General features: G+C 40.5%; 6 protein-coding genes and 1 long non-coding RNA gene across 12 annotated transcripts in view; 3 read left to right on the top strand and 4 right to left on the bottom strand.

Moving 5' to 3' along the window:
* The window catches only part of LOC108258554 (tripartite motif-containing protein 16), a 4,529-nt gene extending 4,141 nt beyond the window's left edge, over window positions 1-388 (bottom strand). The window contains exon 1 of the mRNA XM_017457261.3: window positions 1-388. This exon is cut by the window's left edge and continues 324 nt beyond it. Coding sequence (XP_017312750.1) covers window positions 1-273 — 273 coding nt within the window. The 5' untranslated portion in view covers window positions 274-388.
* Window positions 389-8,360: 7,972 nt separating this feature from the next.
* On the bottom strand, window positions 8,361-12,503 carry LOC108258552 (tripartite motif-containing protein 16). Of its 2 annotated transcripts, none has more exons than XM_017457257.3 (6): window positions 11,799-12,503; window positions 11,339-11,434; window positions 10,981-11,214; window positions 10,641-10,800; window positions 10,323-10,424; window positions 8,361-10,214 (listed from the first exon to the last, which is right to left on the bottom strand). In XM_017457257.3, the coding sequence occupies exons 1-6, from the start codon at window positions 12,393-12,395 to the stop codon at window positions 9,688-9,690; spliced, it is 1,716 nt and encodes a 571-aa protein (XP_017312746.1). In that variant the 5' UTR covers window positions 12,396-12,503; the 3' UTR covers window positions 8,361-9,687. The 2 variants fall into 2 exon arrangements, with proteins under 2 accessions (XP_017312746.1, XP_017312748.1); XM_017457259.3 differs by having other exon boundaries at window positions 10,323-10,382; window positions 11,799-12,502.
* An 18,242-nt stretch (window positions 12,504-30,745) lies between these two features.
* Window positions 30,746-33,621, bottom strand: LOC108258557 (tripartite motif-containing protein 16). Of its 2 annotated transcripts, none has more exons than XM_017457265.3 (6): window positions 32,958-33,621; window positions 32,517-32,612; window positions 32,173-32,406; window positions 31,820-31,979; window positions 31,552-31,611; window positions 30,746-31,434 (listed from the first exon to the last, which is right to left on the bottom strand). In XM_017457265.3, exons 1-6 carry the CDS (start codon window positions 33,552-33,554, stop codon window positions 30,908-30,910), a joined length of 1,674 nt encoding a protein of 557 aa, XP_017312754.1. In that variant the 5' UTR covers window positions 33,555-33,621; the 3' UTR covers window positions 30,746-30,907. The 2 variants fall into 2 exon arrangements, with proteins under 2 accessions (XP_017312754.1, XP_017312755.1); XM_017457266.3 differs by having other exon boundaries at window positions 31,820-31,970.
* Window positions 33,622-33,898: 277 nt separating this feature from the next.
* Window positions 33,899-45,384, top strand: LOC108258568 (uncharacterized). Of its 3 annotated transcripts, XR_001810700.3 has the most exons (5): window positions 33,899-34,013; window positions 34,865-35,017; window positions 36,809-36,878; window positions 36,997-41,917; window positions 42,268-45,384. It is a non-coding gene; the product is annotated as an uncharacterized LOC108258568 (long non-coding RNA). The 3 variants fall into 3 exon arrangements; XR_001810702.3 differs by lacking the exon at window positions 36,809-36,878 and having other exon boundaries at window positions 37,817-41,917; XR_001810699.3 differs by having other exon boundaries at window positions 36,809-41,917.
* Window positions 45,385-45,573: 189 nt separating this feature from the next.
* On the top strand, window positions 45,574-53,850 carry tuba8l2 (tubulin, alpha 8 like 2). The gene is made up of 4 exons (XM_017457270.2): window positions 45,574-45,704; window positions 51,692-51,914; window positions 52,211-52,359; window positions 52,691-53,850. Exons 1-4 carry the CDS (start codon window positions 45,702-45,704, stop codon window positions 53,663-53,665), a joined length of 1,350 nt encoding a protein of 449 aa, XP_017312759.1. The 5' UTR covers window positions 45,574-45,701; the 3' UTR covers window positions 53,666-53,850.
* A 675-nt stretch (window positions 53,851-54,525) lies between these two features.
* stk16 (serine/threonine kinase 16) lies at window positions 54,526-64,536 on the top strand. Of its 2 annotated transcripts, XM_053676073.1 has the most exons (9): window positions 54,526-55,444; window positions 57,179-57,230; window positions 57,508-57,627; window positions 58,375-58,594; window positions 59,001-59,134; window positions 60,010-60,130; window positions 60,227-60,322; window positions 60,848-60,969; window positions 62,539-64,536. In XM_053676073.1, exons 3-9 carry the CDS (start codon window positions 57,521-57,523, stop codon window positions 62,678-62,680), a joined length of 942 nt encoding a protein of 313 aa, XP_053532048.1. In that variant the 5' UTR covers window positions 54,526-55,444; window positions 57,179-57,230; window positions 57,508-57,520; the 3' UTR covers window positions 62,681-64,536. The 2 variants fall into 2 exon arrangements, with proteins under 2 accessions (XP_053532048.1, XP_017312761.1); XM_017457272.3 differs by lacking the exon at window positions 57,179-57,230 and having other exon boundaries at window positions 54,530-55,444.
* A 4,795-nt stretch (window positions 64,537-69,331) lies between these two features.
* Window positions 69,332-70,679, bottom strand: part of mnx2b (motor neuron and pancreas homeobox 2b) — a 5,620-nt gene continuing 4,272 nt past the window's right edge. Inside the window, exon 3 of the mRNA XM_017457274.3 lies at window positions 69,332-70,679. This exon is cut by the window's right edge and continues 1,565 nt beyond it. The gene's annotated coding sequence lies outside the window, so the exon portion shown is untranslated.

The raw sequence follows: 70,679 nt of genomic DNA, 5'->3' as shown, positions 1-70,679 counted from the left end.
AGAAGCAGCTTGGACTTCAGTCTTCTTCAGTTTCTCCACCACTTCAGCCAGCATGTTGTTTCGGCGTAGAACAGGCCTCGGAGTGAAAGTGTCTCTGCACTGAGGACAGCTGTAGACTCCCTTCTCATCCTCCTGATCCCAGCAGCCATTAATACACACCTTACAGTAACTGTGACCACAGGGGATAGCCACCGGATCCTTCAGGAGATCCAGACACACAGCACAGCTGAACTGATCCACTGAAAAGTGATCTAAAATACTGGATTCTGCCATTTTCCTGAACTCACACACTGCAAGAGAGAGATCAGTTTCGTTTTCTCTGAAATGAGGAGTCACTGTGTGTGTGTGTGTGTGTGTGTGTGTGTGTGTGTGTGTGTGTGAGAGTGAGAGAGAGAGAGAGAGAGAGAGAGAGAGAGAGAAGGAAGAGCACAAACACTGAGAGGTTAAGAATACTTCTCTGTTAACCATTTCATCTCCCTTCAGTGCATAAATATAACCCATGTAGCTACACTTATTACGATTCATTTAATGAAATACACACAGAATGGGTTTTAAATTTCTGGTCTTTTTCGCCTCCTGACACCTCAAACAAAACTTTAAGCCCCGTTAATAAAACACAATTGTTATAACTTAACAACCTATTCCTAGTGACGTTAAAATTATATTCAACCTGAAAGAATGTTGCAAGCTATTCCTGAGGTTAAAACATGGATCAGGTCATTACATGAGGGATGATGAATTTCAGCAAGCGGTACTCTATTTTTTTAAACACACAGTCTGATGTTCATTCATGTTTATTTTTTGATAAAATGTGTATTTAAGACAAGGAGATGATCTATTTACTTGCGTTTCTTGTGGCCGTTTTGAGTCAGCGCGTGCGCTACGACAGTCATGCACCATAAAAAAAAGCATCAAAACAACATTTAATGTTGGAATTTCGTGATTAAAAAAAAGACATCATTTGGAAGCTGGGTGGCTGTGGATCAGGTGGTAGAGCAGGTTGTCCACTAATCGTAGGGTTGGCGGTTCGATTCCTGGCCCACGTGACTCCACAAGCCGAAGTGTCCTTGGGCAAGACACTGAAACCCAAGTTGCTCCCGATGGCAAGCTAGTGCCTTGCATGACAGCTCTGCTACCATTGGTGAGTGTATGGGTGAATGAGACACGGTGTAAAGCGCTTTGGATAAAAGTGCTATATAAGTGCGCCATTTATTTGGAAGCCAAGACTTTCTTCTTTCTGACTGTATATTCATGCGAAGAGTGAGTGCGTGCACTGATATCTGAGAGGGAAATGCCTCCAAATTAAATAGAGAAGAGGTGGCCAGGCAGTAATTAAATGTGTGAATTTCTTACAAAAATAAATCTTATTTCATTCACATTTTTAAGCATAAGTGTTGTAAATGTAAATTTACATGTAAATGTATATGGTGAATAAAATTATACTGATTCTGATTCTATAAGCTGTTTTTGAAGAAAATATTACTTATTGAAATGAAGCTTTGCGAGGCCCGGGAGAGGAGCGAGGTTCTCCGCGAGGCCCAGGAGAGGAGCGACGTCCTCGGCCGAGCAGGAAGGCGGCGCGACGTCCTCGGCCGAGCAGGAAGGCGGCGCGACGACCTCGGCCGAGCAGGAAGGCGGAGCGACGACCTCGGCCGAGCAGGAAGGCGGAGCGACGTCCTCGGCCGAGCAGGAAGGCGGCGCGACGTCCTCGGCCGAGCAGGAAGGCGGCGCGACGTCCTCGGCCGAGCAGGAAGGCGGCGCGACGTCCTCGGCCGAGCAGGAAGGCGGCGCGACGTCCTCGGCCGAGCAGGAAGGCGGCGCGACGTCCTCGGCCGAGCAGGAAGGCGGCGCGACGTCCTCGGCCGAGCAGGAAGGCGGCGCGACGTCCTCGGCCGAGCAGGAAGGCGGCGCGACGTCCTCGGCCGAGCAGGAAGGCGGAGCGACGACCTCGGCCGAGCAGGAAGGCGGAGCGACGTCCTCGGCTGAACAGGCGGACTGAGCGACGTACTCAGCAGAGTGGGCAGGCTGAACGAGAGCCATAATAGGGGAGGGAGGGTGGGAGATGGTATTAGCCCCGACCACAAACTCCCCCTTGTACCTGGACTCCTCCTCCTGTTGGCGTGGCATGGCGTAGTCCTTCATGAACATAGGCGGTAAGTTGAAGCCCAGGTAATTCCTGGCGATCTGCTGCTTTCGTAGCGTAGCTTGATAATCTTGAATGAATGCCTTTTATTGTCACTATACATATGTACAATGAAATTAAGATCTTCCGACTGTTGGCGTAACGTGGCAAAGTACTCCACTAACATTGGTGGCATCCTGACGCCCCAGTTATCCATCCTGCCGATCTGCTGCTTCTGATTCTGGCCTTTCGTTCTGTCACAAATCGGAGGCTGAGCCAGAAGCAGGTGCAGATAATGACATTTATTAGAAGCAACGTACCGAGAAACAAAGACACTAAGAAAACTTGACTAAACACACTGTGGCAAGAAACAAACACCGAGACATAAACAACGTGAGTCAAACATGGAACACAGAGTCTAAGACAACGAAAGACAAGCTAATGTTGCAGACAAGGACTATATATACACATGAGTGCTTATTAACCAAAACACGAATCAGGTGCAGGTGGTCATGTGACATGTAGTGCAGTGCAGTGGCTGATGGGAAGTGAAGTCCAAAGTTTCCTGATACGTGACAGATACGATATTTATTTGGTGATATTAATATTGTAAAAGATATATGCAGCAATAGATATATTAAAAATATATGAAAGAAGAATTACACGCCGTGTTCAACAATGTTCTGGTCATCTAAATTTGAAAAACATTAAGTGGAAAAAAGTATGGTCAATAACAAAGAAATATGTTATGAATAATAAAATTAGAGAGGTTTAATTTTAAATATTACACATTAATTTACCCTGCCAAGGAGTTATCTGAACGTTTTAACCTGGATATGGAAAACTCTTGTTAATTTTGTGGTGTTGCTAAAGAATCTGTAACTGATCTTTTCTTTCATATATTCAAGAATATATTGGACAGATGTATCGAACTTCATTTCTAGGTTATTTGGATCATTAAAACAAATTGTAATGTTTGATGTAATTTTGCTTTCATACAAGATACCACTGATTCCAAAAGGTTTTTTTCTTATACAGCTTTTTATTTTACTTGGAAAATATCACATTCATGTCAATAAATGGGCTAAAACTAAGCCAATTTGTGCACAATGTATAATAGAAATTATACAATACGCCAGTAGTTTAGAACAAAACAAAACAAAAAAGCAAAACAGACTTATGAGGCATTAAGTTACTATAATTTGTTTACTTAAATGTTATAACTTACCCCTGGCTTAAATTGTATAGCCTACCTCACATATGTACACATATGTTTCTGTTTAGTTTTTGTTTTCTTTCATGTTTGTTGTGAGATGTATATGTTTGTATGAAATCTGTATGTAATTTATACTTCCCCTCAAAGTTGTCGATATAAATCGAAACATAGCATTGAAAGCCGTTCTCCTTCTTACTAGACGGAGTGATAGATGCCAACCTCACAATGCGACTGACATCTTTATCAGTAATCCGTGGAAGATTTTACAAGCAGCAAGTGTAAAAAGCAGCACTGACAGCGCTCATTGAATCGGTCAGCAAGAATCACTTCAAGTCGCGGTGGCCACTGAGACTAAATGCCGAATCCTTTATTTCACTGTGCGAGTAACGGCTTTATCTTATGCCTGAGACTCCAAACAGCTCCAACATGCAGATTCACCTCAAAGAATCATTTAAGAGAATCGACTCTTTCAAGAACGGTACATCGGCAGTGTCTACACTGGGATTGTGTGCAGTTAGAGCTTTAGCATGTTGTCTTTGGTTCTTTTGTGCTTTCTATTTTTTTTATTAAAATATTTAAATATTTAAATAATTGATAATGATTTTCTGCTCTTCAACTTGAGAGAACCATGTAAAGAACAAAGCACTGAACTAAGAGACACGTATATAAGAGAGGTGTACTTCCATAATGCATCTCGGCAAACAAAAACACAAACAAAACGTTAAAAAAAATTAATTTCAAATTTGCGTTTGCAGTAAATGATTAGAAACTAACATCCCGCATCTTTTTTAGCCGGTATAACTGTTTAAAGGATTTTTTGTTTCATCTACCATGATCAGGATGTGTTTTCACCATACGTCCCGTAAATGACTTCTGTTTTCATTTTTCACTAGATGTTTGGTTAAGGCAGCGCAGGGTATTCCCCCGATAGAGCACAGGCATGCAGGCAGCACAACCCACCAAGCACCCATGCCAGGCTGGGAACATTAGATAGGCAGAGAACTTGAGTCCCAGCTTGACATGTTTCTTCTCCTTTAGCCCCCTTTTTTCTTTTGTTGTTTGTTTTTTCACATTAACTTTGCATGGTATTTTGTCACAGAAAAATTACCTGCATCATAATGGCTTCTCTCCATGTGAGAGTGTGTGTGTATGTGTGTGCATATGTGTATATGGGTGTGTGTGCATGTGTGTATGTGTGTGTATTGTTTGTGTAGGTCGAACAGATTGTTGCTTTGCTTCGGGCGAGGGAAGCTGGTCAGCCCGTGGTGAGTACATGATGCACCATAATACTTACACATGTGTTACACAGATATAGTCTGCAGTAATTATACACACTTTTCAATTGATTTTCTAACAAATTTACTTGGTTCAATTTTGAAAAATGTAAACAAACGTTCATATTAATATACTTGGTTTTCTGCTAGCTTCATATCTGACCACTCTCTCGCTACTGCATGAAAGTAAAAACCTTCAACTACCAGTCCTGATGCACACCTCTAGTCTCCACTCAGACTTATACTAGTGCAATAAATAGTACAACATTGTAATAATATCTTAACCTGGGATAAACAAATTGGCAAAGGAAGAAGCACTTCTAATAAAAATCAATTGCAAATCGCACCTTAATCCTTTGGGATTTTTCGTTAGAAATTAAATAGAAATATAATAAATGTATTGATTGTGAGCACTACTAAAACCTCTGTGAATTAAATGAGAATAATAATAACTGTGTTTATTTAATAAGTGTAATAATTACTGTACATAAGTTTTAGCTTTAGACTTTTAGACTTTTTTTCTTTCTGAAAACTGATGTTAATGCAAAGTAACGCAACAGAATCGAAACTTATTTTTGTTATGGTAAGTAATTGGTAAGTTCGGGTGCAAGTGGCACGTGAGCATCAGAACTGGACCAAGGAGCCATGGAAGAAGGTGGCCTGGTCTGATGAATCACATTTTCTTTTATATCATGTGGATGATGTGTGTGACGCTTACCTGGGGAAGAGATGACATCAGGATGCACTATGGTAAGAAGGCAAGCTGGCAGAGGCAGTGTGATGCTCTGGGCAATGTTCTGCTGGGGAAAACTTGGGTCCTGACTTTCAAGTGGATGTTACCACCTACCTAAACATTTTTGCAGATCAATTCCACCACTTCATGGCAACAGTATTCCCTTATGGCAGTGGCCTCTTTCAGCAGGATAATGTGTCCTGCCACACTGCAAAAATTGTTCTGGAATGGTTTGAGGAACATGACAAAGAGTTCACAGTGTTGACTTGGCCTCTAAATTCCCCAAATCTCAATCCAATCGAGCATCTGTGGGATGTGCTGGAGAAACACATCTGATCCATGGAGGCCCACCTTGTGACTTACAGGACTTAAAGGATCTGCTGTCAATGTTTTGGTGCCAGACAGGGGCGTTAGCTGAACTGTTAATCATCCGGGGCTGAGCCCAGATTCTTCTCCATAAAAAAAAAATTCTAAATAGACTGTTTGCATGCATTTTTTTTCTTGCTTGTAAGGGCTTATTGAAAATTGTACAAAACATTTATCATCAAACTTGCCTTGGGTGTAATTACTGTTTGCAGGACTACCAGGTCGATAAAATATAAAACGTTTTGGTTATCTCACACGAGACTAGGCTAGTTTGGTATCGCTAACCAAGGGGAGGCACAACTAACCTCTCATTGTATTGGGTTTAGCTGCTACAATTCCATGCAGAGTACATTATCTTTCCTTATGCTCTGCTCATGTCATGTTCACATAAGTTATACATATTCAATAATATAACTTATATAGACATTTACACAGCTTGCTTTCCTGTTCAGCACTAGAGGATGTTTATTGTTTCAGTTTCAACCCCTTTACAGGTTTACAACTAAAATAAAAAATCGGCATGTATAAATGTTTACATTTTTCCTCACACTGACTGTGAGCCAATAAGACATGAGTATTTCCACGTATTTTCCTGTAAACCCTGTCTGATTAGTCTCATCTCTGTTCACTTGAAGATTAATTACAGGAGGTCTTCTTTTACTGACGTTCAGTTGTGTAGTGACAAACCACTCCAAGTGCAGAATTATTCGGGGCTGAAGAAAAAACATTCACAATATTAGGCAGGTTGTTTTAATCTTATGGCTGAAGAGTTTAACTACAGTCGTTGCTAACAAGACTTTTCCCAGCACCATATCACTATATGGCACTGTTTCACAGTACACCTGTGTCAACACTGAAGAAGAAAAAGAATTCCAACGGTGTTGCTGCTCACCTGGAGAGATGTCATCATGCTGCAGGTGATATCTCAGGCGCTGGAAGGTGATTAACTGATTAACACATTTTCAGTCTTTTAAACCTTTACACACTTGATATCAGCTTCAATTGTTGTGTATGTTTAAAGTTTCATATAAAATACAAACAGAAGCTCAAGTAACTCAATGTTTATTATATTTAAATATATAGTATCTAGTATAAAGTGTAATCAATGTGTGTAACTACAAAGTTTACTAAATGTTTGGATATGTTAATAAGCTATAATCTGGTGTGTATAGCCAACAGTTAGAATAATTTGTGGCAAAATCTAAATCCATAGTACACTTGTTGATGAAGTTATATTCTAAGTGTGTATTGAGTTAGATGAATTCTGTGTCTTACTGATCAGTAGGCCTAATTGTTTTCTGTGTCAGTCCATACCTCTCTGCACAGCAAGCATAATATAAAACTATAAAACACTTTCTAACAAGTGACATTCTAAGTCTGTAAATTAAGAACCTCGTGTTTGTCTAAAGCAGCTCCACTATATGGCAATAAAAAAAAGCAATTAGACACATATCAGAACTGGGTTTCCAAACAAAGCCCTCTAAGCTTGCAAATCAGTGTCAGAAGAAAAGATAAGACTTCCAGGAGGAAGAGTACCAGGCTGAGACTATAGGGTGAATTATGGGACAAAGTAAAAAACAACCCTGGTCGGTAAAAATTTTAAAGAAAATACAACTGATGACGCATGTACAACATATATAAGGTATCATATGGATATGAATAATTAGTTAAGGCAATGGAGATTGGTTTGTTTCAAGAAAGGAAAGGTGAATGCCCCACCTAGGGATAATTTTACTGCTCCAGAAAGGTATATAAAGACATGTTTGTGTATTTATAATTCGGACCTTCTGCAGCCTGTCTCACTTCATTGTTTCAATAAAGTTTATTTAGGTTTTGACATCTACAAACCCTCCGTCTGTTTTTTTTTTTGTTGTTTTTTTTTTGTTTTTTTTTACTTAGGCTGAAAAGCTTGTTTTCCACGACAATAATCACTGTTTCAGGTTGTTTAAATTACTGGAATAATTCAATGCAAATTTAATGAAGTGATTACTTTCAAAATCTAGTTACTGTAGTAGGTAGAAATAATAAATAGATGTAAATCATTCCAGTAGCCATTTTTTCCTTCTCAAATTTGTAGCTCATGTCTAAAGTTGTAAGCCATGTTCAGGATTGTGGTTTATGAGGCATGCTGTAACAAAAGTTTACAAAAGTGCGATAGAAATGAAAAATAATCTGTTTAGTTTCTGTGAAAAAATACAGTGCAAAGTTAACGTGAAAAAACAAACAACGAAAGAAAAAAGGGGGAAAAGACATGTCTATGTTCTCAGCCAATCTAATGTTCCCAACCTGGCATGGGTGCTTGGTGGGCTGTGCTGCCTGCCTGTGCTCTATCAGTGGAATGGACTGCACTGCCTTAAACCAAGCACCGAGGGGAAAATGAAAACAGAAGTCATGTATGGTAAAAACACATCCTGATCATTGTAGATGAAACAAAAAATCCTTTAAACGGTTATACAGGCTAAAGAAGATGCGGGAAATGAGTTTCTAATCATTTACTGCAAACGCTAATTTGCAATTACATTTTTTTAGCATTTTGTTTGTGTTTTTGTTTGCCAAGATGCATTATGGAAGTACACGTCTCTTATATACGTGTCTCTTAGTTCAATGCTTTGTTCTTTACATGGTTCTCTCAAGTTGAAGAGCAGAAAATCATTATCAAATAATATTTTAATAAAAAAATAGAAAGCACAAAAGAACCAAAGACAACATGCTAAAGCTATAACTGCACACAATCCCAGTGTAGACACTGCCGATGTACCGTTCTTGAAAGAGTCGATTCTCTTAAACGATTCTTTGAGGTGAATCTGCATATTGGAGCTGTTTGGAGTCTCAGACCTGTAGATAAAGCCGTTACTCGCGCAGTGGAATGAAGGATTTAGTCTCAGTGGCCACCGCTACTTGGAAGTGATTCTTGCTGACCCCTTCAATGAGCGCTGTCAGCGCGGCTTTTTACACTGAAGTGTCAGATGATCTCTGTGCTTTTGTATATTAAAATATTCAATAAATTGATGCAGAAGTACAAGAACTTTCTTCAGTTATTTAAATGATATTAATAAAACTTATGAGCCTCTTAGTGGGGGTCATTTAAACACAGAATTTCATGCACTATTTTTACACTGGAGAAGAAACACATTGTCTGCAGATGATGGTTTTTTCCTCAGAAAAGCTTTAGTATGGAAAGTTAAAAAGAGTTAATGATTTGATCACGACTAACTGAACAAAACACAATCTAGCTTTATGGAACAAAGAAATATAGGAAATGATATTAGACTGTACTAGACTGGACTATAGTGATAGTTTCGATAGTGAACGTTTAATTCTCCTTGATTTTTGTAAGGCTTTTGATTCAGTTGAATATAAATTAATTCTGAAAGCACTTTAAAACTTGCCTTTTCCTCATTCTTTTATAAAATGGTTCAAGCTTTATAGAAAAATGGCAATTAAATGAAATATGGTATTTCCCCACAATTTGGCTTTCTTGAGGAATAAGGCAAGGCAGCCCGATATCTGAATTGATGTCTCTTAAAGAAACCAATCTCCTCCATATACAGTAACATTTCCCAGAAGGATCCAGTAACATTTAGGAATTCATATAATATAAGATGGAAGGGGAAAATGTGTTTCCAGCTTTGAACTGATTATTGACGAAACAAGAAATAAATGCAATTCTTGGCTGCAGAGAGAGCTGGCTTTGTTTTCAGAAGGCCTCTCTAGACTTATGTATGCTTCACTCATTTTATTTATGTTAGTGGATACAATAAAATCAAATAAAAAGTATACTTAACAATACCACATTGATTGTTATTTTCTTTCTTCTTTCCTTTTCTTGAATGTTTCAGAGATTAAATTTTGTTATGGTCCATGGCTTGTACTTGGCTAAAAATTCACGTTAGCTATCTCTGTGGCTGTATTTCTATTTACAGTCACAGTTTCAAATACAGAAACAATGAGGAAATGAGCAGATACGTTTCATCTGCTATTTTTTTGGGTCACACAATCTCATAGTTCCTTCATAAACCCCAAACCCAGCGTATAGAGGCTGAGTGAATGTGGTGTGGACTCTGTGGAAGAGCTTCATCGTGTCAGAGATGCTGTAGAAGGACAGACTTCCTGCACAGTGATCCACATACACTCCTATTCTGGAGAATGATGGAACTCTGAGCTCAGTTTTAATGTACTTGTGATAGAAAGAGAGGGAGGATGAAGAACACCACAGACTCCAGGACTGATTGTTGTGTCCAAACCCACACTCACTACCCTGTCCTTTCCTGCTGATGTCTTTATATGAAACTGAGATGGACACACCTCCAACACTGCTCCACTCCACCTCCCAGTAACAGCGTCCACACACACTCTCCTTACACAACACCTGGAAATAGTTGTCAAATCTCTCAGGATGATCAGAGTATGGCTGTATCCCACTGTCTTTCACCATTCTGTTCTTCTCAAACAGAATGAGGTTCCGATGTGCCGTGTTGGGATCCAGACTCAGATAACAGAAATCTAAAACAAAAGACAAAAACAAAACTAAAAAATGTGATTGTTGGATGTCGTGTGTGTGTGTGTGTGTGTGTGTGTGTGTGGTGTGGTGTGTGTGTGTGTGTTTTGTACATTTCAGAAAATCTTCTCTGCTATTAGGCTCTGAGGGTGAAATCTTCTTAACTGCTGCAGCTTGGAGACAAAACAGAGATGATAAAAATGAATCATCAGCTTCTGTAAAAGATGGAAACAGTTTAAAGTGATACAGTGAATGTATTCATTTTAAATCAGTGTTTTCGTTAAAAGTATTAGTCATTTTTGTGTATCTTGTGAATATTTCCTGAACTGTCTTCAGAAAAGAAAGCAGGAGCAGTGCTAAGAAATAACACTTCACAGAGTGAGTAAAGACGTCCATCGTGGTGTTTCTCCAGCAGGAAAAGCTCCTCTTACCATGTGGAGGGATTTTGTTGAGTTCCTCCTCGCAGAATTCCTCGAGTCTCTTCTTCAGATCTGAGAGAGAATTCCTCACTCCATCAAATGAGAGATGTTGATGGACAGTGCTGCTGGGTGAATCCTCACGTCCAGAAGTGTCACAGAGAGACTGGAAACTCTACAGAGAGAGAAGGAGAAAGGTGAGGAATGAGAGAGGAACAAATGATCTCTAGACCAAAGACACACTGTGGGTGAAATAAGCTACTTACAAAAGCAAGATACTATTTAAAAAATAATTTAAAGTAATATGTTTGTTTGCAGAACTGTAAATAGGACTTGTCACTATAGCGAGTGTTACCTGGAGGAAGTGGATGTGATCGTGTGTGTGTGAAAGCTGCTCCAGCTCAGTGACTCTCCTCTGAAGATCAGTGATCTCCTGCTCCAGTTGCTCCAGGAGTCGTTCAGCTCGACTCAGTTCAGCCTTCTCCTGAGCTCTGATCAGCTCCGTCACCTCCGAGCGCTTTTTCTCCATGGAGCTGATCATCTCAGTAAAGATAATCTCGCTGTCCTCCACTGCTGTCTGAGCACGGGACTGTTAGGACATACACACACACACACATACACACACACTTCCCTCTGTTACTGGGACTCTGGATGACTGGTTGTTCGTGTTGTGTGTGTTTCTAGGAGCAGCTCTGTCTGTTCTCAATGCTCACCTTAATCGTGTTCACAGTCTGTTTCAGCTCCTGCACCTTCTTCTGCTTCTCCTGGATTCTCTGCTGGGATTTCATCTGCTCCTCCTTTAACTCACTCTGAGCACAAATCACTTATATTCAGCTGGTTATAAATGATGTGTGGGTGAATATTAATGACAGCTAAATGGTTAAAGTTCACAGTGTTGTGTGGAATTGTTTAAGTTGTAAAACTGGTGTTCAGCTGCTCCAAAGTTCACTGATTACTCTGTCATGATTATGACTAACGCTGGGTGAGGAGGACAAATTCATTTAACACTTGTGTAAACACAACACACTGAAATGTAATACACCATTTTAAAATCATTCTGATGAACTGAACCATTACAATCACAATTTAATCTGATAACTGACTAAAGCAGCTGATTCTAGATAAGAAAAATAATTCAGATGAATTCATTCTGAAAAGATTTCTAGTTCTCACCTGTTTCTCAGTTCTCTCTGCTGAAAGTGATACAGCGTCGTGGCCTTTGTGATTATCCAACATGCACAAAGAACAAATACACCTTTGGTCAGTGCGACAGTAGATCTCGATCAGTTTGTCATGTTGAGAGCAGATCTTCTCTTGGAGCTTTGAGGAGGCTTTGATTAAGGTGTGCTTTTTCAAACCAGGAAGTTCAGCATGAGGTTTCAGATGAGTTTCACAAAAGGAGGTTAGACACATCAGACAGGACTTGACGGCTTTGTGTTTCCTCCCGGTGCAGAAATCACACTCTACATCTCCAGATCCAGCGTAACAGGGAGCAGGAGAAGTAGCTTGGACTTCAGTCTTCTTCAGTTTCTCCACCACTTCAGCCAGCATGTTGTTTCTGCGTAGAACAGGCCTCGGAGTGAAAGTGTCTCTGCACTGAGGACAGCTGTAGACCCCTTTCTGATCCTCCTGATTCCAGCAGCCATTAATACACACCTTACAGTAACTGTGACCACAGGGGATAGCCACCGGATCCTTCAGGAGATCCAGACACACTGGACAGCTGAACTGATCCACTGAAAAGTGATCCAAAATACTGAATTCTGCCATTTTCCTGCACTCACGCTGAGACAGAGTCACTCCGAGATCAGTTTCGTTTTCTCTGGAAACAGTGGGTGTGGCTTCCTGTTTCTGTGTGTGTGTGTGTGAGAGAGAGAGAGAGAGAGAGAGAGAGAGAGAGAGAGAGAGAGAAGGAGGAGCACAAACACAGAGAGGTTAAGAATACTCCTCTGTTAACCATTTCCTCTCCCTTCAGTGCATAAATATAACCCATGTAGCTACACTTATTAGGATTCATTTCATGAAATACACACAGAATGGGTTTTAAATTTCTGGTCTTTTTTGCCTCCTGACACCGCAAACAAAACTTTCAGCCTTGATTTATATTTTTCTTACCTTCGTTAGTAAATTCATTTTTATTTTGTCATTTTACTTATTTTATCCCTATTTTTTCAATTATTCCATATATAATGCATTTATATTGTCCTTAATATATGTACATCGTTTGCTCTATTTTTTTATTCATTTATTAGTATTTTTATTTCGTCTAGTTTTGTCTTTTTTTCCCTGTTTTTACTATCCTTCCCTTTACCTTTTGGTTTGGCAATACAAGTGTACAATTGTACAATACAAGTGTACAATAGGGAACGAATGAATGAGGAATGAATAGAAAAATGTGGTGTTTGATGCTGTCTAGTGGGGTATTAAAGAGAGAACGTAATCGGGAACGCCAAAGCAAAATGACTAGTGTTTTTCACGAGTCTCTCTCTTCAAGTCCAAGTGAAGTCTTGAGTCAGTTGTTCATGAGTCCAACTCACAGACTCGAGTTTCCATCTCTGCATCCTACATCTATTAATCATTGGTTGCCTTCATGGACATGCAAATACAGCACTGGTGCCCTGATCTAATGCTGTACTAACCAAAAAAAAATCAAACAGATGCTTTTGAATATCCTTAATGACACCAGTTTAAGGATTCAGTATTTGCCATTTTATGCCACAATGCTGAAACAATAATATTGTTAGCTATCAGGACTCTTCCCCTATAGGATAGCTGAGGAATCATTTCCAGTTAAACAACCGGACACACACCTTCTCCACTAACCCCTCCCAGTTCTTTTCCTTATATAGCTCTGATCCTAAAAACACTCCTAAAAATTTAAATCCATCTCTACCTAGGTAAATGTGGTATTTTTATCTTTTCATCTCTCCTTCTTGAGCCACACCATATAACCTCATTTTTTGTCAAATTTATTTTAGCTGATGAAGCCTTTTGATAACATTGAAGACTAGTGTAAACTTTTCGTCCTCATTATTTCTGATCATGACAGTGACATCACCAGCATAAGCAGACCGTTTACCACAGCTTGCATAATCTAAACCAACAATATGTACTCCTTCCAACCCAACTTTTAGCTTACAAAGTAGAGGTACAATGACCAAACCACAGTATATAGCTGTCCAGAGAGAGGGCAGCCTTGCCTTATTCCCCTTTGAACATTAATGAGACCATTTAGACCCCCAGCAACCTTCACCATACATTCATCCCCCTTATATAATAGACTGACCCATGAAATAAAGCCATCCCGAAAACCATAAGCCTTTAACAATTCAAAAATATAAAAGAGGTCCACTCTATATCACTCCCAGATCAAGATTATTATTTATGGCATCATTTTTCTCTGACTCTCCTGGGTCTCGTGGAGAAAGTAAGACAGAGTTCTCCTAATGCTAAGCTTAAAGCTGAAGTGTTATTGAGGGACCAATTTGTTGAATATGTGGCTAATAGCGAACTGAAACAATTTGTTTGGTGTCAACCTAATTCCACGTTATTGGAGGTGCGTACTGAAGCTATTTGTTGGGGGCAGGAGGGGATGCCTGGAGGAGCGAGGGGTCAGAGTTTGTCAGTCCCCTTCACGCATGGGTGTATGTATGGGGTGCAAGGGGGTACACAGTTGGGGGGTCTTAGTTTGCCCCGGCAGTCTGAGATGGGGGAGTTGAGAGAATTGTTAAAGCAGGAGTAGTTGAAATCAGCTTATTTTGTGTGTTGCAGGGTTGCAGGGTTCCCACTCCCATCCGCTAATTCAGTCTTCCCATAGTGGACCTGATATTTGTAGGCAATGTCAAAAGCCGGGTCACCTCACAAGGGAGTGTGATGTAGAATGTGTTGTCTCCTGGTTGCCTTTGCACCCCCATGTTGATCAAGCTGTTACTGGGGTTAGGCAGCCACCATCTGACCACTTGGTGTAAAACTAGTTCCCGCCATGCTGGAGAGCCACAGCTCGGCTGGGGAAGAAACTGTCTCTGAAGCCCTTAATTAATTTCATTTGATTGATTTAATTTCAAATTTGATGTCATCTTGTCCGCATCTTGATGTTTTAATCGGTAGTGTTCTAGTTCCCTATTTAATAGATACTGCATCGATGATCTATTGATACTATTACAGAAAGTTGTTTTTTTCAGCATTTCAAACCGTTGTGATTGAAATTATTCATTTTTACTTTGTAATAAGTTTGTACTTGTTCATGCTCACGCCACACACTGCATCAAATTGGTCTGCGTGTCTGTCATCCCAGAAGGAAGCCTCTTCTAAAGATTATGTACAAGAAAGCCCGCAAACAGTTTGCTGATGACAAGCAGACTAAAGACATGGGTTACTGGAACCATGTCCTGAGGTCTGATGAGACCAAGATAAACTTATTTGGTTCAGATGGTGTCAAGCGTGTGTGGCGGCAACCAGGTGAGGAGTACAAAGACAAGTGTCTTGCCTACAGTCAAGCATGGTGGTGGAAGTGTCATGGTCTGGGTCTGCATGAGTGCTGCTGGCACTTGGGAGTTACAGTTCATTGAGGGAACCATGAATGCCAAGATGTACTGTGACATACTGAAGCAGAGCATGATCCCCTCCCTTCGGGGACTGGGCCGCAGGGCAGTATTCCAGCATGATAATGACCCCAAACACACCTCCAAGACGACCACTGCCTTGCTGAAGAAGGTGAGGGTGAAGGTGTTGGACTGGCCAAGCATGTCTCCAGACCTAAACCCTATTGAGCATCTGTGGGGCATCCTCAAACGTAAGGAGGAGGAGCAAAAGGTCTCTAACATCCACCAGCTCCGTGATGTCGTCATGGAGGAGTGGAAGAGGACTCCAGTGGCAACCTGTGAAGCACTAGTGAACTCCATGCCCAAGAGGGTTAAGGCAGTGCTGGAAAATAATGGTGGCCACACAAAATATTGACACTTTGGGCCCAATTTGGACATTTTCACTTAAAGGTGTACTCACTTTTAATGCCAGAGGTTTAGACATTAATGGCTGTGTGTTGAGTTATTTTGAGGGGACAGTAAATTTACACTGTTATACAAGCTGTACACTCACTACATTGTAGCAAAGTGTCATTTCTTCAGTGTTGTCACATGAAAAGATATAATCAAATATTTACAAAAATGTGAGGGGTGTACTCTTTTTTACTCTGTTGTGAGATACTGTAATGTGTGTTTTACAATTAAATTTGATTTTCTCACCTACACAAGTCTGGAAAGAGTGCATGACGCACACACTTTTACCCAAATTTGGTATTTAGCTGATCATGGTGACGGGACTAAGTGCCTGATTTCTATAGGTCCCACATAAGCCCACAAAGTTCTTCAGTAGACTATTGCTGCAGATTGGATTACAATTACTAGTTAAAAGCCCGTATGCCAAGATATTGGCCGCCTCTGTAAACCGTTCTGTATCGCCTTTTGTCATAAGAATCATTGCCAACAGTGCTACCCACACAGAGTCACATGACCCCACATCACACAGACACATAATGGTCATTCTATCATTATACACATGCGGTCTGCTATATGCAACCCACCACAGACTAGCGAGATGGGGTTGGATTGGCTGAACTCAGTACTCGGGGGATGGGGCTCATGGATATTAACTGTCTGTCTACCAATAGGTGCAATGATTCTTCTTGTCTTGCTCACTTTGCCTTGTATTGTTTCTCTTGTTCAGAGAAGTCTCTCACGCTCATTGAAATTACTAATAACCAAACGCTGATGTTGACAAAGACTGATTACGATACCGACGAAGACCAACCCGAGTTGTGTCTTAAACTTGACTGGGAACCAGATTCTGCCAGCGACACTGACGATGAAGACCCATTGATATCCATTTCACACCTATTATAAATATTCCTTTGACCATGACGATTCTCATTTCACTCTAAAATAAGCTTGCTTTACGACAGGGTACTTTATATCCACAAAAACAGCCTTAGTGCTGTATGTCTGTTTTATGTTGAATTCAGTTGAACTGTGAAAGGATTCTGAAGTTCTGATGTACTCACAGCATTGTAATTTCTCTGTTTCTCTGTTAGTTTTAGTTATCAAGGGTGCATGGTGGCTTAGTGGTTAGCACATTCGCCTCACACCTCCAGGGTCTGGGGTTCAAGTCCTGCCAGGGACTTGAGGGGCCGTGTGTGCGGAGTTTGCATGTGTGCAGAGTTTGCATATTCTCCCTGTGCTGCGGGGGTTTCCTCTGGGTACTCCGGTTTTCTCCCCAGTCCAAAGGCTGATTGGCATGTATGTGATTGTGCCCTGTGATGAACTGGCACCCTGTCCAGGGTGTACCCTGCCTTGTGCCTGATGCTCACTGGGATAGGTCCAGGTTCCCTGTGACCCTGAAAAGGAGTAAGTGGTAGAAGATGGATGGATTTTAGTTATCATATTTTGTAATGATAAAATGGGGGAAATGTGAGGGAAATTACTCATATTTATTTTGTAATAAGTTTGTTCTTGTTCATGTTCATCTGAGGATAAAGCCTAAGAAGGCCATGTCATGTCACTGAAATCAGTACAGAATGTTTATCTGCTTACAGAGACACAAACATGTTCTTCTGCTCAAGGCTCGTCTAAACATCTTCCAAGATCCCAAAACAAAGACTGTTTGAAATGCTTCAAACCGCTTCTTATCGGTACAGAATTATGTCATGCTCTGTGTTTCATATATAGTAGTGGTTTACTACAAGGGCTTCAGAGCGCTCTCATTATTCTATCCTGCTTTATTCTATCCTGTATTAACCATCTTTCTGTAATAAATCTTTTTACCTTCAGATGGTGAGTTGCAAGTGTTGTCTAATTTCCACGACACCGCAGAGACAATATTGTTTACAGTAATGTTCGTCGTTGCAACTTAGAACTGTGAATGGGCTTTAAATTCCATATACAGTGAGGGAAAAAAGTATTTGATCCCCTGCTGATTTTGTACGTTTGCCCACTGACAAAGAAATGATCAGTCTATAATTTTAATGGTAGATTTATTTGAACAGTGAGAGACAGAATAACAACAAGAAAATCCAGAAAAACGCATGTCAAAAATGTTATAAATTGATTTGCATTTTAATGAGGGAAATAAGTATTTGACCCCTCTGCAAAACATGACTTAGTACTTGGTGGAAAAATCCCTTGTTGGCAATCACAGAGGTCACATGTTTCTTGTAGTTGGCCACCAGGTTTGCACACATCTCAGGAGGGATTTTGTCCCACTCCTCTTTGCAGATCTTCTCTAAGTCATTAAGGTTTCGAGGCTGACGTTTGGAAACTCGAACCTTCAGCTCCCTCCACAGATTTTCTATGGGATTAAGGTCTGGAGAGTGGCTAGGCCGCTCCAGGACCTTAATGTGCGTTTTCTTGAGCCACTCCTTTGTTGCCTTGGCCGTGTGTCTTGGGTCATTGTCATGCTGGAATACCCATCCAAGACCCATTTTCAATGCCCTGGTTGAGGGATGGAGGTTCTCACCCAAGATTTGACGGTACATGGCCCCGTCCATCGTCCCTTTGATGCGGTGAAGTTGTCCTGTCCCCTTAGCAGAAAAACACCCCCAAAGCATAATGTTTCCACCTCCGTGTTTGACGGTTGGGATGCGTTCTTGGGGTCATAGGCAGCATTCCTCCTCCTTCAAACACGGCGAGTTGAGTTGATGTCAAAGAGCTCCATTTTGGTCTCATCTGACCACAACACTTTCACCCAGTTGTCCTCTGAATCATTCAGATGTTCACTGGCAAACTTCAGACGGGCATGTATATGTGCTTTCTTGAGCAGCGGACCTTGCGGGCGCTGCAGGATTTCAGTCCTTCACGGCGTAGTGTGTTACCAATTGTTTTCTTGGTGACTATGGTCCCAGCTGCCTGGAGATCATTGACAAGATCCTCCCGTGTAGTTCTGGGCTGATTCCTCACTGTTCTCATGATCACTGCAACTCCACGAGGTGAGATCTTGCATGGAGCCCCAGGCTGAGGGAGATTGACAGTTCTTTTGTGTTTCTTCCATTTGCGAATAATCCCACCAACTGTTGTCACCTTCTCACCAAGCTGCTTGGCAATGGTCTTGTAGCCCATTCCAGACTTGTCCCTGACATCCTTGGAGAGCTCTTTGGTCTTGGCCATGGTGGAGAGTTTGGAATCTGATTGATTGATTGCTTTTGTGGACAGTTGTCTTTTATACAGATAACAAGCTGAGATTAGGAGCACTCCCTTTAAGATTGTGCTCCTAATCTCAGCTCGTTACCTGTATAAAAGACACCTGGGAGCTAGAAATCTTTCTGATTGAGAGGGGGTCAAATACTTATTTCCCTCATTAAAATGCAAATCAATTTATAACATTTTTGACATGCGTTTTTCTGGATTTTCTTGTTGTTATTCTGTCTCTCACTGTTCAAATAAATCTACCATTAAAATTATAGACTGATCATTTCTTTGTCAGTGGGCAAACGTACAAAATCAGCAGGGGATCAAATACTTCTTTCCCTCACTGTATAGGCTACCTTGAGTTGGATATTCAGCTCTGTGGTAAGGTCATGCAGCGGTGCAGGATGCTAGTGGTCCGGGATCCTATTGGTTTGTTGTATGCTCAAGTATCGGGTGTTTTGGGGACAAAAGTATTTGGACAATGCTTCCAGGAGCATTCTTTGGACAGCATGGCTCTGCTTTGAATCCCCCGGTATCTAATGTTCCTACTTCAGTTTTCCAAGATTTGCAACATTGTGCGAAGTAGCGTTCAATCCTTCTGGAACCCCATGACTAAGGTAAGGGTGCACAGTCTTCGGGCATGTCGCATTCCAGGTGGTATCATGTCATGCCACCTGTGCAGAGCTGTTGGCTGGCGATGCAATGCTTCTTGGGCCTCCAGAGCTAGGGTTACTGGAGGGCTTGCTAGTTTCTTCTGCATTGGTGCATGTGTCTGGAGGCACTGTGTACATGCTGGTGGTCAATGTAGGCACCTCTGATGGTCTGTTTTTTTTCCACGCAGGGTGTTCTGGCTAGGGTGCACATAATTAACTTACCCGCAGGGGCTACTGAAGTCAGGCCAGCAACTATAGGGGCTTGTTCTCAGGCTATGCAGGTAGCTGGCTTCACTGTTCCCGGACAGATTATAGCAGTAGATTTGTGATCCTTGACAGAACCAGAACTGTATGGTCAAGGCATTACTTATGAAGTACCAGACCGTATTCTCTATGAATGATGGTGATTTGGGATGTACAAATTTTAGTTCGCACGACATTCCACTTCTAGACGATGTTCCAGTGTGACAGCAACATCATCGAATTCCTCCTTCTAAGTATGAGGCTGTGAGAGTCCACATTAATCAGCTGCTGGAGTCTCAGGTAATTATGGAGAGTCGTAGTCCCTATGGTTCCCCAATTGTTCTGGTTAAAAAGAAAGATGGTGGCCTATGGCTGTGTGTGGACTACAATCAGTTGAATGCCAGGACAAGACAGGATGCATTTCCCTTACCGCAGATTGAGGAGTCGCTGGACACTTTGTCTGGGGCTGGTTGGTTTCCTACTAGGATTTAGCCAATGGTATAACCATGTCCCTGTCACAGAAGGAGATAAACCTAAGACCACCTCTTGCCCACCATTCTTTTTGAATGGAATTGGATGCCGTTTGGGCTCTGCAACGCTCCCTCTACTTTTCAGTGACTGATGGAAAGGTTGTTTGGAGACTAGCAGTGTTGATCCTTATTTGTTGAATTTGGATGATATTGTGGTGTTCTCCACCTCTGTTGAGCAGCACTTGGAGAGGTTGGAGGTGGTGTTAGGTCGTCTGGAGCAGGAGGGATTGAAAGCCAAGCTGTAGAAGTGTGCTTTCTTTCAGCGGGAGGTGAGGTACTAGGGCCATCATTTCATCTGGGGGTGTGGCAACTGATCCCAGTAAGATCAAGATGGTGTGCAGTGGCATCGCCCTTCAAGTGTTATAGAGTAATGGTCTTTCCTTGGCTTTGCCAGCTACTACCAGCAGTTTGTAAAGGGGTTTGTCAGGTTGGCTTCCCCACTACATAGGTTGGTAGGGGAGTGTGCTCGGGCTAAGGGTAAGCAGACTTGGAGGAGTGTTGCTAGCACCTAGAATGAGCAGTGCCAGGAGCTTTGAGGGGTTAAAAGAAAAGCTTACCACTTCCCCAATTCTCGCTTATGCAGTCTCTAAACGCTTCATTTTGGAGGTGGATACTAGCTACCAAGGGTTGGGGGCGGTCCTTTCCCAAGAACAGGAAGGGAAGGTGAGGCCAATTGCGTATGCTAGCCATAGTCTGAGACCCACAAAATATGTCTAACTACAGCTCCATGAAGTTGGAGTTTGTGGCACTCAAGTAAGCCATGACAGAGAAGTTCCGTGAGTACTCGTTTGGTAATAAGTGTGTGGTATTTACTAATAATAATCCCCTTAGTCACCTGACTTCTGCTAAACTGGGTGCCACTGAGCAGTGTTGAGCTTCCCAGTTAGCTGCCTTTGATTTCGAGATCAAATAAAATAAATAAAAATGCCCTTTCATGACGGGATTTACCAGACCCTGGTGAGTTGGGTGGGTTGATTCCAGATACTGCAGTTCCTGGGTCATTACAGCAGATAGCAAGGATGGACCCAATGTGCAGTCATTAAACTGCCGGGTTATTCATTGAGTTGGGTTCGTTGAAGGCAGCTACCTGGTTATTCAGGAAGTTCTGGGGTTCTGGAGGCAAGGGATTAATTTAGGACCTGAGGAGCATTGCCAATTGTCTAAGCTGGTGCTGACATTGTTCCATCAGTTGGACTGATTAGTGGAGTGGGATGGGTTAGTGTATTGTAGAATTTGCTGTTGTTACTGGCTGATTTGAAGTCACAGTTATTGAGGCAGTTGCATCAGCAACATGGACATCAGGTCCAGCCGATGTGGCCCACTGGTGCCAAGAGTGCGAACGGTGTCAGGGCACATGCCCTGGGTTTTATCAGCCATTTGTTGGCCACATCACAGCCCCACTGCATTCGTCTTATTGGGTGGTTACGGGATGAATGAATGACTTGAACCCGAAGACTCGAAAGGTAAACTATTCATTTCTGTTTCCTGTACAGAACCTATGGGGATATTTCAGCGCCACTTCTTTTCTTCCACTACTGAGCAAGCAATCTTATGACCAATCAAGCATTCTAATCCTAAAGCTGCTTTTTGTTGTTTACTATTTTTACAAAGCATTAACAGCCTTCCATCACTCAACATCCTAGCACTGTCAGTCTTTCCTATTTCTTCCTTCAATGCTTTAGTTCATTTTAAAGGGTTTATTGCACTCGGCGTTTCAGAAGTAAATTTTAACAAAACTTTATACTCCTAATTGTTTCTCCTGGTCATACGTTTTTTCTCTCACAGTGCCCGAAGCCGGACTCTAATGTTTTTTCCATTTTCTATTTTTTACCCATGTTTAATTACTATTTCTAGTATCCTCATTATCCTGGTCAAACATTTCATCCTCATTGTCCACTTCCTTCCATCAATTGCTCCAGTCATAGTCCAGTGTTGCAAAACCACCAAATTTTTGAATAATCCCTTCTTGTCAGGTGTTTTTGTTTACGCCCCATGAGTTTATGTTCACCATAGTAGCACAAACCTCTCATGTGGGCGTGCTTAACAGTGATTTACCCAAACCTCAAATATTATTTATGAACTTATATGGTCACTAAGTAATTGAACTAAACACTATAACTATACAGAGAACCACATCCAGAATGCCCTCCAAAATTCGCACCACTGAAGTGTCTACTTCCTGGTCAGGGAGTTGTCAATCCAAATCTCACTAGACAATGAAAGTAAATCACTGTTAAGCCCGCCCACACAAGAGGTTTGTGCCAGAATGGTGAACGTAAACTTGTAGAGCATAAACAAAAACTTTGAAAGCATAAATGAAAATTCTGGCAGCGAATACCTCGAATAGTGAAGGCTAAAGCATGGGGAAGCGCTTTCTCTTACAAAGCCCCACAGTTATGGAACAGCCTTCCAATTAATGTTCGGGACTTAGACACAGTCTTAGTGTTTAAGTCCAAGCTGAAAACACATTTGTTTAGTCAAGCTTTTTGTGAATAGTTTTTTTTTTCTTAGGTAAAGGAGCAGACCTAGAGGGCTCACAGGCATAGTGTGTTGTGGTGATCTGGGATGTTTGGATGCTGTCACCCCCCCACTTTCATGTGTTCACTAGGACAGGCTTTCTGACACAGCCGCCCCCAGTTATCTTTCAGGATGATTGAACAATCTAAGAAAGTCAGTCTGAAGTGTCTGTCTCATCATCCTCAAAGTGGTCTATATAGGTTCAGCCTGCAGGGTGGTAGATCCACCAATCATGGGGTTTGAGTCTTGGTACGCCACCGCTGACAGTCTTGACAGGTGCGCTGCCGCTTACAAATAGCTTCTCTGCCTCGAAGTATCCAATAGGTCAAGGTCAGGGTCACTGGCACGACATAAATGTCTACCCACTCTAATGAGACCAGTGGCCCCATCATACTCAGGGGCGAGAAAGCCCAAACGACTGTCAGTTGGAATTGACTGCCCAGCCTTTAATGCCAGATGTCAAGCAGGAATGAGTCACTTTGAGCCTGTGCCAGGAGGAGCTTCTCTGTTTCAATATAATCAGAAGCTCTGACAGAAGAGTCACTGTCTGTGACAGCCGCCCCATGCAGTGATCTAACAGTGGCCTGGATAAGCTCTTGCCATGTGTAGAACTGGCTTGGATCAGGAAGGGAACTACTAAGTACAAAAAACAGTTTTAGGTGTTGATGGCCACAGGTCAACTGGCTGGTTCAGGAAGGCTGGTCCTAGGCTCCACTGATGGGGGCCTGCTAACTCAGTTAGTGTAAGACCTCTGGTGAGGTAGTCAGCAGGGTTGTGAGCCGACTCAACATACCTCCGTTTAGCCATATCGGTGAGGTTCTGTATTCCTGCTACATGTGTTCCTACGAACACCTTGTAGTGACAGCACTATGATGTCAGCCAGTACAATACAGTGGTGGAGTAAGACTAGAAAGTGACCTTGTGGATAGGAATGGTCAATTCTCTTTGGATCACCTTGGCCATCTGGGCACCAGTCAGTGCTGCACTCAGCTCCAAGCGAGGCATGGACAGGCACTTCCTAGGTGCTACTCTAGACCTGGCCAAGACAAAGGTTACAGTGACCTCTTCTTGGCTATCTGTGGCACGCAAGTAGGCTACCGAATCATAAGCTCTTTCTGATGAATCACTAAAGACACGAAGCTCTCAGATGACAGAAGTGTTGTCATTCGATGCTGACGTGTATGCTCAAGGGAACTGCACCTGAAGGAGAGTCAGGAGTTCTCCTACCCAGGCAAGCCACTGTTCTCTCAAATGTGGCTGTTCAATGGGATTGTCACAACTGAGGTTGTGTTTCCAAAGGTCTTGGATAAAAACCTTGACCCTGGTAGTGAATGGAACAAGTTCACTCTGGAACAAGTTGCAGGTCGGCTAGAGATGCGTTTCACTTGAGACTTAAACTCCAACCAGGCAGCCAGATCAGGAAGTGTAAAGGCCTTGTCAGTGCCTGTCTGGAGAATACCAATGCTTAGGCACTATTCAACTAAGCCATCACTGAGTTCGTAACCGTTCTGGCCCTGGAGAGTCCTCAGCATGCCCACCAATGATTGGATGGGTAATGCAAAGGAGTCAAAGGCGTTAGCATCACCTATCTTGAGTGGTGGAGTGCTCATGATGGCACCCAACTCCGACTGAACAAGCTGTCTTGGCTGACCATACTTATTGAAGAGCCTGCAATGCAGCGGAGTAAGGTAAATTAAACATTAGCGCTGTACCAGGATATGCGGTATGACCATCATGCGGAAAGGGCATGAATGCAGGTGGTTAAGCATGGCTAGAGCGGGTAACTGAAGGCTGTAAGACGTGCACGTGTGATCACAGGAGGAATTGCTGTCTGCAGTAGCGCATATGGCTGTGTTGATGTGGTGGACTGCTGTATGCACAGATGGCATGCTTGTACTCAGTGGGTGTGTAGCAGTGGACATGACTATGGCTCCTGAGTGAGGTTGGGGTACCATAGTCGATGTCGATAGCACGGTGCGAGCTGGTGCGGTTATAGCAGTAGTCTGAGATACATTGGAGACAGGTGATGAGACTACTTGTGGAGGATCGCTACAGGTGGTGCACTCTTTTATTCGGCTGTCAACTGCAGTGGTCTAAGTAATGGCTGAGACACCCAAGAGTCATCAGGGTTAATCTGTACAGCTGGGTAAGTCAGTATGGTTGAGGTCACAGCTGGTGATTGAGTAAAGGGGCGCTGGGGGGTGGATGCTAGATGAGGTGGACCAATGACTGGACTGAAATGTACGAGCTGAGATGGAGGTGAAAGGCGGTCAGGTGAGCCTGGAGGCACAGGTGTCATGGAACCAGGGTCTTTAAGAAGCATGGAGGATATGAGCTTTGCTACATCGAGCTCAGTCTCTGCTTGTTGCAGCTTAAGCTGTCTTTCTAGATGCTTGGATAAGGTCTCCTTTGCTGCGAGAACCTCCTGTTGAATACGCTGGGCTTCTTTAGCTTGCGTCTGTAGCCGCTGGTATTCCACAACAGCCACTGAGTCCTCCTCGACCTGCTGGCGGAGAGTATCTAACTGTCTCTGTTTGATTTTCTCCTCCAACATAACAGTCTGGATGCTAGAGAAGGAAGGTTAACGCCAGTGGAAGTGATAGAGCACCTACTTGTCATGGAGTGAGAGCTTGCACCACTACAAGACATTTTCCACTAGCTGCTTCTTGGTTGACTGGGACAGTGGGAAGAAGCTGTAGGAGGAGGGCCCTTAGTTGGTCGGTAGCCAACCACGTAATCCTCCAGGTGAGAAGGCAGATTATTCCTGCAGCGAGATCTGTCCATTGTCTTTGGTGTGTCACCTTACTGCTGGATCCATATTGGTTTGATCTTGCTCTCAATCCGGCTCGAAGGACCATAATAATGTAGCAAAGTCTCACTACAATCAAGATTGCAGCTGGTCGAGACAGCCAAATATGGATCAGATTCCGATTAGAGAATCAGAAGTGGAGAAGAGATTCTTGATAATGAAGGATTTATTTACAGTCTTAAATATACATCCGAGGTATGCAGCTGTGATATTGTATGTTCTACAAAGGGAAATAGAGAAAAATAATTTACAATAAATATTCATCTGACATGTATGTCACTCAAATCAATAAACATAGTACAAGAAATATATTCAACGTAAATCTCAGTATTAATAATCACAATGGAGTTAACGAATATACAGTAGTACACTGAATAATACACTGCTGTAAACAAATGTATAAACAAACTCTCCCGCCATATCAGAACAAAACACCAGCATGTCTAGTGATTACTTAGCAGATTAGTTCGGCAATTACAACTGAAATAAATGGTAAAACTGAACAATATAAACATTGAAAATTAACAAATCACCTGCCCGACACACACAAACAAGATATAAACATATATACTTTCTTACACGTATTGCATGAACGTATTACACAGAACATAACCAGCATCATGTAAGAATTAGCAGTCATCTTATTCCGATGTGTGTCGCTAATAACGGAACGTGCAGGAAATGATTAGTCATCAAATATTAGTTCCTAGGACAGGCTTTCTGACAAAAGGGAAAAACTGCAGTGGGAGAAGGAAGGGAGATTTTCCATGATCAAGGCTAATCGGGAAGGCTCGACATGACGTACTCCATCTGGGCGTATATTAAGAAGGAGCCTTCCAGAGAGGCGGAAGTGGTTAAACTTTTGACAAGAGAAGTAATTCCTGGATTTGGTATACCATCGCAGATTAGTTCTGACAATGGTTCAGCATTTGTTCAGAGAACAGTGAAAACAGTGTTATAACAACTAAGAAAAAAGCAAAGACTTTGCTCTACCTCTTGCACTAATGAGGTATTGCATGCAGACTAAAAGAAATACGTACCAAACACTGCATGAAATGCTTATGGGTCGACCCATGACAGTGCCATATTGGAGGGGTCCTTGGAGAAACTGCAAATGGAACTTAAGGCTTATATGCAGCAAATAACTGCTATACATAAAGCTATCTATTTACAGGAATAAAGTAAGGAACTATGAGAGGAAGCAGAAGCACCCTGACCAGTTGGTCCTGGAAATCAGATGATTATCAGATGAAGCATAATGTGCCCAAGGAGGATCCAAAGGACATTTGGCTCAACGTGGCCTCTGATCCATTAGATGGAGAGGATACGGTTTCTCAAGTGAGGATGAAGAAGAAGAGTGATGAGACATGCCCTGGGTGTAAGTGCTAGCCTAACATCTCCCCGAGGGTGACCCTCTATGATACACAAAGTATCTGGGTTGAAGTACAACATTACTTTCTTAGGATCTTTCTTCTATGTTTTTCTATAGACTCTATGTTTTTATTACTATTATATATAAGTTTGATTCTGTTTGAATATTGTTGTACTCTACACAATCTTGACAACCACAGGTCAGTGCTGAACTAAACGCACACCCACGCTTGTAACACAGTGTTTGATCTTTTATGTAGGGATTAGGGAGACAGAATATTTTACTCCTTTCTAGTCAAGTGTGGAGGGAGATGTCTGGTCCTATACTCCACAAGAAAGTGGTTTCAGGATTTGGTCATTGTTATCAATGACTCAGTCATCAGGATTGATTGCTAGCTAGTATAAATTGAAGGGACTGAATTGTGAGATTGCTCTCTTGGTGTAGGTGGAAAAAATAAGTACATCCCATGGAAACTGATGGCTTTTTTGACATATTTGGACTAGCAAACATTTGATCATCTTTGAAACAATACCTATTAATGAAGTTGATATACTTGAACAAAACCACAAAGAAAATTATCTTTTTCAATCATTTATTTCACAGAAATATCAATAGATGTTGATATTTTAGTAAGTACACCCTTGGCCTCAGAAGTTAGCATTGCCTCCTTTAGCATAAATAAGTTATTTTAGGCGTTTTGCATAATTGTCCACCAGGCTTGCTGGAATTTTTTTTACCACTCTTCCACTCTTCATATTCTTTCAGTTGCAAGATGTTTAAGGGTGTTCTTGCATGTACTACCCGTTTCAAATTACCCCACAACATTTCAATGGGATTCAAATCCAAGCTTTGACTAGGCCATTCCATAACCTTCAATTTCTTCTTTTTGAGACATTCCTTGCTGGATTTGCTAGTGTGCATAGAATCCTGTTGAAAGGTCCACTTTCAGTTCAACTTCAACTATTGGACAGATGGCCTCACATTATCTTCATCCACTCTTTGACATGATGCAGAATTCATAGTTGTATAAATGAATGCAAGCTGTCCAGTCGCTGAGGCAGCAAAGCAACCCCAAACCATAACATTTGCACCACATTTGCTTCACAGATGGCAGGAGGTGTTTCTCCTGAAAAACTGCATTTGGTCTGTGCCAAACATGTCTGCTGTTAATGTGGCCAAAAAACTATGTCTTTGATTCATCTCTCCAGAGCACATTATTCCAAAAGGCCTGATGTTTGCCTATATGCTCACTGGCAAACAGTAGTCTTGCAAAGGCTTTGTCCTGGCACACCTCACATGCAGGTCAAATTTGTGCAATCTCTTTCTGATTGTAGCTGCATGCAATGTGCAACAGTTGCAAGACTTATTAGCAGATCCTGTGAAGAAATTTTGGGGTTCTTGGAGACTTCTTTTTGCATCAGACAGTCTACACTTGGGCTGAATTTGCTGGGACGGTCAGTCCTGGACAAATTGGCAGTCATTTGAAATCTGCTCCATTTGAAGATTATTCTCCATACACAGAAATTATGTATTTCAAATCATTTGGAGATCTTTTTAAATCCCTTGTCAGGCTCCTATGCATCCACAACCTTTTTTTCTGAAGGCTTACAGGACTCTTTAGATCTTGGCATGATGACACCACACACCTCAATAGAAAAAGAGAACACCAGCCCTACACTCCCTAAGCAGGTTCTAATCACTGGCACCCAATCTTGAACACCTGATTCTAATTTTATGAATTTGAAGGTGTGATAAATGTAGGGGTGTACTTACTTTTTCCATGTGACTGATCTTTTTTTTTTAATTTAAATTGTGAAAAGTACTAGAGAATGTCAATTTTATGTATCATTTGATAGTGAATCAACTTTATTAATAGGCACCGTTTCAAAGAGGGGCGCACAGTGGCTTAATGGTTAGCACGTTCGCCTCACACCGCCAGGGTTGGGGGTCCGATTCCCACTGTGGCCCTGTGTGTGCGGAGTTTTCATGTTCTCCCCGTGCTGCGGGGGTTTCCTCCGGGTACTCCAGTTTCCTCCCCCAGTCCAAAGACATGCATGGTAGGCTGATTGGCATGTCCAAAGTGTCTGTAGTGTATGAATGGGTGTGTGCCCTGCGATGGATTGGCACCCTGACAAGGGTGTACCCTGCCTTGTGCCCCATGCTTCCTGGGATAGGTACCAGGTTTCCCCATGACCCTGAAAAGGATAAGCGGTATAGAAGATGGATGGATGGATGGACTGTTTCAAAGAGGATCAAATGTTTGCTTGTCCAAATATGTAAATAAATTTTTAAAAAACCAACTATTTCCATGGGGTGTACTAATTTTTTTTCACATGACTGTATAAACAATGTACAAGATATGAGAGAGTATTCATGTATGGTAATCAAGGAAACTAGGACAAATTGATGTAACTCTAGAGAAATGTGACCACACATTTCTCAATTCTAGTTTGTATCTTTTTAAATACAATTGAGCCTGTCCTCTGTATCTTTCTGATATTTTTGTATCTGTTATTGCCAAGACTTGTGAGTGTTCTATTGTTCAAACTGCAGAAGTTAGAAAAATACAGTCTGGAGACTAAGTGGCCTTCCCTGCTGAGCTCCCTCCAGAGGCTAACAGGGCATCCTCCCCTGCAAAGCTCCTGCCTGAGGCCTAAATCGTGGCATCCCATGCCATGTTCCTGCCCGAGGCCGACATTGTGGCCTCCCACACCATGTTCTTGCCCAAGGCCGACGGCACAGCCTCCCAAGTCCTGCTCCTGCCAAGGGGCAGACGGCACAGCCTCCCAAGTCCTGCTCCTACCTGGGGCCGACAGTTCAGCCTACCACGTACTGCTCCTGCCCAGGGCCATAGGCGTGGCCTCCCAAGTCCTGCTCCTGCCCGGGGCCAACGGCGTGGTCTCCCAAGTCCTGTTCCTGCCCGGGGCTGACGGTGCGGTCTCCCATGACCTGTTCATGCTAGAGGCAGACGGCGTGGTCTCCCAAGTTGTGTTCCTACCAGAGGCCAACGGCGCGGCCTCCCACGTACTGCTTAAGCCAGAGGCCGACGGCACAACCTCCCACATCCTGCTTAAGCCAGAGGTCAATGGCACGGCCTCCCACATTCTGCTTGACCCAGAGGCCAACAGCACAGCTTTCCAGGTTCTACTCCAGCTTGCCTCTCATGCGCAGCCCTCCATGGCTCATTCACGCCTGACTCTCAGGACGCAGTCTCCCAAGCCTTGTTCCTGCATGAGGCCGATGATGCAACCTCCCATGTCATGCCCAAGCCTGAAGACTAGTGTACCCTGCCTGTCCCAGCTCCACCCCGACCTCGGAAAAGCTGTAACACGACAACAAGTGCTTCCAGGTTGACATGACTTTGTTTACTTTGACACCTGTGTTTTTGTTATTATTTGTCATCTCCACCCATGTCTTGTCATTGGCTGTCTCCCTCATGTGTCACACCTGCTTACAGTTTCCCTTTGATTAGTTTGCATAATTAAACCACCGTGTGTCTTTGTCCTGTGCAAAGTATCAGTCAGTGTCTACGCTTCTGTTCATACCAAGCCTTTGTTCTGTGTTTCCTTATCCTAGTTTCATAACTTAATTTAGTTTCCCGGTTTTCATGTTCTGCCTTTGTCTAGTGTACTCTGTTTGCTGACACCTGTTTTTGACCTTGACCCTGCCTTTAATTTTTGTGGATTTGTCTGCCTGCCTCTTTTAATAAAGCTTTATATGCAATTTGTGTCTGTCTCTACTTACCCTCACGTGACACTGGAATTATTCAAACTTTTGTATATGATCACTTCTTTGTTACTTTTAACACGAGTTAAAGCAGAGTTAAAGAAAGTGTATAATAGTTTTATTGTGTACAACAGTGTAGCTGATGATCCCAGACTGAGTCTAAACCCAGTGTTTTAACATTTACTGTTTTAATGTTAAAGTTTCACCACAATTCACAATTGACAAACAATGAGGAAATGAGCCTGAATTTTTCCTCTACTATTTTTTTGGGTCACACAATCTCACAGTTCCTTCATAAACCCCAAACCCAGGGCACAGTGGCTGAGTGAATTTGGTGTGGACACTGTGGAGGAGCTTCATCGTGTCAGAGACGCTGTAGAAGGACAGACTTCCTGCACTGTGATCCACATACACTCCTATTCTGGAGGATGATGGAACTCCGAGCTTAGTCTCAATGTTGTTGTGATAGAAAGAGAGAGAGGATGAAGAACACCACAGACTCCAGGACTGATTATTGTGTCCAAACCCACACTCTTTACCCTCTCCTTTCCTCCTGATGTCTTTATATGAGACTGAGATGGATACACCTCCAACACCACTCCACTCCACCTCCCAGTAACAGCATCCACACACACTCTCCTTACACAACACCTGAATATAGGAGTCAAATCTCTCATGATGATCAGAGTATGGCTGTATCCCACTGTCTTTCACCACTCTGTTCTTCTCAGACAGATGGAGGGAACGATTTGCTGTGTTGGGATCCAGAGTCAGATAACAGAAATCTAAAATAAAAGACAAAAACAAAACCGAAAAATGTGATTGCTGTATGTATCAATGGGTCTGAATTAGTGGGTGTGCATTCCTGTTTCTGTGTGTATGGGTGTGTTTGTTAGACGTACATTTCAGAAACTCTTCTCTGCTATTTGGCTCTGAGAGTGAAATCTTCTCAACTGCTGCAGCTTGGAGACAAAACAGAGATGAAGACAAAAATTAATCATCAGCTTCTATAAAAGATGGAAACAGTTTAAAGTGATACAGTGAATGTGTTCATTTTAAATCAGTGTTTTAGTTAAAATTGTTGGTCATTTCTGTGTATCTTTTGAATATTTCTTGAGCGAGTAAAGATGTCCATCATGGTGTTTCTCCAGCAGGACCAGCCTCTCTTACCAGGTGGAGGGATTTTGTTGAATTCCTCCTCACAGAATTCCTCCAATTGCCTTTTCAGATATGCGAGAAAATTCCTCACACTATCAAATGAGAGATGTTGATGGACAGTGCTGCTGGGTGAATCCTCACCTCCAGAAGAGACACAGAGAGACTGGAAACACTACAGAGAGTGAACAAATAGAACGACTACAGAACGAGAGAGGAACAAATGATCTCAGAAGAAATTAGACCAAACAAACTGTGGGTGAAATAAGCTACTTACAAAAGCAAGATACTATTTAAAAATTAAAGTTTAGAGTAATATTTTTGTTTGCTGAACTGTAAATAGGACTCGTCACTACAGCGAGTGTTACCTGGAGGAAGTGGATGTGATCATGTGTGTGTGAAAGCTGCTCCAGCTCAGTGACTCTCCTCTGAAGATCAGTGATCTCTTGCTCCATTTGCTCCAGGAATCGTTCAGCTTGACTCAGTTCAGCCTCCTCCTGAGCTTTGATCAGGTCCGTCATCTCCAAGCACTTTTTCTCCATGAAGCTGATCATCTCTGTAAAGATCCTCTCACTGTCCTCCACTGCTGTCTGAGCACGTGACTGTTAGGAAACACACACACACATTTCCCTCTGTTACTGGGACTCTGGATGACTGCTTGTTCATGTTGTGTGTGTTTCTAGGAGCAGCTCTGTCTCTGCTCACTGCTCACCTTAATTGTGTTCATAGCCTGTTTCAGCAACTGCACCTTTTTCTGCTTCTCTTGGATTCTCTGCTGGGATTTCATCAGCTCCTCCTTTAACTTACTCTGAGCACAAATCACATTTAAAAATCACAATTATATTCAGCTGGTTATAAATGATGTGTGGGTGAATATTAATGGTAGCTAAATGGTTAAAGCTCACAGTCTAGCTGCTCCAAAGTTCACTGACTGCTCTGTCGTGATTATGACTAACGCTGGTTGAGGAGGACAAATTCATTTAACACTTGTGTAAACACAACACACTAAAATGTAATACACCATTTTAAAATCATTCTGATGAACTGAACCATTACAATCACAATTTAAATCTGATAACTGACTAAAGCAGCTGATTCTAGATAAGAAAAATAATTCAGATGAATTCATTCCGAAAAGATTTCTAGTTCTCACCTGTTTCTCAGTTCTCTCTGCTGAAAGTGATACAGCGTCGTGTCCTTTGTGATTATCCAACATGCACAAAGAACAAATACACCTTTGGTCAGTGCGACAGTAGATCTCGATCAGTTTGTCATGTTGAGAGCAGATCTTCTCTTGGAGCTTTGAGGAGGCTTCAATTAATGTGTGCTTTTTCAAACCAGGAAGTTCAGTATGAGGTTTCAGATGAGTTTCACAAAAGGAGGTCAGACACATCAGACAGGACTTGACGGCTTTGTGTTTCCTCCCGGTGCAGAAATCACACTCCACATCTCCAGATCCAGCGAAGCAGGGGGCAAGAGAAGCAGCTTGGACTTCAGTCTTCTTCAGTTTCTCCACCACTTCAGCCAGCATGTTGTTTCTGCATAGAACAGGCCTCGGAGTGAAAGTGTCTCTGCACTGAGGACAGCTGTAGACCCCCTTCTCATCCTCCTGATTCCAGCAGCCATTAATACACACCTTACAGAAACTGTGACCACAGAGGATAGCCACCGGATCCTTCAGGAGATCCAGACACACTGGACAGCTGAACTGATCCACTGAAAAGTGATCTAAAATACTGGATTCGGCCATTTTCCTGCACTCACACACTGAGAGCGAGAGAGAGCGAGAGAGAGAGAGGGATAGAGAGAGATCAGTTTCGCTTTCTCTGGAAACAGTGGGCGTGACTTAATGTTTCTGTGTGTGTGTGTGTGTGTGTGTGTGAGAGAGAGAGAGAGAGAGAGCGCTTTCAGTCACAGTTAACGTAAACATGATCGAAATATCCTACAGCATCATAAATATATGGAAGTCTTTTGTATTTGCAATTAATAAAAATAAAAGTATAAATTATAATCTCGAATGCACAGTGAATTTCCGGTCGTCTGTGAGTGACGTCACTTCCAAATACAAACACGACCCATAATATCCTCCCACCCCATCAGTGATTGACAGGTTTCTGTGCAAGGCATGGGAAAAGCAGATACAAAGCGATTTGCGATTCTATATGAATGTTTGCAGGCTCCATACGCCACACTGAGGAAGTGGAACGGGGTAATTGCTATTGTTATTTCAATATGACAGGGTCATAACGCGTATGACATGGGAAATTGAAATTGCAATTGAAATTGGACGTTGCTTTTTCATTTGACATTTGGTATACACTGTACGTCATGTAAACGAAAATGCAAACGGCAATTAGAGGGAAAACAGCCTGCATTTGTTTTTAAAGATCACTGAGCTCTTTTATTTCCGGACTGTAGTGTGTTATGGTGCAGTAGCGCTGTTTGACCAGCAGATGGCAGAATAATAAAGCGAACATTGCCAGATTGGAAAATGAATCTTTCGTCTTCAGTGATGTAGTAGACTACAGCGTCCTTAATGATTGTACTTAATAATTCAGGTCCACTCTATTTTCTCTTTATTTTGCTTTTAATTTATCTATCATTTATATTTGGGGTAGTCTTCTCAACTACCAGTTCCTTGCCTGTTTACCAAGAGTGACATCAAGTCAACATGGCTGTGCTCACTGTGGACAGTGTAAAGTACACCTTGTCTACTTTTTAAATTATTATTATTATTATTATTATTATTATTAAAGTCTTTTATAGTTATCTAAATTGGTTTAATCAAATTATTTGGTTAATTCTATGACAATGAGCATACTAATCACTGTTTCGAGAAGGTTATTATAAAAGTTGGCACTGTCACTCATATAACTAATGTTAGCTGTTAAGAGTTTGTCACGCGCATCTGACTTTACAAAGCCTTCTTTACTGTGTTGATTATTCTGGTTTCTTTATTATCTGCCTATTTCTTGATTCATGTGTTTGCCTTTGCCTAGTCCACTCTGTTTGTTGATCGCCTGACCTACACCAATTTTTTTAATCTTGTCTCTGCCTCAGCGTTAAAAATGCTGAACTGCAACTGCATCTGTAGTCCAACACTCCTGACAGATTACTTTGTCCATCTATGGATGCAGCAGGACAGCCGCCATTACGGCTCACGGACAGCTGACAGGAGAGCAGCGTCAGCGTCTCGCTGACCTTGACGCAAAGGTAAGCCTCCTCTTACAAGCTCTCGTCTCCACCGCCTCACTCCTCACTCCAGCTCTGGCACCCACGACCCCAATGAGCGCCAGATAACTTCTCAGGTGGCGCATCAATCTGTAAGGGATTCCTTCTGCAATGTTCCCTGTATTTTGCTAGCCACGGAGGGATGTCTGAACCGCATAAGATATCACGCTTCATGAATCTTCTCACGGGCAAGGCGCTGAAGTGGTCCACGGTGGTGTGGGAGCAAGAGGGCCAGCCTACATCCTCATATCAGCGATTCACAGAGCTGTTTCACCGTGTGTTTGATCATTCACATGAGGGGAAGGAGGTGGAAGAACTGCTTTTGAACATGCTACCGACGTTCCGGTCGTGTAGCAGAATATGCTCTTGAGTTCCATACCATTGCGGCTGGTAGTGGTTGGAACGACGCAGCCTTGAAAGCCGTGTTCTTCGAGGACTGAACCCAGAAGTCCTCACAGATATGGCATTCCGTGATGAACCGCTTACACTAGACTCCCTGATCGACCTCGCTATCCGCCTGGACCATCTACTTCACAGCTGGAGGCTCTCAGCCAGTCCCTCCAGGATTTTGTGATCGTAGAAATTAATGCAAAATCAAGGAAATGCAGCAATTTTTGAAAATTACTGCAGATTTTCCACAGATTTGGGCTAAGGCGTGCCATGTGACATCGTCGCAGTGCGCATTCAGCCAAAGTCCTCTTTGATTCATGTGCGTTGCACATGAATACAGCTAAAAAAGTCTTATTTACCAACAAAGCTCACTGCAAAACACTGCAAAACAATTTTGTGCAATTGCAATTTCAGCAATTCAAAAAGTTTTCTGCAAAAAAAACTGATCAAATTACATCACAAACCCAAAGGCCCTGGTCTCACATCCTTGTCGAATTTATTAATGACCTGCTGGAATCCCGTGGTCATACGACAATCCTGGATGTTGTTGACCGGTTCTCTAAGTCCCTGCGCCTCGTCCCATTACCCAGTCTTCCCACTGCCTTTGAAACAGCAGAACTTTTTATTTAACTTTTTATTTATTGTATTCCGGTACTTTGGGATCCCGGAGGACATCGGCCACTTCCGAGGGCCCCAGTTCACCTTCATGATGTTTCATGGACAAATTAGCAGTAACCATGAGTCTGACCTTCACTATCTTTGAATAAAACCTGTTTATTTTCATCCTGTGTTCTGCTTCTGGGTCATAAACTCCCTTGGTTATCACAATCTGCCTGTTTCTTGATTCATGTTTGCCTTTGCCTAGTCCACCTGTTTTTTTGTTGTTTTTTTTTACTCTGCCTTAAGTTTTGGATTTGTTTGCATTGCTCACATTAAAACGCTCAACTGCATCTGTCCCAGTCCAACACTCCTGACAAATCCCTTGAAGGAGGACAGAATTAAATGACTTTCAATTCATGTAGTCTCACCCCGTTTGTGTTGTATCTGTGTGGTGACTGGAGCATTATAGTGGCTGTTGCTATACTGAGAGGTTAAAAAACACATAAAACAAGAAGTTATTATTCCGATATTTAAATATTGCATGACATTTTTTTGTAAACATGAATTGTTCTATGCTTTTATGAAACCATTAGATGTTTTTTATGTAAGTCTTTAGGTATGTTAGGAATTCGTTTACGATGTGTCGGAAGTCCAGAAAAGGTTATAAATTGTTAGTTTGAAGCACTGTTGGGAAAGGAATTTCATGCATGAAGTTTTTTTGTGCAAACTTTGGATTTTATTTTCCTTAATTTTTTTTATTTTCCCGGTTTATTGTTTAACCAGGAATTCGCTACCAGTTTGGCGTGCATGGGATTTCGGAAGAGGATGTGAACGTTAGTTAAAGTGTCTCTAGGTAAGGGTGCGTGCTGCCACTGGTGCGAATCTGGATTGGTTTTAATTACTTTAGGTAGGTGCTTTTTGTAGTTTGAGTGATGTATGTGTCCGTGTTTTCTGTTTCACTTGTTGATTAGATTATTCTGTTCTTTTCCAAGAAGCTCAAGAATGCCACTGAATGCATAGCTTCGTAAGGAACGCTGTTGAGGGTAATCTGTTTTAAATGGTTTTTAATCTTATGTAGAGTATGAATTTGGTCTGACTTGCTGTTATTATTGTTATTTAAACATGTGGTGTTACAGGGAGCTTTTAAAGACTGAAAAGTATATTTTTCTTATTATTACTTTTGTCATCTATGTGAATTTTTAGGTTTGACATCAGGACCTCAGCACATGAGGTTTTGAAGAAGAAGAAGAGGCCTTTATTTGTCACATATACATTACAGCACAGTTAAATTCTTTTCTTCACATATCCCAGCTTGTTAGGAAGTTGGGGTCAGAGTGCAGGGTCAGCCATGTTACAGCACCCCTGGAGCAGAGAGGGTTAAGGGCCTTGCTCAAGGGCCCAACAGTGGCAACTTGGCAGTGCTGGCGCTTCAGCAACCCCAACCTTGTGTTCAGTAACCAAGAGCTTTAACTGTTGAGCCAACGCTGCCCGTTTCCCATCGCTCTGTATGTAAATTGTTTTTGTTATTGTATTTTTTATTTATTTTTTTAATGTGATTTGCTCTTAAAATTATGGTTTTCTTCTTTATTTTGAGCACTATTTCCTAGTTTGTTTGTTTGTTTTTTGGGGGGCTTTGTCAGTTGATGTCTCCTTATAAATAGGGGGAAGTTCGTTGTTGAATAGTGTGCTAATGTGTACTGCTTGGAACTTCCTGTCTAAGATTGTGAATCTGAGGGGATTGGAAGCTATTAGCTGTTTTTAAATTGTGTTTTTTAAATTTTTTTATTATAGGACTCTCCCTTGGGGATTTGGACGCTGGTGCATTCTTGGAGGTCTGAGAACGACCCGCTGTGCTGCTGTCTCTGCCGTGGTGGTGTAGGCTTGAGGGACTTTCTGCACGTGGTGTTAAGTTAAGTTGCCTTTGATTTACTGCAAGGGAGATATTATTTGGCGATGTTTGCTGTGCTCCTCCTTTTTCTCACTGCACGGTCTCTGGTCCATGCCGGTGGGATGGGGAGAGTGAGGCAGTGTGGATCCCATTCCTGGGACCATCGAAGGAGGACTGTAGCTGTCCCTGTAGGCGGAATCTTTTACAATCTTTTGTAGGGAGAATAACTATTTTTATTAGTTATTTTTAATTAAAAAAACAAAACAAAAAACATACGAAAATAAAAATACATGAAACAGAACATGGGAAGTGTCTAATGATAAATTTCACATTTGACGTTTATGTGACTTTGTGGTTCCCCTGAAGATTAAAAACATACAGTGAGGGTTTGTTCGTGACTCAAATTAAGTTATTAAAGCCGCTGATGAAGGTATTACATTGTCTGAGTTGAAACAGTCATACAGGAACATTACTGAATCTAACGAACATCCATTAAAATCCAATAAAGTGTTCATAAACTCTATTTCAGTGTCTTCATAAATTTTTCATTGATACTTAATGATATTACATAACAACTTTCCGATAACATGCCTCAAAAACCACAGCAATTTGTCAACGATTACAATTTTTATTTACCTCATACTTTTTATCTATTCATACAGTGGTGCTCAAAAGTTTGTGAACCCTTTAGAATTTCTGCATAAATATGACCTAAAACAGATTTTCAGATGATGAGAGCCCAATTAAACAAATGAGATATTCATTTTTATCTCATAATATTATACTTTGTCATTTATTTATTTATTGAGGAAAATGATCCAATATTACATATGTGAGTGGCAAAAGTATGTGAACCTTTGATTTCAGTATCTGGTGTGACTTCCTTGTGCAGCAATAATTGTAGATAAACAGTTGTGGTGACTGTTGATCAGTCCTGCACATCGGTTTGGAGGAAGTTTAGCCCATTCCTCAGTACAGAACAGCTTAAACTCTGGGATGTTGGTGTGTTTCCTCACATGAACTGCTTGCTTTAAGTCCTTCCACAACATTTCTATTGGATTAAGGTCAGGACTTTGATTTGGCCGTTCCAAAACAGTAACTTTATTCTTCTTTAACCATTCTTTGGTAGAACGACTTGTGTGATTAGGGTTGTTGTCTTGCTGCATGACCCACTTTCTCTTGCGATTAAGTTCACAGACAGATATCCTTACAGTCATTGTTCCATCAATGATGGCAGGTCGTCCTGGCCCAGGAAAACAGGACCAAACCCTGATACTACTACCACCACCATGTTACACAGATAAGATAAGGTGGGCCTGATGGTGGCACTATAGCACAGTGTGTTACATTTTAGCCCATACACTTAGGTCCATGTATATTTGGACATTGACACAAGTGTAGTTATATCGGCTGTTTACCAAAACATATTCAAGTTACAGTTAAATAATGAACATGGGCTTAAAATTCAGTCTCTCTTCTTTAGTTTAAATGTATTAACATCCACATTGGAGGAAGAGTTTAGGAATTACAGCTGTTTAATATGTAGCCCCTTCTTTATCAACGAACCAAAAGTAATTCGACATTTGACTCAAAAGCTGTTTTATGGACAGGTGTGGGCTTTTCCTTCGTTATTTCATCAATTAAGCAGGTAAAACCTGTGGAGATGATTCCAGGTGTGGCATTCGCATTTGGAAACTGTTGCTGTGAACCACAGCATGCGCTCAAAAGAGCTCTCAATGCAAGTGAAACAGGCTATCCTTAAGCTGCAAAAAAATAAATAAATAATCCATCAGAGAGATATCAGGAACATTAAGAGTAGCCAAATGAACAGTTTGGTACATTCTGAGGAAAAAAGAACGCACTGGTGAACTCTGGAACACAAAAAGGCCTGGACGTCCACAGAAGACAACAGTGCTGTCATTGCCTGCAAAGGATTCTCGACAAAGTATTAAAAATGAACATCAATTGTTTATTTTCCAACCCGTTGTGGTGTCGTACAGAGCCAAAATTATGAAAATAGTGTCACTGCCCAAATATTTGCGGACCTAAATGTATCTCATGAATCTTTATTCATACTATGAAATATTTTAACTGAAACAAAAAAAGCCTCAATAACACTAAGGCTGCCTACTTAGATTCTGAGGTAACTTCTGCAAGAAGCTAAACCTTCTTCTGTGAACTAGTCCTAGAATTTTTGGCTTATCCTCTTTAAGTTGGTGTCAAAATTCAAGCAGAATCTGATTGAGATTTTGAAACAATGTGACTGCCACATGCCACATTTTTTTCTAGTAAGCCAGAACATAGTTTACTCACACGCTTGTATATCAGTATCAATTGCATGGGTACAGAAAGGTAAGTTAGTTCAGTTTTTTTGCACTATCAGAGGCTTCAAGGCCAACTTTAATGTCAGTATTTCTGCCAATTTATTATTATCAAAAGAGCAAACTCTCCAGGACAGAAGCCCCAATAGAAAAAGTAGGAAAGGGGCAATAGGACATATTTTTGTCCAACATTACCAGTGGTATCACAATAGTAGAGTATATTTAATGAGTAATATGATTGATTTATATCGTTATATAGGTTAGAATTGATCTATATGAATGTGATGTTGGATGGGACAGACATGGTGTTATTTAAGACTAAACATTAACATCTTGGAATTTGTTCAGAGGCTGAATTATGAGAAATACCACAGCACTTGGGCTCTATGCAATAAAACTTACATATGATGGTAAATAAGTTGCTTAAATCTGGATGTGTAAATAGCTGGACACTGAACTAAATGCGGAATCCCAAAATGGCTCCCTATAATACATTACATCGACTTTGGAAGAGATTATTAAATGTACATTAAGTGTGCATTTAATCCCTTACGTAGGGAGTGATGTTTACCTCATGGGACTTATAGATTAGACACATTAAAAAATGTGTTTATTAACATAATGCCTAATACATTTTTTTTTGTTGAACTTAGCAATTGTATCAACAGAATAAAGTAACAATGTGTTTTATGGATGTTTACAGCTTTAAAAAGATGGGTTATACTGTTTCAGAAGATGAGTAAGATATGCCAGAGCTAATCTATTTCGAGATTTGTTTCTTTATCAAAATCTTGTAGTTGATGTCAAACTTTAATAGGCAGCCAGGGTAAGCTGAATAAAATTGGAGTAATGTAATCGGACGTTATTTTACTGGAAAGACACAAGCTGCAGTATTCTGGATTAGTTAATAATTAGCTTATTTAAACCTAGAGCCAGCTAGCAACACATTACAATGATCCAATCTAATGGTGCAGTTTTATCAGGATTTAGCAGCAGGAAGTTTCTAGTCATCCATGCATCCATTTTGTGTAACTGTGCTGCTGAATCTGGCTGGACTGATAAGTAGGTCTGTGTATTGTAAGTTTAGAAGTAGAAATTAACATTATATTTATGGATGAAATGTCTCAGATGCTCTATATAGAGTGAAAAGGGTCGAGAGGAGAACCCTCTTGGATGCCATATTGAATGTTTTAAGTTATGAAAGATCTCTATTGATTCTTAAAACTTTCAGTCTAAACCAGGCAAAAACATAATCATCTAAACCAACCATGTTTTTAAGCCTATTGAGTAAATATCATGGTTGAAAGTGTCAAATGCTGCCAGGAAAGTCCAACAAAACCGAAAGAGAACCACAATCTGAAGTCAGCAGCAGATCAGTGACCACTTCCTCTAGTGCTGATTCTACTTCCTGAACTCTGACTGGATACATCATTCTTATTCTTCTTCTTTAGAAAAGAACAGAGCTGCTGTGCAGCAGTCTTCTCCAAATGTGACATGTGTTTACTGTGAAAAAGAACGTTTTAAAACCTCCCCATGGCCGCTGGATTGTACATCAACGTTGCCACCATATCAATCTGGGCAACTTGCCATAAATCTCATAAGTGAACAGGTGAACAGATACTTGACTCGTGTGCAGCTTGGGGCTATACAAACCATCACACACTCCAAAACCAGATTTCACAGGTAAGAGTGAACAGTGTCTGGTTGCATTTGGTCATTACAACATTATGTTGACGGCTAACTAGTTGGCCACCAGAGTCCAAGTCAATAGCTAGCAATACCGCTAGTCAGCCTTGAAATCTAAGACTTAAGAAGAAATCATCAAAAATGTAATAGCAATTCTCTTCGCAAGTATCAGGCTATATTATAGTTTATATTCTAAACTAAATTGTCCATAATTTAAATTTTCATCTATATTGCAGTTTTTCTCCAAACTGACTTTTATGACAAACTCCTCGTTTCAGCTGAGCGACTGATATATTGTGAATCTTACTGTAGTTAGTTGGCTGGCTAACTTTTGTTACACTTCGAAGGTTTCCCCCAAAGAGAAACCGTTGAGGAGGCAGTGGGAAGGAGCTGTAAGAAGGGAAGGTGTTTCCGCAAGCGAGTCTGTACTGTCCTGAGAGCACTTCATGCCTTCAGATTCTATTATTTAATTATTTTGATTTTATTATTGACTACATTATGCTACTGTTTATACTACATATACAATTTGCTATTATCAATTGATTATTATTATTATTATTATTATTATTATTATTATTATTATTATTATTATTATTACCACAGAAATGTTTTACCACTGTAACTGTATCTGTCAATGTTTTACCGGATCCACACAGGATAGTCATTGTTATTGTCTGTTTTGGAGTACATCTGTATGCTTTTATTGCTAATAAAAAATATAGAAAGCAGACTGACTGCCAGTGTCTCATTCTCATTTGTAAGTCGCTTTGGATAAAAGCGTCTGCTAAAAGAATAAATGTAAATGTCTCACTATTTGATTCGTATTTGCCGATTTTGTTCCATTTTCTCAATGATGGTCAATTATTACTACTTAAAGATGCACTATTTCGATTTTTTTTTCTTTTCCTTCAGTATTTCAAAGTGAACGAGTGGTGTTCTGACCTGGAGCAGGAGAAAATGCTACAATGATGGGCTAGAAAACAGAAAAGGCCATTTACACAATGAAAAAACTTTCAATGTAGATGAAATGCATTATTATATTACATCAGGAATGTCCGCACAATTATTGTCCAAGAAAAATAAGCCAAATCTACGCTTGACAAGCATGACTTTTCACAATTCGTTAAGACAGTGAATCATTTTCCAAGTCTAACTATGGAGATTCTAAGTAACAGGAGAGAAAGCTTTTTTGTTCTCCATGTAGATCATAAACCATTGAAATTGGTTGAGGAATGTAAACGTTATTGTACTTTTTATACAGACAGAAACGCAGCTCGCTTGTTTACTTGTATGTGTTTATAGGGCAACTTTGCCCAGATCAATATGGACGCATCGACGTATCGTAGCAACGAGCCAATGCAGCGAATATGAAGACACGTCCTATGATGTCATCACAATGCGCCTTCAGCCAAAGCCCCCTTCGATTCATGTACGTCGAACATGAGTAAAGCTAAAAAGTCTAATTTGCCACCAAACATCACTGCAATTTTGCCAATTCAAGTAGTTTTCCACAGAAAAAAAGAAGCAATGTGAGACAGCAACCATACTCCGATCATCTTGAGAGAGTTGACTCCTATATTCAGGTGTTGTGTAAGGAGAGTGTGTGTAGACGCTGTTACGGGGAGGTGGAGTGGTGTCCATCTCAGTCTCGTACAAAGAGATCAGAAGGAAAGGACGGGGTAAAGAGTGTGGGATTGGACACAACAATCAGTCCTGGAGTCTGCGGTGCTCTTCTTCCTCTCTCTCTTTCTATCACAACAACATTAAAACCGAGCTCGGACTTCCATCATTCTCCAGAATAGGAATTACGGGGTTTAAGGATTATGGGACTCTGAGTTTGTGTGAGTCAAAATAAGTCTGGATGGAACCTCATTTCCTCATTGTTCCTCAACTCTGCTATTTGACTGAGCATTGCCCTGACCGAATCCTGTTTGTAGTTTTTGAAATAAATGTAAATCAGTCACGACGGCATTTTGTAACATTTTATTCATTCTGAACTTTAAATTGATGATATGATTAATGATCAAATTGTCAGATTGCGTTTCTGCATAAAGCATACTGTAATACTGTATATCTTTGTAGGGATTGTAATAGAAAACGACTGCCTCTAGAGGACAGTAAAATTGTGCATGGCCAGAATGCCAAATCATTTCCCTGTTTCATAAAGTGCTCTCCATATAATAGTCCTAAACTGTTTCATATTGCATTGCACATACAAAGCACTAGATACAGTTTTTAATACCCTCTATAGACCATGGAGGCACAAATTGCTGTCTATTAGCAATAGAGAGCCTTTCATTCATACACTAGCTGAATATACAGTGCACTATATACTGTAGGGTGGAAAAATTATTCATTTGTACCCTATGCATACCCAGTGCACTTTAATAGCCAAAACACTGGCTGTGTCTGAAATCGCGTACTGTGACTGTATGTACTAATCAGTATGCACGTGTAGTATGAATACAATCCCGGACATATTACATCCGCCATATTGGCATTGTCATGTGACCTTCAATGTCATCATAAACACAAATATCTTAAAGCAACTGCACTCACAGCAAAATGCTCCTCAGGAAAGTGAACTGAATTAGTGATGTAATGTGGGCGGGGTTAACAGGTGAGGTAAATTCGTTGCAGTTAGCTTGGCCAGCTAAGGCGTGATGGAGATCACGAAAAAGGTTTCAAACGCTTGTCGTGGAAATTAGACAACACTCACAGACTCGTCCTCTGAAGGTAAAAAAAAAAAAGTTTATTACAGAAAGATGGTTAATACAGGATAGAATAAAGCAGGAAAAAATGATGACAGCGCTTTGAAGTGCTTGTGCTGAACCACTACTATATATATGAAGTGCAGAGCATGACACACTTCTGTGTACCGATAAGAAGCAGTTTGAGACAATTCAAACTGGCTTTGTTTTAGGGTCTTAGAAGATGTGCAGACGAACCTTGAACAAAAGAACATGTTTGTGTGTCTGTAACAAGATAAACATTCTGTACTGATCTCAGTGACATGACATGGCCTTCTTAGGCGTTATCCTCAGATGAACATGAACAGAAACAAAATTATTACAAAGTAAAAATGAATAATTTCCCTCACACGCTGTGATGACTGTTTTCTTGTTTAAACCTTCAACAAATTAACAACTTATATTGTTAAAGTCCTGTTTAACCAAGGTTTAATACACTGTCTTCCACCATTTTTTTCTTCTTCTGAGATCATCCGCACCAGTCCCATTGCATTATGGGCATTTTTGACTCGCATAGTGACCATCTACTCAGAATTCAGACATAATACCCATCTCACGTACTGAGTCCATGCCTTCCAGGATTATTGTGAGTTAGTTCGGAACTGTGTAGAGTGGGGATAAATAAAGAAAAAAATGTAAAAGAAATAAAATCATTAAAAAAAAGTATAAATACAAAAATGTAATTATAAATAATAATAATAACATTATTATAATATTATTATTACAAATATAATAATAATATTATTATTATATAGTTGTTATTATTACCAAAATGTTCATCAATATATATTTTTGAATGTTTAATTTTTGGTTATATATTTATGTGAACTTTTCTTTATTTGAGCACATAGCCTATTTATTTTGGCCTTACTCATAGTCATTTGTTTTTGTTTCGTAACGGTTGCTCGCTCCTCCTCCTTTCGTGTGTGTGTGTGTGTGTATAAAAGGCAGCGTGCGTCAGCAGCACATGTTCGTGTCTCACTCTATTACCCCATTGCAGGTACACAGTGAGAGAAGACACAAGAGCAAAAATGGTGAGTACAAACTTTACATATATGCGTTCGTGAAAAATATTCCTAAATGATATACAATAATTTCTCAGTGATGGGAAGGAAATGTAAATTTAGCGCGCGCGCTATTTTAAGCTAACGATATATATATATTTTTTTCTTATTCTTTTTTTAATCGACTATAGACATATACGCTATATTTAGCGTCTACATAGAGAAATGATAGTTTTCTTGATTTATATAGCTTTATTTCAAACGATAATTACTTGTTCCGCAACCCTCACGCCGGATATACTACTGCGTACTTCGAGGAGCGGTTTGCGCATGCGCGGAAAAGGGCGGCTAAGCTCTGCGGAGTATGGTGTGTCGGCAGACCAAAATAACAAAAAAAAAAAAAAAAAGCGTTTTCAAAATTATTGGGCGTTTTCAAACCGGGATAGCCTTTACATGATTTGTTTAAAAAAATAACCGTAGCTGATTGGATATTTGAAGAACGCCTATATGGTCTGAACACGCCTATCGATTGGGAAACGCCCATTTATGAGACCTATACTTGTAATTTCATGAATCACCATGTTGTTTGAGCATCAGATGAGTTACGTAAGAGGTGGGGGAGGATAACTGGTTAGGATTTTTTTGTGTGTGTGGTGGTTTGGAGTTTGTTTTTTGGCTGTTTGAGTCATTTTCAGTACTGAACAGCGATTGGTTGTTTTTCAGAATGGTTTGCTCTGGGGTGTTTTTAATGGTGATCACTGACTGCTTAGTTGGCTGTTTTTTTGTGGTAGCAAATGATTCGCCATTTTTCAGTAGTGAACAGGGATTGGTTGTTTTTCAGTAGAGATCTGTTGGTGGTTGGCTGTTTTTAGTGGTGCTCAGTGATCGGTTTATCTCCAGTGGTTATGTGTTTTGGTTGTTTTTCACTGATGGGTAGTTGGTTGTTCAGCAGTGATCCATAGATTGGTAGTGGGTCACCGGTTGGACCTTTTTCAATGGTGGTCAATGATAACTCATTTTCAGTAGTTGGTTGTGTTGCAGGGGTGACCAATATTTGGGTGTTTTTAGATGTAATCGTTGATTTTGTTGGGGGTTTTTTTTGAGTTTTTTTTAACTGCATGGCTCTCATCCGTTCATTCCAACGTGACAAATTCTAAGAGTGAGCCCCAGATTGCTTCCTATTTGACACGCCATGTTGAAAGCATTATTTTGCAATGTAGTGTACTGGTGCGCTAAAATAAGGAAACCAAAATGTCTGCCTTTGGACTTGTTGTGCAATCCCTGCAATAAAACTGAAAAAAATGATATTCGACAACTTATTGTTAGTCAGAAATGATCTAGTCTTAAGTGCTACTGTCCGTTTACCCTCCTTCAGGTCCATGTGATTAGTGGGTGTGTCTGTTAGCTTTGCAGCTTCCTGTTTAACCGCTTCATGACCAGTCGTTCTTCCAGTCATTTTTACAGCTTTAGTTGTTACTGTGTGTGTGTGTGTGTGTGTGTGTGTGTGAGAAAAGAAAAGTTTCATTCAAGTGCTCTCAGACATCCAGCTTTAGAAGGGTGACCTATAAAAGCTGTAACACACACACACACACACACAAAACACACACTAGATTATTTCTAAGTAGCGTTTGTCGTCTGTAATCCTGAGAGGTGACACGTGGAGCCTTGTGTGGTTACACAATGTAAAAGACAAACATTTCTCACAGCTTTCTGAATGCCAGATGTCATTTTTCATCCCCCCCTTCAGCACATAGCGAAGGTAGTCATTTGGAAGTAATTTGTGAGTGTGTTTAATATCTCAAACAGCTGTTTCTTTACTTTGCCTGTTAAACCAATGACTCTGCAAATAACCATTGATGAGCATACACGCACTACATTCATTCATCTTTAATAACTGCATTGCGAAATAGCACCACCTTCATTTGATAGACAATTCCTTGGCAGGCAGGGCCATAACCCGGATTTTAAAAAATCTATTTGAGGTCCACATTGCAGAAATATGTCAGATTATACAATAATGACAAATGTTTACTACATCAATTCCTATTTTCTAATCTTTGTATTAGCCTTCCATTCTTTCTTAAACTGCTCTGACTTAGGTCAGACATTTAAATTTTACTGAGCTCAATTTTGGTCAGCAGCCACCCTAGTGTTTAAATACTAGACGTTTTGGCTGGTTTCCACAAATAATTCTGTAGCAAACAGAACAAAAGGAACTTGTGTGGAGGCTTCGGCCACCATGTCATGCGCATGGCAGCTGGACGAATTCCACAGACGAACATGCTACATGACCAAGCCAGTGACCAGTCGTGACAAGTGAGGCGTGCTCAAGCCAATTCATTCCAAGATGGCTGCCCTTGAGGCGCGGCAATCGCTTAACTGTAGTTGTGGAAATTGTCGTGAGATTTTAAGAGCCACCTGCGGTACTGGAGCACTTGTACACAACGGCTAATACGATCTTTGCTAATACCAGGTCTTTGTGCAACCATCGCAGACCTGGTCTGAGCGTTAAGTATTCTGAGGCCTTGTGGAGCTTGGATCCTAATCTGATCAGCTCTCTTGCAAGCTGGTATGACTACCTTCTGACACCACATTATCAGGACTGTTTTCATATTGGATTTGACAAGTGGAGATGTTAACGGTTACACCCATGTTACTGAGTACTATCAAAAGCAATAACTGTGGTAGTAGGATGTAAAAAATAAAAATAAACCCTAGCCTATGTATAGGGTGTTGGAGTCAGTATTTCCTCCCCTTATGTAGTGCACTTGTGTGGGATTTTTGGGGAAGAGAATGCATATTTCTAGTATCAGCAGGAAATTAATCATTGACTAAATCTGCTGTTTACTGTGTCAATAAAGTCTGACAACGTCTGCCCATATTGACCATTATAAAGAGTGTGAGCTAGTGTAACACAGTTAACTAGCAGATAGTCCTTGGACATTGGATCTGACATTTTATGACTTTAAAAAAAGTGTCATTATTTGTGGAAGCCGGCCAAACATCTCTGCAAATCATATGATGACGTCTTAATGGTCTTGCTCAGGAACTGATATGGTGGCGGTGCCTACTTTGGATCTGGAGACAGTTCTTGGTTCGGTTCTAGCACCAGCTTGTGCCATAGGTCTCGAAAAGAAAACGAGTTACGTTGGGTTGGGGGCAGTGTCATCACCAAGAACGTTATTTAAATGACAAAACAAATGAAATAAACGTTTGCCATCTTGAATCAATGGTATGGGGAATGAAACAACCATTTTACGAGCAATTAAACCGAATACAAGCTATGATTCGTCATTTATTTGTTACGTGTGGAGATACTGAAGGGTTTGACTATGGATGGGAAAATATCATCTTAAAGACAGAAGATTTGGGGCACAAATGTGGCTCTACAATTGTTTCCTAAAGGTTTCTACAACAATTGTTAAACATGTCCACCAAGAAACCTCATTCTTAAGTACTGCCATGTGTTATTAAAAAAAAATAAATAAATAAAAAACTTTTGCAGTATGTTTGGTTAAAGGTCCAAACTGGAAATGGGTTCATTTTTAAAAAATTTTTTTTATTTATTTATTTTTTATTTTATTTTATTGTAGTAGGCTAGCTGTGCGACTGTTGCCCCAGGAAAAAAATTTTAACCAATAATCAAACTCCTTATGATCCAGTAGGGGAAATATTTATATTATTAAACACTGAAAATCTAGAACGGTCTTGTGATCTGGAGTCCTTATTTTTGAGGAAACCACCTTTTCAAAATCAAAAGTACAATCCACAGCTCATAAACTCATGCAAACAAGCTGCTGTGGGCAAATCAAAGTCAAGACACAATGCAAATGATCTATGCACGGTACAAGGGAGAGAATTTAATGCTCTTCGTGACAGTATTATGAAGTCTCTGAGATCACAATATCGGGTGTGTTGAATGAATGGTTACGCGCTACAAAAGCGGTTCAGGATCGTTACTTGGTAAACGTTTGATGCTAACAAATGGCTTAGCAGTAATGAAGGTGGAGAAGGTGCTGTATGTGAGAAAGGGAGATAGTTATAGCACGCCATAAATAGCTTCCTGACCAAAGTAGGCCGTTCCAATGTGCCCGGCTAATAATCTTACCCAGTAACACACCGCTGCAGGGGGCAAGGGGGTAAAAATAGAGGATGACCCGGACGAGATGAGAAGCTGACTCAGAGTTGAATGCAGGCGCTGTTTTGGGAAAGTCGCTAAAATGGAACGACTCTCTGGAGCACCGTCCCAGATTCCCGAATCATTACTAGGCATTTAGAGTTCTTTTTTTTTTTCTTTACTTCTTTAAATCATAAAACATTACGTTATGTCTGACACGTTCGATTTTAAGGTTGTGTGTGATAATGTGGTAGCATAGCTTCAAAATTCCAAGCACACGTCGACTTAAAGTTTCTTAAAAAATGCTGACTTGAATCGTTGAGGCATTTATATGTTGGAAAGACCCATTAAAAGCCCAACATAGGCATTTTGTTTCTTTTTTCTTCACTTTTACAACACAATACTACAACGTCTGTAGGTAACATTATAGTTATGCTGGATTTAAATATTTTGTTTACTCTGTTTCCAGTCATAACAAGCATAGTTCTTACTTTTTTTTTCGTTGTTTTGTTCTGGGTTTGTCCTTCTGGGAAAACCCTCAACGGTTCTATGTGTAACACCATTACAAGGAACCTTTTAAGAAACCCATTTGTCCACAGATTATACATATTTTGTTCTTATGATACTAATGTCCCTATATATATATATATATATATATATATATATATATATATATATATATATATATATATATATATATATATATATATATATATAATTTTATCCGTTATATTATTTCGAAGCCTATCTGTTTTTCCAAAGTAAGGTGTTTTAGAAATGGGGAACTGGTCGTTTGCACTTCGCGCCAATTTGCCTTTTTTTTTGTCTTCTTTTCTTTTTTTTCTTCTCTCCCCCCTCCTGCAAGTGCATGCTGAAGATTCCATGTAAGGGCGTAGGCTAAAAGTGTGTCGATTCTCAGCCAAACCTGCTGAGACAGACGTTGACAGTTTGGGCCTTGCAGGCTTGTCAGAGGAACCGAACTGGAACGCCTCCTTCTCTTTGTGTAAACATGGTTAACAAAGCCTCACAGAGCAATAACCTTTCAGAGGTTACTGTTTTCCATGGCTCAAAGCTTATGTGGAATTCGGAGGCTTTAAAATGGTGGCTGGTGGTTTTGCAATCCGGCTGGGAAAATGTGCCTGTTCGCACCACCCACTCTTAAACTGTCACCTGCAAATGTCAGTCATGTCATGTCGTGAAACTCTCTGACAGATTAGAATTGCTTGTCTCGGCCACCTGGTGGTAAAGTTAAAATAAAAACAAAGCATGAATGTCAAATGCCAATCAGGAAAGATCTGTGTGTGTGTGTGTGTGTGTGTGTGTGTGTGTGTGTGCGCGCGTACGTGCGCATGTGTCAAGCATGCAGTGCAAATTTGCATTAAGAAACCATGCTGTTGTACTTTGATCTATGTGGATGGTGTCGATGTCAAATGTGTCCGCAAACAATGCAAAAACAAATACAGCATACCATGTCTTTCACTAACTGGTGTGCAATACAGTAGATTTTCAGAGGTAGAATTAACACTTAAAAGTCCTTTGGGTTTAAAAAAAATAAATAAAATTTCAGGGAAACTCTACTGTTGTACTCTACTAGATAGTTCTTCATTCTTTCTTATAAAATCCTGGCGATAAACAGGACAAAAGAATTTGAAGTCGGATCAACCTTTTCAAGTGCCTTGTACACCTGCAATAAGCAACCCTTTTGGCCCAGGATTAAGTAGGAAACGTATTTTGAGTCTCCTTTACCTAGACGGACAGATACAGTACTGAGGCAATGCCTCTTTCCCAGAAGGAGGACGTTTCAGACAGGCACCCTTCATCCATCATAAAAGCAAAAAAGAAGTTCATTTCTTACCAATATCATGCTAATCGCACTTGTTACCTTTTTCTTGCCCTTTAGCGTGAGTGCATCTCAGTCCACGTTGGCCAGGCTGGTGTTCAAATGGGAAACACCTGCTGGGAACTATACTGTCTGGAGCATGGCATCCAGCCTGATGGACAAATGCCAAACAAGAAGGCTATTGGTGGACATGATGACTCCTTCACCACCTTCTTCAGTGATACTAGAGCTGGCAAATATGTACCTCGTGCTATCTTTGTGGACCTGGAGCCCACTGTCATAGGTAAATTGGGTCTTATTTGGACTGGAAACACAGTAGACCATGTTTTTACCCTGGATTTGCCCCAGGGATTAATATAGCATATCTCTATATCTATCAGATGGGGCTGTTAATACTTAATGTTGATCTTTAATAGTGCATCCAAACAATAATTGTGGAATAAGATAATGCTCATATACTCATACATAACTCTGCATGTCTGACAGTCAATGTCTTATATATTCAGGTCATATTTATATTTATTTATTCATATTTGTGTGAGGAAACTCAATTTGCTTTATGGGAACATCTTGTTTCAGATGAGATCCGTACTGGTACCTACCGCCAACTGTTCCACCCAGAGCAGATGATCTCTGGCAAAGAGGATGCGGCTAATAACTATGCTCGTGGTCACTACACCATCGGAAAGGAAATCATCGACTCTGTCCTTGATCGCATCCGTAAACTGGTAAGACGGTCAAGAGTTTGATTGCACAAAACTGAACCGTTTTTGTTTATAGTCAGCAGTACTTGTGTTGTCATTTTGGATTAACATTTCCTCATCTCCAAATGTGAGAAGCTTTAAAGATAAGTCAAGGCAAGTGGACTGTCTTCGTTTATCCAAGTGGCTTTTCATTTTCCTGAAAGTTTAAATAAGTAGCAAGACATCCTCATTAGTCTATCTTGACAAATCCACTTAACCTTAAAAATTAAGTTAATAGATTAAATTCTTACTAATAATTTCTGAAAATAGACATCACAATTTTGTCTTTTTTTATTTATTTTTTTCTTCTGTACAGGCTGACCAGTGCACTGGTCTTCAGGGCTTCCTGGTCTTCCACAGCTTTGGAGGAGGCACTGGTTCTGGCTTCACTTCCCTCCTAATGGAGCGTCTCTCTGTAGATTTTGGCAAAAAATCCAAGCTGGAGTTCGCCATCTACCCGGCGCCACAGGTGTCCACGGCTGTGGTGGAGCCATACAATTCCATCCTGACCACCCACACCACACTTGAGCACTCCGACTGTGCCTTCATGGTAGACAACGAGGCCATCTACGACATCTGCCGCAGGAACCTGGATATCGAGCGTCCGTCATACACCAATCTCAACCGGCTCATAAGTCAGATTGTGTCCTCAATCACCGCTTCTCTGCGCTTCGATGGTGCCTTGAATGTCGACTTGACCGAGTTCCAGACCAACCTGGTCCCATATCCCAGAATCCACTTTCCTCTTGCTACCTATGCACCGGTGATTTCTGCTGAGAAAGCTTACCACGAGCAGCTGTCTGTGGCCGAGATCACCAATTCCTGCTTCGAGCCAAGCAACCAAATGGTCAAGTGTGACCCAAGACATGGCAAATACATGGCCTGTTGCCTTCTGTACCGTGGTGATGTGGTACCCAAGGATGTCAACGTGGCCATTGCGGCCATTAAGACGAAGAGAAGCATCCAGTTCGTGGACTGGTGTCCCACTGGATTCAAGGTGGGAATCAACTACCAGCCACCCACTGTGGTGCCTGGAGGCGACTTGGCCAAGGTCCAAAGAGCGGTGTGCATGCTGAGCAACACTACAGCCATTGCCGAGGCCTGGGCTCGTCTGGACCACAAGTTCGATTTGATGTATGCCAAGCGGGCCTTTGTGCACTGGTACGTTGGTGAAGGCATGGAAGAGGGTGAGTTCTCTGAGGCCAGAGAAGACATGGCTGCCCTGGAGAAGGACTACGAAGAGGTCGGGCTCGACTCTTTTGATGAAGAGGAAGAAGGAGAAGAATACTAAGACGGAATCGACCTCTAGAAAGCCACCAGCCCCCTGCTGTCAATGCTAAAGAAAGCACGATGCGCAATCTTGTGATATTGTCATAAAATATGAAAATACAGCTAGTAAATGTTGTCATTTGGTCAATTCTGTTTCAACCATAAGTGTCCAAATAACTATGAAATTAAAATAAAGCTGTAAACTAATTTTCATTGGCTGTTTTTATTTCATAAACTCTTAAGTCCATGACATCTTCAATCATCATTCTAGTTAGGCATGATAATGTGTACTATGTGCAAATAGTTAATATATACTCAGTGTACTTAACATACTCAAATTGCACTTAAATATCTGTTCTCCATAACATTTTGCTAACAATCCAATTATTGTTTGCTAGAGCTGCTAATGTTTGCAAGACAATTTACTGACATGACATGACTAACTGTGCAAACTATACAAAGGTATTCAACAAAATCTTCTAATGGGTGATGGCAATATCAAAACCCGCTTTACGTGTATGGTTACGGGTGCTAAATGTTCTATTACTCAGCATCATCAAAAAGTGACTGACTATTTCTACACAATTTTTAACTATGTTAATGATTTTTATTTATTTATATAATTATATATTCATATATAATTTATATGAATACTGCACAAGGTGCACAAAAAGTATTGGAACAAAATTGATTCATCTCTAAAGAAATTACAGATAAATCAAAGAAGATGGATGAACGTGACTTTTCTGAGTGCGTACAGAGCCAATCATTAAATAATTATTGGTATGATACATTTATTTGATTATAATTGTATTGCTTAATTGCTGGCATGGTGGGTAGCGTTGCTGCCTCATAGTTCCATGATCTCTGATTTGATGAGGGGGTTACTGTGTGTGTGTGTGTGTAGGCGGTTGCATGGGTTTCTCCAGGTTCTCCAGTTTCCTGGTTTGAACAAGTGTGTGAATGAGTTTGCGTGTACGCATGGTGGCCTGGGATGGACTGGGTGTTTTCCCACCTCATTCACGATGTTCCCAGGATAGAAACCACCCAAATCCGCCACCACCCTGACCAGGACAAATGCTGCATTTGCCTTACGTAGGAAGTGGGAAGTTTGAGCCTGGAATTACGTACTTATTCAAGCTACAAAGTGGGGAGGGAGACATGGATGCCTCTGTGTTTGTTCTTTTGTTAGCAGCAAGCTAGCCAGCTAACCGTGTTGAGTGACGTATGCAGTCTAGACAGGTTAATTTGATGTCACTTGCTGAATTCTGAGGAAGTTCAGGAGACCTTCCTCAGTTCCTGAGTAGGAATCCCAAACTGAGGGTTGTGCTTTTTTGCGGTTTTCTTACTCGGAGGTTGGGAATTGAGTTATGTATGAGATTAGATTTGTGCCAAAAGCACTGAACGGAACTTTCCAAGAAACGAACACAAATATACATTTTTTAAAAATATACAAAATTCCCCACCCATGTTTACACATCTCTGGCCCTAAAATCTACATAATCCTGTAGAGAAGGCTTTATAAAATGACTGACAGGAGGTGCAGCTAAACACAAACAAGCATTCTGGACCGTTTTCCAGATGGGATTTCTCAACCGCACAACACACTTGTGCTTAAACCTTTATATTTTATAATGGTTTACTTTCCTTCCATGATAAAATCACACGACGCTGTAAGCAGTGAAGGGGTTAACGCAAAAGCGCGCGCGCGCGCCACGTCATAAAGTACCCGGAAGTACGTCCCTGTAGTGTACGCGGAAGTAGCGAAATGGCGGAGGAGGTCGGAATCCTTAAATAAAAGGTAAATTTCCGCGGTTGCTTTTGCGTTTGAAAATGTATGACATCTTAATTTCCGTTTAAAGACGTCAATCATGAATCTTGTCCTTTAAAAAAAAAAAAAAAAAAGGGCTAAATAAACGTGTTAGATTTTTAAAAGGGAAATTTACAGTAATAGAGGTTTTCTGGCGATATTTAGTCATTAGTGCCACGTTATGGACCGGAGCCAAACATTCCAATAAGAATGGAAATCATAAATATCATCAATACCTCAGTAATATCTTGTATGATGTATTATATTCTGTTTAAGACGCAGATAATGCGCTATATGGGATTTTGTGCATCGCAGATACATTTAAAGGGTTCGTCCCAAATCGACTTCAACCGTAGGCTGTGTTTAAATCTGCATATCTTTACTAGCTAGTGCTCTTACCCACGTGCAGAATGCTTACTGCGATTATTAAGGCTAACAGATAATTCTGTTATTAAGGTGTTTAGACGGTATTTGACACATAGATCCAGTAAACTAGTTATGATATGTATTTATTTAATATATAGGATATGTCAAAGATAAAAACACGTGGTGTGTTTTTTGTGTGCACTAGATCAGATGTAATGTGGTTTAAGCCTCTTACATCCTTTGCTATTATTCTTTGATTTCTGAGGTTATGTTTAAGCTGTTGTTTTTAATATTTGTTTACTGTTGTTTATTTTTAGTAGTCCAATATAAAATGAAAACCCTATTTATAGTGGTTGTTTATGGAGTTGAAACGTCAAGCCTGAGATTAACGATAATGCTAGCACCATGTATGGTTTGTCTTTGACGTGTAAAAGTGAACCGCTGTTGAATATCGTAAATATATTTGTCTGTGTTATTATTTATTTATTTATTTTTTATTAAAAAGTCCAACTGAAGCTTGACCTCCTATGTGAAACTGTGAAGGGTGGGGGGTAAAATGGCCGACTTTAGTTAACTCTATTCTAGCTACAAGTGTGGGGTGGGAATTTTCCAGAATTTTGTTAACCGTTATTTAGACCTCCTGAAATTTGAAAAAAAAAAAAAAAAACCTAAACTAAAAAAATACTAATTACGATTAGCTTTTGATTCATCTAATGGTGTATTTCTTTCATGCGGCATTAATAAACGTTTATATTAGCTACCTAATGGACATAAAGCTACCTACTTGCTAGCCTTGCTTCTGTTGCGGCGACTTTAAACAAAAGTGCTTTTGTATCAAATCAAGTGTTTACATGGTCACAGATTAATATAGTTGAATGCAATAGCTGGTGATGTAACGAAAAATATGCTAACTTTGTTTCGTTACATCACCAGCTATTGCATTCAACTATATTAATCTGTGACCATGTAAACACTTGATTCGATACAAAAGCACTTTTGTTTAAAGTCCATTGTTTAAACTTTGTTTGCTTGAATGTCAACCTGAGGTAGTACGGGCTTTTATTTATTTAGCCATTCACCCGCTGCCATTTGAAGCTGGTGTGTGTACACTGTTAAATAATTTAGCTGTTGTTGTTTCTTTACCTGACTGGAAAACTCTGATCGCTTAAAGCTCAGCTTTCTCAACACTGTTTGAGGGCAGACAAGTAGTTATGGACAGCTAGAAAATGGTCATTTGAAGCAAACTGTACTGAAAGTGTTGAACTAACTTCTGATAGAAACTTGCATCCCCAGTTTGAAAATTAGCATGGTAGCTTTTCTTAGAAGTGATAATCTGGTGTCTTTTTACATTTTCTACAGTTCATGTAGCGTAACCGGAGTCCTCAAGGATGATGTCAGGGAAATACCAATGGTCCGTATAATACTCGTCCATTACACAAATGTCACATCATGGCTTCCGTCAGCATTAGCTATGAGCAAGTGAGCCCGAATCAAACGGCTAGCTTGCTAGTTAAAATGGTGGAAAGACCGATTTGTGTGGGTTGGACGAATCCATGAACATTGTTAATTGTAAAGTGTCCTTCTTCACAGAGCTCCTGAAGCACGGAAGTGTTTCGTATGTAATTGTCGTACGTAATTCCTCATGAACTGAACGGTTTGTCGTTTGTGTTTGTGTGTGTGTGGGGCAGTTCCGCTGGATGAATGAGCGATGCTAGGTCGAAGATGGGACATGCACTGTGTATCTGCTCTCGCAGTTCCATCACCATCGACAACAAGAGATACTACTTCATCCAGAAACTCGACGAGGGGTGAGACAAAATTAATTAAGGCGCTTCATTTCTTGAATGAATTATTAACCAGGCAGCGTGAGGGCGTGTTCGTTGTTGTGGCATGGCTTTGAAGGATCGCTCAAAGTAGAGGCATCCCACCTCTAAAAATTATTTGGATTTTAAGTTTCAAAACAGCTGATTTATATTGCTAAATAGTAATATGTGAAATCGTGTTAAGTTATGTTTACATAAAGTATTCTTCAGTTGATATGGGTTTTTTCCCACCAAACGTAAAAGTTTTCAAATTTAAAACTTGCGTATAAAAGTGGTACTCAAAAACTCGTAGCCGAAGAACCAGTATGCTAAGCTAGCCAGTTAGCCAGCTTAACAATGAAGAGATTGTGATTGTTGTTTTGACCTACAATGAACTAGCCAGCTAGCTAGGTTGCCTAATGTTCGCGAAGAACTATGGAGCGGTGGTTGCTATGGTAACATTATAGTTTGACTATTTAGCTACTCTTAAGTAAACTGCTGACGAAAATGAAGATGCAAATTGATTCCAAAATCCCTACGACGCAAGCTAGTTTATTAGCTTTTAATTAGCAATCTAGGTAAGTTCGCTAATGCTAGTGATGTGTGCTAGTGATGCATAGTAGAGGTGTTTTTTTTTTCTTTCTTATCCTTTCTTTTTTTTTTGCATATTGTGCACAATCATAGATCCTGGTTACATGTATAAAGTCTGAGTGGTCTGGATTCTCATGTTTCTCCATGGCGTTCCTCCTTCAGCGGTTTTAGCTACGTCGATCTGGTAGAAGGAGCTCAGGACGGCCGTTTTTACGCTCTGAAGCGAATCCTTTGTCATGACCGGGAGGGACGAAAGGAGGCACAGATGGAGGTGGAGATGCACCGACTGTTCAACCACCCCAATATCCTGAGTCTGACGGGCCATGCCTTCACGGAGCGTGGAGGAAAGTGCGAGGCATGGCTCCTCCTGCCCTACATCAGTGTATGCCACCTTCACCTGAAAGCTTGTAGCAGCGATCCAGAGATATCCAAATGCATCAAAAACAAGAATATTTTATCACTAAATTCTCACTATCTAACCAAGTGCACTAATGGCATAATGCTAATTATAAAAAATAAAGCTAGTGTTAGCAGTTAGCATTAAAAAATATTAACGACATTAAAAATATTAACGACAGGGCAGAAAACTAGCCTTTAATTTGCGCATGTTCAGTTTTTTAAAGTTAGCACATGTTGCTATGCTTAGCATTTCCCCTAAGCTAGATATTCCTCGGATAGTTGAATTGCTAATAGTGGTTTTCTCTGAGGAGGAAAAGTTTTATCATCTAGCATGTTTACTTCAGACTAGTTGAGCTTTAACCTGTGTATGTTTTTGTGCCCTGTTGCAGAAAGGAAGTCTGTGGTCCGTCCTGGAAAAGCTGAGAGGAAAAGGTAGCTCCATGCCCGAGAGACGGATCCTGCACGTTTTCCGTGGCATTTGTGAAGGTCTAAAAGCCATCCATGACGAGGGATATGCACACAGGTAGTTTTTCACTGTTAGCTACAAGGATAATGTAGCCACCAAATAATGAGTCTACTCACCCAACATCTTTTTCTGTAAATATGTGTGATTTTAAGCGGGAGCATAAAAGGGTCCCCAGATTTATGTCACATAATAGGACCCAGGAAACATAGGAATGACCCCAGTTAAGCTGTAGCCGCCTTGCAACAGAAGTTTGTGTATGAGGGGAAAAAAGTTCTGCCATTTTGTTTGCAAGCAGTTTAGCAGTGACTCTACATTTAAGCCTGTTCCAGAAATTGTGTGCTTGTTTCGCAAGCCTTATGAATGCCATTCAAGTTTTCTGAAGTAATTTATCAGGTGCTAAATCAGTTTCTAGCTTGATAACCTGCCAGACATAAACATATAAAAAAAAGTAAAAAGACGGTTGTACTACGTAATACAGCATGCGATCTGTTGCTAATTGTGCTAGCAATTCAGCACTTGCTCTGCATTTTAGCTTATTTTACTAGCTTTATAAATTCCGTTAAAAGTTTTATGAACGAATTTAGGCTATGAAACAAGTCCTACGTTGGGAGTTTGTCGGTAGCTTGCTAATCGGCCCCAGGTGATTGCTAGCAGGGTAGCTAGCTAGCTAACTCGCCAATCATAAACGCTTCTACTTACGAAGTCGACGCAGCCAGAGCAGTCGCGCTGTTTGCTGTTGTGTTAGGTTTTTTTTTTTTTTTTGTCCCCGCCCGAACGCAAATGAAGGGAATTACAAAAGAAAGCTGGAATTTAAACTTGAATTAGTAAATATAAACTGCTTGCCGTTTATTTGTTCATACAAAATTTATGATTTATGCTAATTTCAGTGTGTGAATGCCAATTCACTTGCTATACCTGATTGTGATGATCAGGGACTTGAAGCCCACGAATGTGCTGCTGGAGGAGAATGACAAGCCGGTGCTTATGGACCTCGGGTCTATGAACAAAGCCCGGATCGAAGTGAAGGGCTCCAGAGAGGCCATGACCGTGCAGGTAGGAGGAATCTGCCGTCCTGCTAACTGATTACATGGTTGTTTTTGTTCTCATATTCATTCTTGTTCGGTTTTGTTTTTTTCCTTCCTCGCTCAGGACTGGGCAGCTCAGAGATGCACCATCTCCTACAGAGCACCTGAGCTTTTTAACGTGGAGAGCCACTGTATCATTGACGAAAAGACAGATATTTGGGTGAGAAACCTACGTATGAAGCAAGATTCTTTCCTGGAGCTATGAGGCTAATGTAGGTAACAAGTAATGGAAGCGAATAGCGACCAGTTAAGCGTGGTCTTCAATTCATAAACCATGAGTGGAGGAGATACTGGTTAGGTCCAGTATTTCTTCAGAGAACTCATCGTACGTTTATAGGTGCTGCTGTTATGTCAAGGAACACAGGGCATGGACATGGGTGCTTAACCAAGGTACTGATAGTTCTGGATTAAAATTTGTAACTGTGCCATGCCTTTCCACACTGCTAATGTGATTTCAGGCACACTATTGCACAAACATTAGATACTAACAGATGATGTAAATGTGTGGTTTGCACAGTGATGCTAAACTGTTAGCCATAAGCTTCTGTTTCCTGTTGGTGACATTAGCCTTGTTGCAAAAGGTGTCTAAACTGGACTTTAAGAACTATAGTAACTGAGTGAGTATCAGGTGTGAAATTTCTGTCTCTTACTGACTCTTGTTTACTGTGTGTGTGTGTGCTGTCAGTCATTAGGGTGTGTGCTGTACTGTATGATGATGCTGGAAGGACCGTACGATCTGGTGTTTCAGAAAGGAGACAGTGTCGCTCTGGCCGTCCAAAACCCGGTCGCCATTCCACAACCATGCAGGTCAGAAATCCTGTCAGGTTTAGCTAGCCAGTGCCATCAGTCAAGACAAACAATCTTTATTCATTTTACAAATTGTGTCAGAAATCCTGTCATGTTTGCTAGCTAGCATCAGGAGTCAATATTACGAGTGTTTATTAATTTTACATGTAGAAACCCTCTCAGATTAGCACAGGAATGCTAACTACAGCAGAGAAGATTAACAACATTTTGTGAATGATTCTTTAAAATCCTGCCAGGTATTAGCCAACTAGCTAGTATGACCATTTACTTGAAAATCCTGTCAGTTTAGCTCATTTTAACGAGCTAGCATCAGCAGTCGAGATTATGAAAGGATTGTCTAAAGGTTTAAATTTTACATTCTCAATCCAATCAGAAATCCTGTCATGTTCTAACTAGCTGCTGCTAGCAGTGAACATTTTTTTAATAATTTCAAATCCAGGTCAGGTTAACTCGAGCTAAACAGGTAGCTAGTTTTAGTAGTTAATCATGTAAAACAATTGCATTTTTAAAAATAATAATCATAAAATCCCAGAAATCCTGTCAGGTTTCATCAGCAGTCATGATTTATGATTCAGTTTTAAATTTTACATTACGAATCCTCTCATAAATCCTGTCAGGTTACCTAGCGCTCTAGCATTATCAGTGGTTATTATGGGAGTGTGTATATGTTCCCAGGGTCCTATGTTCCCCAGATTTACATAGCACATATTGGGAACCTGAATGGGAAACAGTATGGCATTTCTTCAGTTTAATGTAAACATTTCACTGTTGTTCATTCATGGAGTCAAACTGTATGAATGTGGACTAACAGATACTTTTAGTGCAACCTAGTTCATTGTCCATGTTTAATAACTTTCACAGATTCCAAGCGTGGACAAAGGATGGATTTTTAAACTAACGTATGCTGCTATTCATTTTTAAATGTGCCTTAACAGTTAATATGGCTCTGGGAAAATGTACTCCCGACTACATAAAACCCTTTTGAAAAGTTTACTTAATGTGAGTATTAAACTGCAGAGCATAGGTCCGTGGGAACGTAGAAATGACCCCACTATTATGCACACTTTGAGTGATTTTAAAAAAAATAAATAAATAAAAACTTTTCCTGTCAGGTTAACTCATGTATATTAGCTAGCATTATCGGTGAATATTATTAACATTTATGAATGACGAATCCTGTCAGGATACCTCACGGCATGTTCGCATTATCAGTGAAAATGAATGTTTATTCAATTTATATGTATAAATCCTCTCAGAAATCCAGTGTAGTTACCAGTATTATAAAATGTTATTTATTTATTTATTTTTTACATAAAACATTTCTCTTAGCTAGCTAGTATTAGCAGTGAAGATTATGAACATTTTAATGAATTATGTAATAATCCTGTCAGGTTAAATCATGTTAGCTAGCGTTAGCAGTGAAAATGATTCAATCCTTATACTAATTTACAAGTAGGTTCCTAAGGAAACATTTATATAAGCCCAGTGTATTGGAAACCCAGTAAGTAAAATTAGCTTTGCTGCCATTGTGCTAATCAGCCTCATTTAGCTCTGTTTGCTCTGTAACAGTTACTCTGAAGGACTACAGACGCTCCTGAGCTCCATCATGGTGACGAACCCTCAGGAGCGGCCCAACATCGACTGGGTGCTCGAACGGGTCAGAAACCTGCAGAGCTCAGATGGCGGCGCGATCGAAACTGACAGAGTATGACGAAGGGAGCATGCTTTTTACGTTCAATCTAGACTGTTTTATTTTCTTACTTTTACCTCATTAAACGCATTGAAAATGCATTCTTCAAACATACATTCCCTCACACACACACACAACTGCATCAGCCTTAGCACTAAAGCTAAACTTTTCTGCGCCTGCTGGTGTGTCGTGCTGGCAGCAAGGGCGGAGTTTAAGTTAAATTTGATCAGCCAATCACCACTAGCCTTTTTCATTGTTTCTTTGACTCAATGTACTGCTTAGCATAAAATAACGGTTCAGCACATTGAGCGACGCTAGCCATCTTATTTCAATTCAACTACATGACATTAACCTTACTTCTGCCACTACTGTTAGAGAAACTGTGTAATTACCCAGAGTCTGAACTAATTTGCTAGAAGCTCGTTTAAACTAGGCTAATGATATATTTTGTGGTTAAGATCAATAGCTAGATAACATTAAATTAATTAACTATGGTGTACTGTATGATGAGTATTATAGCATTATTTTTAACATTCTCTTGATAACAATTAAGCATAACTAGAGGTTGAGAATTATGTAGCTAGACAGTTTCGTTAACAAGCTGGCTAATGTTAGGCTTAATATATTATAATCTATTGCTAGCAAGCTTATTAAAAGTAAGCTAGTTTTGATATTTGATGACTACGAGCAGTATTTTATGCTAAACTGTACATCGAGCAACATTTATGATAATTAAGATAAAATAAGTGTCTTATTCTGAAAATTATAACTTCAATTTTTTTTTTTTTTTTTTTTTTTTTTAAATATCTGTAGGGGAAAAAAAGGTAAAGTTGAAGTACATACGTAAACACTAGTAGTTAGAGTGTACGTGTGGAAGACGAACCTGGCTTATGAGTGAAAATTTGCATTTAATAAGGCCAGTGGTTAAAAAAAAAAAAAAGGCAACAATTGTTGCATCTCAGACTGGAAGGAAATGACGCGTTGCGTAGGTTTGAACTCGCTGATGTTAACTGTCATCCCTGGAAGTCCCGCCCCCTTCCCGTCCCCCATCTCTTAGCCAGTGCGTAAGTCTCAACTTGACATTCCTCGCTTTCTGACACGGTACATGGAAAATGTCTGTTGGACTTCACGAACACTAAACACGTCTTTAGTTAACTTCAGTTAGCTTTATTTATTAGATTTTATTAGCACCAAAAAATTGAGACCTTTTTAACTCCCATCCCATTTCCGCATTATTCTGCTTCGGAGTTGACTGGTTCGATCCCGTGATACCTTCAGTACATCGTCCCAGCCCTAGCGAGCGTCGATTGATGGTACAGCCGTAGTACAGTATTAATTTGTAAACTGTAACGGAATCACTTGAATGCAAAAGGACACAGGAAGTACTAACTTGGAAGTAGTAGCCAATAAGAAATAAGAAGGCGGGGCTGCGGTTGCTTACTTACAGAAACAAAAGTAAGCTACGGTTACATATTGGCTGCGTTTTTCTTTTCTTTTTTTACGCAGATCCTTTTAAAAGGGTGTTTTCTGATGTTAAAATCACATCTGTTCTCGTTAGTAATAAATTATTCCTCAGTCAGAGAATTACCTCTGGAGACCAGGATGACAATTTCATGGTACACAACTTGCTGTGTATAACCGTATATCTGCATATGCACACTTATATTTGGGACCTGTGTTTTAATTTGTCATTTTATTGTTTTGGGTTTTTGTTTTTTTACAGTAGTTCTCAAAGCTTGATGTTAATTTGAGGAAGTAAATTTTACGAGGTTGTATTGTATTTTTATTTTATTTGTATGTATTTTAACAGAGACTCATGTCTGTAAATGTCTCTTGTTTTTATTTCACACTGATTAAAAATAAGTAATTAAATTCAATACTTTTTTTTTTTTAAATCTCTGGAGATCTTCGTGTAACCGATTTGATAAAGCTTTCATTGTGGGATTAATCAGTACTGATTTCTGACCAGCAGATAGCGCCGAGCACTTGGCAAATCTGCTTCTACACCTCCACCAAGCGCCTCTACACGAGCTGAACTGACCTAAAATGTACAGTTTCCACTTCTTCTTTTAAATGCGACATGGTTTACGATTTAGTTGAACCATTGTGAAACACATTTGTCATTTACGTATACAATCGATTTACTTGGCTACGTGGTCCTAAATGTATATGCGTCGTCTGTAACACTCAATGTAGCATGTGTTTTAACAAAGTCTAGTTTATATTTCTCATTTATACAAACTAAAATGTATCCCAAAAAAAGTTTGGCAACAACGTTCGCTAAAGAAATTGTAGATATAAACGTTGTTCAAGAGTGTCGAAGAACATCTCCGTGACATTAAATTGACGGTTCAGAATTGTTGCAGCCGCCAGTTTGAAATATTTGCCATGCAGTTATTTACCCAAATTGTGCTAGTGACACAAAGAATCTCTCTCTCTCTCTCTCTCTCTCTCTGTCTCTCTCTCTCGTAACGTATTAGAACGTGGACAGGTTTTGCGGATGGATCAGGAAAAACGTTTGAAACTGGAAGTTCTGCAATGTTGCACGTGTTAAGAGATAAAACTATGATGTGGCATCTTAAATAAATAAGAAGAAGATTTATTTCACTTGCACCCACTCCTAGCTAGCTAAATGTTATCACTGTCTACAGTTATATAATGTCCAACAACGAAGCTAGTTTTCTGGTGCTGGATTGATCCATCGCAGTGTTCTTATTTCTCATTTCTATTGACATTCAGTCTGTAAAATCCAGTCACACACACTGTACTCTCTTTAGATACTTATAGTTCATGATGTCTGTAACAGAAACACACACACACACACACACACACACACACACACACACTGATCATCATTTCACCCTGTGATTTGAGAGTGAAGGCCTTGTCAGTTATTGTTCATTATGCAGAAACAATCTTTATTGGCAGAGTGATGTCATGCACCAAGGTCGAAGCAAGTCAATTATTCTGGCTGAAACACACACCGTTTTGATAAATAAAAGGCGCAGTGTGTCGATGGTAATTATAGTAATGTGCAGGATAAAAATAAAATGAAATAAAGAATGCACTGTGCATCACAGCTTGCTGCTTAAATGCAGAGCACCCATGCTGTCCCCTGTCCACTGCCGAAAGCTCCTATAATGGGCACGTGAGCATCAGAACTGGACCATGGAACAATGGAAGAAGGTGGGCTGGTCTGATCATTCACGTTTTCTTTTACATCATGTGAATGATGTGCGAGTTGCTTACTTGGGGAAGACATGGCACCAGGATGCACTATGTGGCTCATGCATTATGTACACTCATAAGCATTGTTGCAGACCAGTACGCATCTTCATGTTAGCAGTAATCTCAAATGGCAGTGGCTTCATTCAGCAGGATAAAAAATTGTTCAGGAACAGTTTGAGGAACATGAAGAGTTCAAGGTGTTTGACTCGGCCTCTAAATTCCCCAGATCTCGATCCAATCGAGCGTCTGTGGGACATCCTGGACAAACATGTCTGATCCACGGAGGCCCAACCTCTCGTCTTGCACGACTTCAAGGATCTGCTGCTGACGTCTTGGTGCCAGATACCACAGCACACCTTCAGAGGTCTTGTGGAGTCTGTGCCTTAACGATTCACAACTATTTTGGAGGCACAACGAGAGGAGGATCTACACAATATTAAGCAGGTGGTTTTAATGTTATGGCAAAACAAGAGATCGTATTAAACAAAAAGACGTATGGTATGAAATAAAACTGAATGTAAGAGGTAGTGTGGTATGAAGTATAAAAGCAAACAAAATTAAATCAAGTACTTGTTTATTTTTTGAAGTCATATTGAAATATTTCAGTTGACATAGAAAATAAGATTTGTTAGATTTGTTGATGTACTTTCTATGTAGAAGTTACTGGCCACCTGGATGAACCTAAAAGACCATTTCTGCTTTGAGAACGCATTTCATTAGCTCGAGATCCATCATTCATACATTTATATGCTAAAACTCCTGCTAGCTCTGACTGAGAAAATACCCTGCCTTTTCAGTACACTTTATTACCTCAAAACTTGGCCCTTTTTTTCCAAGACAGGTGTGAAATATGGCCTGCAACACTCTTTTTTTTACCTCCCCATTAGCTTAAGTGACACAACAAGGCCGAGGTAAAATCTCAAGCAATATGGCCGATTACTTTAAAACATCCCGCAATCTGTTCATATTCCCGTAACGAGGCGGACAGTTTCGGGTGATTGATTAAACTACAGGGCGTAAACGCTTCAAAGGCCACCAGATTTATGCGCTGAGAAACATGTTTATTCGTTTTCACTAAGAAACGAGGCTTTGTTTGGGTAAACGCGTGAGCGATGTACAGTCGGACGACGTTATTGCGTTTTAAAGTCACGTTCACTTTAGCATGGCTGTGAAATTTCAGAACAAAATTCCAGTAGCGTTTCATGCGAACATTAAGAGTTCGTCAAACTATGAGGAACATATAGCGTTCTTGTAGACCTGACGCCGATTATAGCCCGTCTACTACCAATCTACAGAATAAAAACAAACCCATGATACGCAAAAGAAAAAAGTATGAGCATAAAAAATACAAATAATAGGTATAAAGTAAATACAAGTATTAGCCATAACATTAAAACCACCACCAGAACAGCTCTGAGTTGTCGAGGCATGGACTCCACAAGACCTCGGAAAGTGTGCTGTGGTTTCTGGCACCAAGACGTTAGCAGCAGATCCTTTAAGTCCTGTAAGTTGCGAGGTCAGGCCTCCATGATTTGTCCAGAACATCCCACAGATCCTTGATCGGATTGAGATCTGGGGAATTTAGTGGTCGAGTCAACACCTTGAATTCTTTGTCAGTGAGGCAGGACGCATTATCCTGCTAAAAGACGCCACTGTCATATCCTGTTACCATGAAGATGTGTACTTGGTCTGCTTATGAGTGTACATGAATGCCAGGACACAGGTTTCCCAGCAGAACATTGCCCAGAGCATCACACTTCCTCCACCTGCTTGCCTTCTTCCCCCCCATAGTGCATCCTGGTGCCATGTCTTCTCCAGGTAAGCGACATGCACACACACACGCACCCGGCCATCCACATGATGTAAAAGAAAACGTGATTCATCAGACCAGCCCACCTTCTTCCATCGCTCCATGGTTCAGTTCTGATGCTCATCTACAAATTGTAGTCGCTTTCGTCGGTGGACAGGGGATGAGCATGGACACTCTGACTGGTCTGCCCCATACGCAGTAAACTGGGATCCACTGTGTGTTCTGATTCCTTTCTATCATAACCAGCATTATTTTTATCAGCAGTTTGTGCTACAGTAGCTCTTCTGTGGGATCAGACCGGACGGGCTAGCCTTCGCTCCCCACGCACATCAATGTGCCTTGGGCGCACATGACCCTGTTGCTGGTTCACCAATTGTCCTTCCTTGGACCACTTTTGGTAGGTATTAACCACTATATACTAGGAACACCCCACAAGACAAGCCATTTTGGAGACACTCTGACCCAGTCGTCTAGCCATCACAATTTCGCCCTTGTCAAAGTCATTCAGATTGTTACGCTTGCCCATTTTTCCTGCTTCCAACACATCAACTTCAAGAACTGACTGCTGCCTAATATATATATATATATATATATATATATATATATATATATATATATATATATATATATATATATATATATATATATATATATATATATATCCTACCCCTCGACAGGTGCCACTGTAACAAGATAAGCCATGTTTTTCACTTCACCAGTCAGTGGCTTTAATGTTATGGCTGACCAGTGTATAATCATATCTAGCTAAATCATTAGCCTCTGTTAGGAGCTACTTTATGCTTGGCGTCCATATTTCCCAATCGATTAGCAACAGTTTTTCAACTTAAAAAAAAAAAATCCTCCAGTTGTACTACAGTGATTTTCTGCAAGTCGGCGAATCAGCTACTTAACACACAAGCTATTTATCACTTAACTCTTGGCCTATGACGAGTCAGATTTAATGAGTCACAGTTAAAATGCATTAATCGCTATATAAACGCGACGCCATGGCCTTCCCTCCAAAGACGTTATGCCGCGTCTCGTCACGTCCCGGATTTTCTTCATCGCCTTCTTATAAAGACTGTTTTTTATTCGTCCTGCAAATGAAAAAGGACTCTGTGACATCACCACCATCGAGGGCCGACAAGCTTTATTTCCCCTTCATTAACTTAACCATCGGCTCGTAAGCAACGTAAAAATAATGGGTTTATTACGCGCCGCCGTTTTCCGTCCGTTCTTTAGCATGCTAATGGGGCTAGGCGTTTACAGGACAGATCATGGAGAGAAATGGAGTTGCAGCATCTGAGGGAGAAAATGCAAACATTTTCCGTTAAAGGCTTCAATTTACATCCGATCCTCACTTCGAGAAACAACCTTGAAACGTACAGGAAGGTGTTACTATTCAATCACCTCAGGAATCGACTCTTAGAACACAAACTCTTAGCATCATATCTGTGGCTAGCTTTCCAAGAGTCGAGTCCTACCTTTACACATCGTTTTGCACGTCATCCGATTTGGTTGCTAGCATGCTAGCTAACCCACAACACTTTGCTATTACTAATACTAATTCATACTCATGTGTGACTACATAAATGAGACCCCCACACAATGTTTTACAAAAATGATTCGTTTTATTTTATGTTGTTTACAACTTTTGTTTCTTTTGGCCTCTAGTTCAATAAATTAGACCTTAACATGTTTAAATAACATCCAGGTCGAAAAAGATTTGATTTAAAAAACCCAAACAGAGGGTCAGTGTTATCTGGCGTTTTAGCGCACCATGCTGCGTGTTGCTGTGGATCTTCTGTTGATTATGAGTTTGGAATAAACATAGCTTAGCAAATGTCGCTAAATTATTATATTGTGTAATTTTATGCTAAGTGCTACATCGAGCTGAAGAAACGATGAAATATGATGAACTTTGCGAGTGTACTGCACTTCTTTGTCCCGATTTCAAATGTTCCGTAATTCGCTTCAGAATTTGAAATGTTTTCATAGACCTGCTGCTAATTGTATAAACTGTAGCATTAGCACATATTATGTAGCATTTATAAAGCTCTGCTTTTGTAAATTAACAAGCAAAAAAATCGGAATCTTTACAAATAAATGATGCTACTTCCAAATATAATACTACGTGTTGTACTACATCTGTTTGAGAATTCAACAAAAAAAATTGCCAGCTAGCTAACATCACATAGCCTGACAGGATTTTATTTTTTTTATTTTTTTTTACATCGTATTTATAGCTAGCTAGCTGGTTAACAAAATCTGGAATGATAGAACATCTGGTTCTTAGCTGCAGCTTTTAGTTTCACAGGTTAGCACCCAACATTGGTATTTTAAATTGATCTGAATTTCCGAGAAGGAAATTTCTGTTGTGTCAAGATTTTGTTTCCATATCTGTGCTGCTCAATCCCACCGCACTACATAAGTTTTTTTTTTTTTTTTTTTTTATAAATTAATGTTAGAAGTAAAAGCCTACATTATGTTTAGGGAGAACAAGTGGGCCTGTAACAGAACCTTATAGGACCGATGGCCCGTAAATGCAAAACACAGTTCAGTCTGTTATCTAGTTTTAGCCTAGCGACTTTAGCAGTTTCTGAAAATGCTGCTGTGTTTCTGGATTTCAGTGCTGCGGTTCTTTTTTTTGTTGTTATTTATTAGTTTATTCCTAAACTCACTGTTAGATTTTTGGTTTTGCTTTCAAAGTGTCTTTTTGTGTTTTTAGCTTTGGTGTTGTGTGTGTGTGTTTTTTTTTAATTTGCTGTTTATTATTCCATCCATCCATCTTCTATACCGTTTAGCCTACTGGGTCATGGGGAATCTGGAGCTTTCCACAGGGAGCATGGGGTACAAGGCGGGGTACACCCTGGATGGGGTTCCAATCCATTGCAGGGTTTGCTGTTTATAGTTGTGTTTTCAAATTCACTGCTGTGTGTTTTTGGTATTGTTGTTGTGGTTTTGCTGTTGGGCTCCGTCCAC

This window comes from Ictalurus punctatus, chromosome 26 (assembly GCF_001660625.3).
Source record: "Ictalurus punctatus breed USDA103 chromosome 26, Coco_2.0, whole genome shotgun sequence".
NCBI classification, from domain to species: Eukaryota; Metazoa; Chordata; class Actinopteri; order Siluriformes; family Ictaluridae; genus Ictalurus; species Ictalurus punctatus.
The sequence above is the reverse complement of the archived record's forward strand: the minus strand, read 5'-3'. Positions and strand labels throughout refer to the sequence as shown.

Coding starts and splice junctions, on each gene's coding strand:
- stk16 (XM_053676073.1), top strand. CDS start 57,521: ATGAGCGATGCTAGGTCGAAGATGGGACATGCACTGTGTATCTGCTCT. Junction 60,131..60,226: donor GAGAGGCCATGACCGTGCAG/GTAGGAGGAATC, acceptor TTCCTCGCTCAG/GACTGGGCAGCTCAGAGATG. Junction 60,970..62,538: donor GCCATTCCACAACCATGCAG/GTCAGAAATCCT, acceptor GCTCTGTAACAG/TTACTCTGAAGGACTACAGA.
- tuba8l2 (XM_017457270.2), top strand. Junction 51,915..52,210: donor CCTGGAGCCCACTGTCATAG/GTAAATTGGGTC, acceptor ATCTTGTTTCAG/ATGAGATCCGTACTGGTACC. Junction 52,360..52,690: donor TTGATCGCATCCGTAAACTG/GTAAGACGGTCA, acceptor TCTTCTGTACAG/GCTGACCAGTGCACTGGTCT.
- LOC108258557 (XM_017457265.3), bottom strand. CDS start 33,554: ATGGCCGAATCCAGTATTTTAGATCACTTTTCAGTGGATCAGTTCAGC. Junction 32,407..32,516: donor AGGCTATGAACACAATTAAG/GTGAGCAGTGAG, acceptor GTTTCCTAACAG/TCACGTGCTCAGACAGCAGT. Junction 31,980..32,172: donor ATCACATCCACTTCCTCCAG/GTAACACTCGCT, acceptor CACTCTCTGTAG/TGTTTCCAGTCTCTCTGTGT.
- LOC108258552 (XM_017457257.3), bottom strand. CDS start 12,395: ATGGCAGAATTCAGTATTTTGGATCACTTTTCAGTGGATCAGTTCAGC. Junction 11,435..11,798: donor CAGAGAGAACTGAGAAACAG/GTGAGAACTAGA, acceptor ATTTGTGCTCAG/AGTGAGTTAAAGGAGGAGCA. Junction 10,425..10,640: donor CAACAAAATCCCTCCACATG/GTAAGAGGAGCT, acceptor CATCTTTTACAG/AAGCTGATGATTCATTTTTA.